At 50.4% G+C, this 70,068-nt stretch overlaps 2 protein-coding genes across 5 annotated transcripts; one reads left to right on the forward strand and one right to left on the reverse strand.

Annotated features, from left to right (window-relative positions):
* The first annotated feature begins 7,498 nt into the window (after window positions 1-7,498).
* On the forward strand, window positions 7,499-20,603 carry ETV4 (ETS variant transcription factor 4). 4 transcript variants are annotated; one of them, XM_058675368.1, is made up of 13 exons: window positions 7,499-8,098; window positions 8,600-8,710; window positions 8,929-9,025; window positions 9,270-9,317; window positions 14,983-15,036; window positions 16,180-16,306; window positions 16,676-16,837; window positions 17,037-17,314; window positions 19,016-19,090; window positions 19,285-19,353; window positions 19,513-19,688; window positions 19,953-20,054; window positions 20,359-20,603. In XM_058675368.1, exons 1-13 carry the CDS (start codon window positions 7,733-7,735, stop codon window positions 20,581-20,583), a joined length of 1,890 nt encoding a protein of 629 aa, XP_058531351.1. In that variant the 5' UTR covers window positions 7,499-7,732; the 3' UTR covers window positions 20,584-20,603. The 4 variants fall into 4 exon arrangements, 3 of the variants coding, with proteins under 3 accessions (XP_058531351.1, XP_058531352.1, XP_058531353.1); XM_058675369.1 differs by having other exon boundaries at window positions 16,694-16,837; XM_058675370.1 differs by lacking the exon at window positions 7,499-8,098 and adding an exon at window positions 8,146-8,215.
* A 4,268-nt stretch (window positions 20,604-24,871) lies between these two features.
* Window positions 24,872-48,765, reverse strand: DHX8 (DEAH-box helicase 8). The gene is made up of 23 exons (XM_058675362.1): window positions 48,590-48,765; window positions 45,098-45,183; window positions 44,482-44,554; window positions 44,024-44,109; window positions 43,057-43,166; window positions 42,316-42,681; window positions 41,793-41,937; window positions 41,500-41,703; window positions 40,380-40,467; window positions 39,401-39,498; window positions 38,745-38,892; window positions 37,010-37,191; window positions 36,060-36,254; window positions 35,662-35,847; window positions 35,342-35,552; window positions 34,539-34,720; window positions 32,285-32,425; window positions 29,711-29,866; window positions 28,779-28,916; window positions 28,059-28,187; window positions 27,341-27,537; window positions 26,377-26,556; window positions 24,872-25,528 (listed from the first exon to the last, which is right to left on the reverse strand). The coding sequence occupies exons 1-23, from the start codon at window positions 48,735-48,737 to the stop codon at window positions 25,309-25,311; spliced, it is 3,669 nt and encodes a 1,222-aa protein (XP_058531345.1). The 5' UTR covers window positions 48,738-48,765; the 3' UTR covers window positions 24,872-25,308.
* Between the last annotated feature and the right edge of the window lie 21,303 nt (window positions 48,766-70,068).

A 70,068-nucleotide genomic window follows, 5' to 3' on the forward strand; every position in this document is an offset into this window, starting at 1 on the left:
CGGTCATCTCTGCCTCTTAGCTGGATCTCCCGTTTACCCACCAGGGCCAGCAGAGCCCCATGGACGTCTCCACAGCCACCGCCTGTTGTGAACATCTGGGAAGTGAATATTTATGGAGGGGCATTATATGACTTTTAAATTTGGCCCCATGTAGAGGTCTTGGTGTTTCATATTTACAATGTGTTTTAAGTAAGAGACAGAAAAACGAGGATTCAGTAACTTTGGCTTTCAACCCTGCTTTCAACTCTGGACAAGAGCAACAGTTTGACATCACTGAATAGACGAGTAGAGAAAGAGAACCAAATGCAACTGAAAATTGCACCAAATGATTACCTACAAGCACGATGCAACCTGGGGTACTTACTAAGAAAACCAAGGGAAGGAACTGAGCAGAAAGGCAAAGGGACTCAGAGGCCCCAGCTCTCAGGATAGGCTGAGGGGGGAGGGAGGACGGTGAACAGAGCAGCCGCTCCTGTCTGTGACGCTGTGAGAAGCTGAAGCTGGTGGAAAAGGTGGCCTAGAGGTGCCTGTGCCCTTCTCAGCTACTGTCTTTCCCTGGTGCTGCAGGCCCCTTCCCTGGGCGGGGCCTCAGCTCCTTTTCTGAAATGACGGTTGTGGCCCAGACATCTCCCAGGTGCCTCGCAGACACACACATTCTGAGCTTTGATAGTTGCAGCCTTCTGCAAATGTGCATAAAATAGATTAGTTTTAGCAATAGCAAAAGCAAAACTGAAAATCAGATTTATCATTTTAATTAAATATACTTTACATTCTCAATTTCTAGAGAGCAAAATGCCTCCCCCCAGCCATCACTTTTCCCTTCGTGGGAGACGTTCCTGTCTGATGCGCAATTTAAGAGGATACCAAACCACCCCCTAAGAAGATACACCGTTAGCTAGACCCAAACAGGTGTTTCTTACCAGGAAAGTGGGAAAGCAATAAAATCATAAATGAGAGATATCAAGAAAGGGGCGGATCTGGTGGGGTGAGGTAGAGGTGGCTGAGGTCAGCTTGCTGTGGTCTGCTCAGCTCCAGGACAGATGCAGCTCCTGTTATGACCTGGAGCCACAGCTTAGAGTCTGAGTGTCTGGTCCCCCCTCTCACTCCTGGGTGACAATAAGGTCAAGTGCTCTCTGAACTTTAGGATGCTCAGGTTCAAAATGAAGCTAAAAATGTGTACTCTGAGGAACACTGAGAGGAGCTGAGAGGAGTGTAAACATTGGGTTGGAAACAGAGGCTGGGCTGTGGTGTGCCTGGTTCCTGTCGGCTTGGCCTGTGCTCACAAAGCCTTGCGTCCCCAGATGTCCTTCTCTTCTGCCACCCAGTTCACCACAGGCACCTGGTCCCCTATTGGGTGAGGACTGCACTGTCCTCACCCAGGGTCTGGATACTGTGACACCCCCTCCCACACATTGTAAGTTAACAACAATGGAGGCTGTGAATTATTGAACAAATCTGGGCTGGGTTTGCCAGCATGACAGAGAATGGAGAGGAGAAGAGATCTATAGCCACTACTCCTGGAATGGCAGGAGAGCCCTAGGAGGGTTACTGTTCCCAGGGAAAAACACAAAAATAGAGCCTGGAGTCTGTACCTCCTTCCATACACCTCGCCCCAACACCAGGCCCTGAAGTCCCCAGCTTCTACCAGCTCTGGGTCTCCGTGCCCTTCCCCCCACTTGGTTGCCCGTAATTTCTAAAGCAAATACAGACACTTGCAGAGAGCTGGGGAGAGCCGAGAACGAGTGAACGGCATTTTGATAACCAACAGGGCTCAATCTTTGCAGCAAAAAAAAAAAAAAAAAAAAAATGGCCTTCTCACAGCCCAGCCCCACCCAACAGGAGCTGTGGCCCCTCATAATTCAAGTCCACACTTAATTAAAAAGGGGAGCAACTTGGATTTTGCCCAACTGGCACAGATTCCATTCTCATCCTTCAGGCCGCTGACATTGGTCCGTTTGTCTTTCTCTGACAGAAAGCGGGAAAATTTAGAAGGAGAAAAAGCTCTGAGAGAGGGCAGGTCCTCAGGGGCTAGGGAGCTTGTTCTGGAAGGCAGGAGGGCCCCAACCCAAGCTAACAGGGGACACAGGGCAGCGCAGTCCTGAGCTGCCAAGATGAAAAGCTGAGGTCACCAGCACCTTCTAAAAATATCACTTGCTCTCCTTAGGGAACCCTGGGACTCTGCTCATGGCATTAGGACCCTCGCTCCCTCCTGGGACAATATTCCAGAAGAAAAGAAGATCCATTTATTCAGTCATTTGAAAATATTAAAAATAGGGACTGACATGGTCCCAAGATTTAAGCCACCACCTGTGACACCAGCTCCACTCCCAATCCTGCCAATGGCCTGGGAAAGCAGCGGAGGATGGCCCACATGTTTGGGACCCTGTACCCAAGGGGGAGACCAGAAGCTTCTGGCTTCCGGCTTTAGAGCAGCCAAGCTCTGACTATTGCAGCCATCTGGGGAGTAAACCAGAAAACAAAATATCTCTCTGTGTGTCTTTCCCTTTCTGTCACTCTCTTAAAATAAATCTTTTAAAAATAGAATGTCTTTGCTAGGTTTCTGATATTGTGGGACTCCCCAAAAGGTGATACAGATACCTAGAAGGAATCCCAGGATCAGTGAGTGCTTCCCTGGGGTGACCAGAAGTCATCTGTACCTCCAGCTGCTCCTGGGATTGTAACTCCTGTAACACACATATGGGGGACCCTCTGGGGAGCCACAGCCTCCCACCTCCAATGCCTGTCTGAGGGCTCTGCCTGCTCTGGCTGCCGGGGCAGCCCCTGAGAGGCAGGCTAAGATCTGCTCTTCCTGTCTCTCCCCAGGGGAGGTCCTCCTGCCCTACAACACCCAAGGGAGAAAGAGACACTGTCTGGTGTCTTCCCAGTAGGCAATCCTCCACCAGGGTGCCCCAGGGGGGATTGTTGTTGTTAATTTCAAAGGCACAGAGATGGGAGCTCCCAACTGCTAATTCACTCTAAACCCTTGCAGAAGCTGGCCAAAGCCAGGCTGAAGCCAGAGGCACATTAGCAGGAAGGTAGCGTTGGAGCTGGGCCTGGGGCTGGAACCCAAGCTCTCTGATACAAGCTGTGTAACTCAGGAGTAGCCAGCAACATTGTTAAGTCTGCGCAGAACACCTGCCTTCCCGAAGGAACACCTGCCTTCCCGCACCCCACCCCCAAGCCTCCCCACACACCTTTTCCCCCTTTCTTTTTGTTTGAGAAAAGCAGAGAAGCAGAAGGACAACCCCACCACCCTCCCTCCGCAGGGAGCTGTGCAAGACTCCCACTTTACCTGGACACTTCCTGTTTAGTTCCTAGGGCTGCTGGCTGGAGGGGCGGAGCCCTGTCTTCTGGGAGGTCTCAGACTAAGCTCAGGCTAAATGGAAGGCAGACAGAATAAAAAAAAAGGGTTGCTTTTGTAACTTCCCACGCACTTCCTCCAGGAGATGTGCTGGTCTTGTTGCGGAGTGTGTGAGAGAGAGAGAGATCACACTGGACCCAAGTGTAGGGTGTTAGGAGGAGTCTTTATTTCCCAAGCTTGGTGACAGCAGATCCCGCTACACTACAGGAACCAGTGGGCGAACTGCCAAAGTCAGGGATTTTTAAGCTCTCATCCTCCAATCAGATTGAGAGTCACACAGTAGAAAAAAGGTTTTAGGAATGGAGTTACCAGAGCCCAAAGTTTTCCTATAGTTAACTAACCTAACACAGCACAACAGGAGGCAGGAGGGGCCAGGTGCAAGGAACCTCAGGAGTAATTTCTGTGCTATCAGTTGTGAATGATGTGGTAGGCAGGAGGGGCGGAGTGCACTTTTCTTTCTTTCTTTTTAAAGATTTATTTTTATTGGAAAGTCAGATATACAGAGAGGAAAAACAAAGAGGAAGATCTTCCATCCGATGGTTCACTCCCCAAGCAGCCGCAATGGCTGGAGCTGAGCCAATCCGAAACCAGGAGCCAGGAGCCTCTTCCAGATCTCCCATGAGGGTGCAGGGTTCCAAGGCTTTGGGTTGTCCTCTACGGCTTTCCCAGGCCACAGGCAGGGAGATGGATGGGAATCAGGGCTGCCGGGATTAGAACCAGTGCCCATGTGGGATCCCAAGGCAAGGACTTTAACCACTAGGCTACCATGCCGGGCCCAATATTTATATATGTTTGTTGGAAAGGCAGATTTACAGAGAGGAAAAACAGAGAGAAAGATCTTCCAAATTCACTCCCCAAGTGGCTGCAACGGCCGAAGCTGAGCAGATTCGAAGCCAGGAGCCAGGAGCTTATTCCAGGTCTCCCACGCAGGTGGCTTTGGGCCATCCTCCACTGCTTTCCCAGGCCACAAGCAGGGAGCTGGAAGGCAAGTGGAGCAGCCGGGATTAGAATACCCATATGGGATCCCAGCACATGTAAGGCGAGGACTTTAGCAACTAGGCTACCATCCCAGGGTATAAGATTGGAGTTCGTGTTCAGAACTAGAAATCTACACAGAATAGAGATCAGCTTTTGGGGATGAGGTTCACTGGTCCGGTACAGACAGCGGGCCAGACAAGTCGCGCCCAGGGGACGTGGAGGTGGAGGTTGGGGGGACAAAGGAATGTGCCTTTTACCGTGCTAGAGTGTTATAGGCTCCCTTTGACCTTGGTGAATCTACGTCACTGCTGGACGAGGAGGGGGCTGCCTTCCCCCAGTGCGGCCTTATCAGCCACGGTTCTCAGCCTCTTCCTAGACTGCCCCTCACCCACCCCGCCTGGGCCTTACACAGGGCAATGACTTTTTAAGAAGTGGTACATCTTGGACTCCAGGCTCAAAAACCCCAGAGTTCATAGGACACAATGAAAAAGTGAGACAGGGAGGGCAGAAGGGGCACTGCTAGGGGCAGCGGAGTGGGTCATCCTGACCCAAGAGCCCTTGGGAAGAACTTCCCTCCCCTACCCTGCTTCTGCATTCCAACAACTGACTCTGTGGTTTGGTTCATGCCGGCAGGTGACAGCTGGGGTCCAAGAGACCCTGGGGATATAGGACTCCATCCAATTCTGTGTGGCTGAGCCCATGGACCTGACCGAGGTGCCTCTCTTCATGCCCCCGTGAGTTCCTCTCCGCTGTTGCAGACTCTGCAGACACGTCACAATCTGGACGGACAGCTCACCTAACCAACGGCCCCGCCCCAGTGACTCCAACCCAGAGAACCCAATCCAGTCTTCTGCTACTCCTTCCCAGAAACCTGAAACCTGCTTCTCCCAGGCTCCCAAGCCACTTGGCTGTCAGGTGCCACAATAGCTTCCTCACCTATTCTCTGCACTCTGATCTTTCATTCTCTGAGCAAGACCCATGCTGCCTGGGGATGAACACCTGCATGTCTAAAGACCACATTTACATTTTGTAACAGACTCTGGTCGCCGAGTCCAGGGTGTCCAGTCCACTGGATAGGAGAGAGCCTTGACCTGTGCCACTCCCCTCCAAGATGTGTGGGACGGGGTGGGTCTTAGGCAAGCTGTAGCATGTGTCTTCCATGATGCTTATGCCCAGGAGGGGACAGTGAGCATTCTTTTGTCCAGTTATACCTCTGTGATTGCTTAGCTTTGTCCTTCATTTGGCTTGCTGGGCATTCAAAGTGTCCATCGTCGGTGCCTTTGGTGTGTTTAGGGACCTTTGGGGATAGGACTGTGTTGGAGAGACCTCCTTATGTGCAAAATGAGGGGTGATAGTCGTAGCCCTTGCCTTACAGGACGGCTGTCAAGGTTGCATGGCACATGGGACTCCTGTGCTGGAGCCGGCTGTGGTATGGGATTCCTAGCAGAGACCTCCAGCCCCTCTATGTTCCCTTCCCATGGAGGATGTCACTGTTCCAGGTCTGGGCACTGAATCAGAGGACAACGACAGGAGGGTCAGATCTCTGCCTGTAGATTGAGCCAAAGGCTTGGGGGAAAAAGTTCTCTAGCTTCTTTCAGGGGCGGGGAGGATGAGAATGGACAAGCGACACGTACCAGGAGCCAAAAGCCCTCCAGAAAATGGCAAGAACTCAGAACCAGGGCAGCACAGCGCCCACGCAGGGCCCCAGCGGAATCCTGCACCTTCATCATCACAGATCCCACAGCACAGCTGCCTTCCTGGAAGAACCCCCAGTCCCCTGCCCACACCCCTCTTGGCCCCAAGACTCATCCTCCTTCCTAAACTAGTTCCATCTGGCCCACAGTGGGGATTTGCTTGGGCTTGCCTCTCCTTGCTTGGGCATGGTTTCTACTCAGTTTACTCCTTATTGTACCTGTTCCCATGTGCCGGCCATAAGCAGGCAGAAGACTCCCCGGAAGGATTCCAAGGTGCAGAGCAGACCTCCTTCAGAGCTCTCCCTACACAGTCCACACCGTGAAGCAGAGTGAAAGACACCCATGCCAGAGACACAGGCAAGAATGCTGTAAGGACTTCAGGAAACTGACTCAGACCATCTTGGAAGGCTTCCTGGAGGAGAGGGACAAAGAACATGAACAAGCCTTAAACAACATTCCAGCAAAGAAAAGCAGAAAGCACAGTCTCATTTGCCCAAGGTGATCTCCTAGAATAAGCCTAAACAGGTGCCAGAAGCTGGGTGTCCCAGTCCCAATCCCAATGCAGAAAATCTCGAAGAGCGTGTTTGTGTCACTTCCTACTCTGAACACACCTGCCTCTTCGTGGAGTGACAGCGTTAGATGAGATGAATTTTGAAAGCAGTCCCTGATGACCTTGAGTCTGGAGACTCTTTTTGTTTCTTTGTTTTTAATCACCACAGGCAGGAAGCAACACTAGGCCCCCCTCCTCCCCAAGTGCACAGACTGAATATTCAGAGAAATGTATTGCGGGGAGGCAGACAGTCCTGGAGGCTTCAGGTCCTGAAGGACTGACTGTAGCTGGAGCAGGCCAGCTTTCACTGGATGCCTGTTACAGCCACAGCTGCCTGCCTGGCAGCCAGCACTGTATCTGGCACAGTAAATGTTTATTGAATCAAGTGGCGAATGAATGAGGTGGCAGAGCGTGACCAGCTTCTGGCAAAAACTGAAGCCCGTGTTGGCGGCAGGTGCTCTGAAGGCTTGGGACTCCTGCTCCTTGGTGCCCTGTGCTGGCTCCTAGTAAGGTGACTGGGAAGGAAAAAGGCTCTGTCTTCAGAAGGTGGCCATCCTGGACCCACTGGGCTCTGCTGCAGTGACCAGAAAGTGGGTCACACAGCAGCTGTACAGCACACAAGCCCCTGAGTAAGTCTGGATTCCCAGCCAGCTGACATATATTGAATGCCCACTGTGTACCCCTTGGTGTCAGAAAACTCCTTCCAGGGGGGAAGAGGCTCTGCCACTGGACACTTCCCCCACCCTCAAACGCACACAGGTCTGACCCGCAGAATAACGAGCTCGGGCCAGTCGCTGCCGCCTTCACAGAACTTTCGTTTTCCGCATTTGTAAAATGAAAATAATAGATCCACGAGGTCGAGCTCAGGAAACGACCTGGGCACGCGGGAGAAGACAGCGCTTCCGAAGTGCTCCCCTGGGTACGCCGGCTCGGTCCCCGTGCCCCCAGGGCGCTCACACGGGCTTGGTCATGCCCCCCACGAGTACGCAGCTGCGCCGAGCAGCCAGAGGAGCCTGCGGCGCCGCACCGCCCGAGCCGGCGCCGGGCCCCGCGGGAGAACCACCCCGGCCTCGGCTTCCCTCCTCTCTGTATGAATGAACTCGGGCTGCTCGGAGTTTATTTTTTTATGAATGGGAGCTGCAGCCGTGAATGAAGCCGCGGGACAGCCCCTATACGCTGATTGGTCCTTGGGGCTGGGAAACACCGCCTCGCGGATCGGCCGGGCGAGTCTCCGGATTGGCGGGCGTGCCCGGCCCAGGGGTTTCATTCACAAAAGTCAATGAAACAAAGGGAACGGGTGGGGGGAGCGCGAACCCCGGACGAGGCGAAGGAAATGCGCCAATCAGCTGCTCCCCCGGGCTCACAACTGTGTGCGGCGCCCGGAAAACTAGCGGGTGCACGGGGGGCTCTGGGCCGGAGCCGCTTCGCTCCGGCCTAGCCAGGTGGCCTCTCGGCGCGGCCTGGGGACATGCTGCGGACCCCCCCGCGGCTCCAGCACCGACGGCCCGGCCTCAGGTGAGGCTGCAGGAGGGGGAGGGTGGGAAAGTGCGTGCCATCTCCCCTCCCCTTGCCTCTCCTCCGACACGTCCCACGCTCCTTCCTCGCGCCAGCCGCCTCCGCAGATTCCAGGGCGTGAGTGGGGAGGGAGGCTCTGGGATTCGGGGCCGGAGGGGGCGCAGGAGTTTTGCGCGTGCGAACGGTGCGCCTGGGCGCGCGAGGGCACAACGCACTCACACCCACACTCTCAACATCTTATGTAACCGAGCCCGGGCAGAGTAGGGCTACCGAAAGCTGAGGCGGCGAGCCCGGCTCGCGGGAGCAGGTGGGACCTGCCTTTGGCGGGAGGGGAGTGTCCGCGACGTCCGGCCGCGCAGGCGGAAACCTCCCCCAGTGATTCGGAGAAGTTTCGCCGTCTGACCGGAGCCTCGGGACTTCAACCCCCCCCCGCCCCACCTCCACCACCCCTCCCGGGACCGAGTGCGAGCGCAGTCCCATCTCTTCCCCACCCCCCGCAAGGTCTCTGCCCCCGCGCGGGGCCCCGGCCGCGCGGCCGGAGGGAGCGGCCGGATGGAGCGGAGGATGAAAGGCGGATACTTGGACCAGCAAGTGCCCTACACCTTCTGCAGCGTGAGCGCCCTGCCGGCCTCCACGCCCGCCCTCGCCCCGCAGCCCGCCCCTACTCACCCCTACTCGCCCCGTCTCCCCCTACCCACGCCCCCCCGCGCTCCCAGCCCGCCGCCCGAGTCGTCCCGGAACCCTGACCCCGCTCCCCAGGCTAGGCGCCTCAGGGTGACTCCGGGCCATTCTCTACCCCCCTCCACACCCTCCCCCGCCCCATCGCGCAGAAGTCGCCCGGAAATGGGAGCTTGCGAGAAGCAGCGCTGATGGTCCCGCAGGGAAAGCTCATGGACGCGGGCTCGCTGCCGCCCCCCGACTCTGAAGGTAAAGAGCCCCAGAGACCTACAGAGACTCCTCCCCGCCGCACGCACGCACGCCCCCAGGGCAGGTCCTGGACACCCTCATTCCCCAACTCGTTTCCCAAAAAGACTCGCCCTCTAGGGCACGAACCCAGGCCATTCCTCTCCAGCCCCTGCTGCCGAATGGGGAGGTCACTGCTGCTGGCAGGGGGTGCTCCCTTCTCGACATTACCCCCACCTCACCTCCGGTTCCATCATTCACCCCTCAGATCTCTTCCAGGACCTAAGTCACTTCCAGGAGACGTGGCTCGCCGAAGGTGAGTGATTCTGGGACCGTTTCCATGACCCGGCAGGGATGACTCCCAGCCCCTGGGTTTCCCACCAAGCGCCATTCCCCGGCCTCCTGCTCCACCGCAAGGCGTTCCTCAGGGTCCCTTCTCCAGGTCCCCAGCACTGCTGCAGTGTCCTGAGCGCCCAGGGTGGACACTTAAATTAGTATTTATTTTCTCTGCCTTGAACTAGGCTTGTGTAAGAGGCCTGGGGATGAATCAGACCATTGTGTGGGGTATTTGCTTATTTGAATGGAACTTGGCCCCAGGCCCGTTTTCCTGGTTGAAATTTTCATTTGCAAGGTTTGTTTGGCAGGAGCCACCAGGCCAAGCCTTGTTTGGGGGTGTTGGATGGGGGTTGGACAGTGAGGGATCCAGGGTTGAGAAGCAGCTACTTCACTTTGGGAGTAACCCCGGAGTAACCCGAACTCCTTCTTACCCCCTGGGCTGGTCTGCTTCCTAACCCCCCAGGACAACTTCCAGTGCTGGCCAAAAGAACAACAAAAAAAAGTTTCAAGCCATTCTTTGTCCCGTGTGCATGGCCCCTGGGACTCCCTCACCAAATAGCCCTGATTGTAATTCTGGTGGCAGCTGTGCCTCTCTGGCAGTCCCTCTGTCCCTGGCAATGTCCCCCTTCCTGCCCGCTGGCTGGGGTGGGGTCCGTGGCTAGCAGATTGGATTCTTGGATTCGTGGCAGTGGAGCCTGAAGGTATCACTGATGGGACTTCTAGAAGGGAAGGCAGGAGATGTAGACTGGTGTTTTAGGTGGTCTCTGTCAGGGAAGGGTTAACCCTCCCATCATAGGTCGCCTTTATTTTAACAATTTATAGATCCCAAAGCCCGATACCCAAACCCCCCTGTTGAGGGATTTTCTGTGCCTTACGATCTTCCCCCATCCTTCTCCCCCTTCTTTGGTAATTATTTTGAGCTCAACCGTAACTCCTCCAAAACCCTCCGTGGAAGTTTGGGGTGGAAGGAAAGGACCCGACTCCATGGATCCTTGGTATGGTCCTGCGTCTGCCTTGGCTGCTGTGGCTGCTCCACCACAGAGATGGTCACCGTGACGGAAGAGCCTAGTGTTGCGTTGCGCTGTGGCAGCCATGGCTGACGGCCCCATGGGTGCTGCAGGGCTCCGGAGTTCTTGGGGGTCTTGTACTCAATCCCCGAGTGCCCGCTGGACTTTGTGTGGCCTTCCTTTCTTCCTGGGGTTGCAGAGCTGGGCTGGGCAGGAGGTAGCAGAGATGTGGGGTTCCACGGACTCTCAAAGTCTTCTTTTCTCAACGCCAGGCGAGCCTTTCTGCCTGGCTCGCTGGGCTCCCTTCTTTTTCTCTGTCAGCCAAGGGTCTCCACAGTGGGCAGCTCACAAGGCTGCGAGCAAGAAGGGGAGGGGGTTCAGAGGGTGGCATTTTGGCAGCAAGCTGGTCCATTTGTGCTTGGTTTGGGTGTGGAAGGGGGAGGAGAATGTTCTCATCTCTCAACCTGGAAAGCCCCACCCCTTGACAGCCTAGAGATGGTACGTGCTTCTGACTGCGTATGTCAGTATGTGTGTGTGTGTGTGTGTGTGTGTGTGTGTGTGACATGCTGCTGCCCTGGGAGTCACTGTACATTTAAATCCAGTGGGTGGGGAGGTGGAGGTGGGGATTGGGGTGGGGGTGAGGGGCTGGGATCTCCTCGGTTCCTTTTCCTCCCTTCGGTGGGAGCAGCTCGGGTTCCCAGCTGGCAATGGATGGCCAGGCCTGAGCGGGGGATGCTGAGGTCATTGGCTGCTTCCCACCTTCTCTGCGGAGACAGATGCAGCTGCCGGGGTCCAGTCCCCCTGCACCAGCCCAGCACCACCCCAGCCTCCTGCCCTGTCTCTTTCCATCAGGTTAGTGACCCTTGCAGTTCCAGTGGGTGGGTGGGTGGGGGTGTCTTTGGGGAGGGCTGAGATGGGGATTAGCTCCTTTGGAAACTTGCCAGTGGTGGGACACTTCAGGAGGAAGGGGGGCCAGAGCCCAACCCCCCCTCAGCTTGGTTTCTTCCTGAAGCCCCGATTTGGGGAGAAGCGGCAGATCGCGTGGCATGGGTGGGGCTGCGAAGGGCTCAGAGATGATGCGCAGGTGGGACAGGGCAGGTGCAGGGAGATGAGGCCGGGGCTGCAGGATCACTCACATGTCAGGGCGGCAGGGGTGAGTGTGCACAGGGCTCTGGAGCGACAGCTCAGACAGATATGTTAGGATTGGGTTTCTTTTTTTAGGCAGAGGGTAGAAGAATGTGCCTGTTTTGGGGGAGCCCTGCATCTGCCGAGATGCTGGGGAAAGGATCAGGCTGAACTCATGTGTGTCTGGTTCGGGTGAACAACGTACCAGTTGCAGTCAAGGGTTCCTTTTGCGGCTTGTGAGTCACCTTTGGGAAGCGTTGGGGGCTGATGACTTTGTGGTCTGCTTGGTAGTGAGGGCCACTGACTTTGGGCCACTCGTGTCTGTGTAGCAGGTTGAGAGATTTGCAGAAGCCCTGTGGACACGTTGCAGTGGTCCTTGGTCACCATCAGTGGGGGTGCAGCAGACATGGAGGTGTAAGGAGTTTTCTGAAAGGAGAGTGTTCAGTAGTTGACATCTTGTTCTCCAAGGACAAGTCTGTGCTCACAAAGTCGCTGCTCCCCAGCTGTCTGCCAGTGGCTGCAGTGCCCTTGGCCTTGGGTCCATCTCCCCAGTCCCCATTATGCCAAAACCTGCAGGTCTGGAAAGAGAGCCCATGTGTGAAGGTTGTGTGTGGAGGATGCATCTCATACTGTGTTGCTGGGAGTACAGTGGAAGGAATGGGGGTATGTGTGCTCCCACTGCTGTCTTGGGGTGTCTGCACCAAAGGGAGGGATGGGGTCAATCCACTACCCAGTCTTTGCTAGCTTCCATCCATCTTTCTAGCTTCCCCACCCCTTCGAGAAGGTTCCTGAAAGAGTATGTCCCCTGCATAGACAGACAACTGGTTCCTTCCAGCGCAGTGGCTGTCAGGGTGGGGGTAGGGTTCAGTCTCATGGTGACACAATGGAGCAGAGGCAGCTCTGGCTAGGGCCTCCGCCCCCTCCCCTGGGAGAGCATGATGGGGCATGGGTGGTACCACTGCTCTTTGGAGCTCTCAAAGGTTCTGGAACCCTGCTTAGCAGAACTGTTATTTTTTTTTTTCCCTCTTACTGGCCCCCACTCCCTGTTAGAAGCAGGGTCTCTAACTTAATCTACCCTCTGGGTTTTCCGCTGACTTGGCACTTCCTCCCCCCCCTTTCATTCAGGGGCAGATCCCACTCCGCTTTAGTGTCACGATGGCTCTGGGACAGATACCTGGCACATGAGCTGGGCAATCCGGACTTAGCCAATCAACAAATTGAGTACTGCACAATTGAGACCAAACATGGACATCGAAGCCTCTCTTAAGGAACGCAGGGCTCTGTGTTCCTCTTCCTATTTCTGGCCTTGGCCTTGACCCCTGGGCCCCAGTGCCTGTCCTGGCTCAGGCCAAGGCCCGTGTTGTGGGGAGGAGCTGAGCAGGGACTGGGCTTTGTTTCAGGATATTGGGAAAAGGTGTACCACCTCTTTTGGGTGTGATGTGAATGGCAGTGGGGCAGGGGGTGCTCCCCTGCAACTCTCATGATGGTGCTGGTGGGAGGGGAGGGATGGGGTTCTGGTCGAACCTGGAAGGTTGAGGTAGGAAGAAAGGAAAGCCTAGACCCCTTGGGTCCGCTGCTGTTCAGGCCAATGACGCCAGCAGGAACTGCCCCCAAACCATCATCTCAGTGCAAACCAGCAGCTAACGAGGCCCCAGGAGGGGCTCAGGATGCGTCAGTCACCCCCCAAGTTCTGTACCACCCACTGCCCTTGGGACCCTCCTTGCCCAGGTGGCAGGAGGGATATGCTGCTTGCCTTGCTCTCCTCACCCCCTTCCAAGAGGTTGGAGGCTCCAGGCAGGCAGAGATGAGCTTGCGCTTGCATCCCTGGGCAGCTGCTTCCTCACTTTATCCAGCACTTCCCCAGAGTGCCTGTTCTTAAAATGCAGAAAGCTGAGAATCAGCATGGGGGAGTTTTACATGAAGACAGCGTGAGCATGGCTGCCCACAAGCCTTGTTCGGACTCCTGAAAAGCTGTGTACCACTTTGTGTGTGTTTTCGATTTTTTGTTTGGGCCAAGTCATGTCCCATGCCATGGGCCTAAAGGATCACTTCAGGAATGGATCGTGTTGCTTTGTCATCCATTCTAGCTGCAGGTGGCTCCTGATTCTTAACTTCCCTCACCCCCTGTGTTTCTGGGAAATCAGCTAGCTTAGAAGCACTTAGCATCTCTGCCTGGTCCAGCAGCCCCTCATGGTCTAGGGCATCCCTGCAGGGTGAGCTTTCCAGAGGGGACCACCCCTGACGTGGCCTGCTTGGCCAGCCAGAGGACAAGGAATCACTGTGTGCTCGCTCATGTAAACAAATGATGCAGTGAGCATCCACTTGGAGTCAGACACTGTGCTGAATGCTGGGGAATCAGGTGCATCGACAGGTCAGCTGCTTGCCTGCACGCAGCCTCATTCTGGTAGAGGAGATCTTACTCTACTCCCATAGAGTAACACCTCGACAAAAGCAGCTAAGTTCAGGTAGCCATAGGTGTTAGGAGAGAAACGAAACAGATGCCATCAACACTGTGGAGGCCTGGAGGGACCTCTGCTGGTGTGGTCAGAGAAGACCTCCTCTGCAAATGCGTAGGTTTCGTGCTTCAAATGAGAAGGGAGTGGATTTCAGGTGTAGAAAGGTCAGTAACAGCTGTGACTCCAATGGGGCCGTGGGAGGGGAGAGTGGGAGTCAAACTGTGCTAAAACCCCAATGAGAAGCCACACAGCCTTCACCATGAGGGACTTGGAAGACGTGGATGTGTCAGGCCAGAGGCTGTGAGCTGTTCCTGAGCTAGAGTGTCAGTTCTGAGAGCAGCCCCCAGGGGCCACTCCTTTATCTCAGAAATACCCTCTTTTTGAAATCTCTGGAAGTTCTTCGTGCTGTGAGCTAGCTTATTTTTTCCTTGGGAGGAGGGTAAGAGCAGACAGTGAGTCGGGTTCAGGGAGGTATTCGGCTGTACGCTCACCCAAGAAGCCTACCCAGGGGGACGTGTGGATAAGAAATAGAAATCCGAGTCCAGGGACGCAGCTTGGAGGCCACGACAAAGCTGCTACTTCCCTGGGGGCTGCTCCTCTCCTAGGTGCACCTCAAAGGGGCTCGACAGTATCGTCGGCCTCTTCTCATCCCTTCTTTCCTCCATCCCATTGCCTTTCCTTGGTGCTGGAAGTCATGGGACCCCCCAAAGTCACATGGGATGGTGTTACAAAAAGGCACATGCCTGCCTGCCTTCCCACCCCATAGGTCACAGTTTTCCCAGGTGATTGCAACTCTAGAGGACCCACTTGTTGCTCATCCCAGCTGTGACTGGGCCAGTGCTTTGTTAGCAGTGCAGGGTGGGGCTGTCTTCAGAAAAAAGGGAAATAAAGACAGAGGGCCTGGGGAAAGGCGCTGGCATCTGCTCAGGCAGGTTCTGAGGAGGTTTGGCCTTCCCTCGCTTGGGGTCCTCCGGAGCCCAGAGACAGAGGTTGTTGGTTCTGGGTGGGGCTGCATCCATGACGCCAGCCCCCACTCAACCTAGGTCTCTCTCTGCAGCTCAGGTACCAGACAGTGATGAGCAGTTTGTTCCTGATTTCCATTCAGAAAACTGTGAGTAAAGGGAAAGGGACCAGGAGTGGAGGGAGGGAGGAGTTTGCCAGGGGGCTGGGTACGTGCAGTAGCAGAGAATCAGTCCCAAAGATCAATGCTCTCGGGGCCAGAGAGCAAACCAGGACTCCCCATGCTTGGGTTTGCATGCAAAAGCCAAGGCAGTATCTGAGAGATGAAGACCTGTGTGACCTTGGAGCAGACACTGCCTCTCTCTGATCCTCCCTTTCAGTGGCTCTGAAGTGAGAGCCTTGGGCCAGTTCCAATGTTCTAAGTGACTGGAGGACCTGGCCACGGTGTCAGAGATGTTTGACCGTGTGTGTGGACCTTTTCGGTGGTCACAGCAGAGGGTGATGTGCTCTCAGCATCTGGTAGGTAGATGCAGCTGGCCTACTGCGAGGAGCATCCTGCTGTGCTTCAGGCGCGGCTCTGAGTGTCCTAGCGCCACTGGCAAGAAAACCCAGCTCTTGAATGTCAGATCCTTTGCTATCCACTGCGAAGTTTCCATGAAAGGACACTGGATACAAAGTAGTGCAGCTAGCAGGTAACAGAACAGTCTGGCTGGTTGCAGGACATCTGACTGGGCGAGACTGACACAGCCTTGCTCCCACCAGCTCCAGGCCTCATCTGCTGCTCAGCCTATTGGCTGGGCTCACAGAACACAGCAGGGGCCCTGGGGAAGGCCAGGGTTCTTTATGCATAATTAGGAGCATGTGTATAGTGTTATTCAGCTGACATTCAAGTGGGCCAGTCTCCAACCTTAACCAGGAAAAGGAGCATTCTTTATAGCCTCAAGTAAGAAAACATGTCCCTCCCTTGGAATTTTCCAGAACCCTTAGGCAAACCAGAGGCTCCAGACTGGGGGTGCTCATCTGGAAGAAGAGTTTCCTGGGGTGCTGGGGGATACCTTAAATGTTGAGCCTTGAGGGGTTTCCTTGGTTGACAGAGGACATTAGCCTGGTGGCGAGACCTCCTCATAACGTAGCTAGCTAAGGTTCCCTTCAGGTAGGTGCCTGACTGGGGATCTTAGAGAAGGAAGCTATGCTGGTTGGTCACCAGGCAGGTCTTGCAGAAGGTGCTAAAAACCCTGCTGCCTGATGTGTGTGACACCTGCTGGTTTGCTCTGCCCCATCCCTGCCTGCACAGTGGCTTTCCACAGCCCCACCACCAGGATCAAGAAGGAGCCCCAGAGTCCTCGCACAGACCCGGCCCTGTCCTGCAGCCGAAAGCTACCACTCCCCTACCACCATGGCGAGCAGTGCCTTTACTCCAGGTGAGCCCTGCAGCCCTAGGTGCCTGGGGAAGTGCAGGGGAGGGGAGCTGCGGTGGAGATGCAAGTTAGATTACCAAAAGGACTTCCTGGCTCTTGCAAGGGGGGCGGGGGCAGTACTGCAAAGGAGTCAGCATAGAAGAGGCAGCAGAGGCCCACTGTTCCACCCAAACCAGTTGTCCTGTGCAGGGAGAGATGCTGGCAAGGTCAGGCCCCCCAGTGTCAGCATGGAAGACAGGGGCACATAGAAGGCTCCAGGCCTGGCTCTACCACCACTGCCGCTCGCTTGCCAGCATCTCTGCCCTCCCTTCCCCTGGAGGTGAAGTGCTTAGCTTCCCTGCCCCCTCATTCCCATCTCCCCCTCAACTCCAGTGCCTATGACCCCCCTAGACAAATCGCCATCAAGTCCCCCGCCCCCGGTGCCCCTGGACAGCCGCCCCTGCAGTCCTTTCCCCGGGCGGAACAGCGGAGTTTCCTGAGATCCTCGAGCACCTCGCAGTCCCACCCTGGTCATGGGTACCTTGGGGAGCACAGGTAAGGAGGTGGGGATGGACCTTGCTGCTCCTGTGGCCCAGGGTCTCCTCTGTTTCTTCTTAGTCCCTGAGTTTCACAGACAGGTGACAGGGGAAGTGGGGAGGAAAGGGATGGAAATGCCCCCCTCCCCAGCCTACGGGATGGGTCTGGGAATTGACAGAGCAGAGGAGGGCTTCATTCAGGATTCTCTCCATTCCAGCACACCCAGCTCCGTCTTCCAGCAGCCCCTGGACATGTGCCACTCCTTCACATCTTCTCAGGGTGGGGGCCGGGAGGCCCTCCCAGCCCCCTACCAACACCAGCTGTCAGAGCCCTGCCCACCCTACCCCCAGCAGAACTTCAAACAGGAATACCACGACCCCCTGTATGAACAGGCGGGCCAACCAGCTGTGGGCCAGGGTGGGATTGGTGGGCACAGGTACCCAGGGGCTGGGGTAGTGATCAAACAAGAACAGACGGACTTCGCCTATGACTCAGGTAAGAGACTCCCTGGGGAGGGCAGGGAGTTTTTGCCGGCTTGCCAGGTGGGGATCTGTGATCATGTGCGCAGGGAGGCCCAGGAGGACTCTCCAGGAGTCCTTCACTTTCCCATCTGTTTCTCTCGTCCACATCCAAGCTTTCCCCATCTACTCACCTTCTTTTCTAGACTCTGAAGAACTGTCCTTTTTTCAGGCGGCAAATTTATGCTGAGAAGATAAGGGGTGTATAGGCTTTTGATAGGTGGCTTGTGAAGATAAAGGTTTTTGTTTTGTTTTGAACAGGCAGTTAGGGTTTTATTGTCCTGCTGAGAGCCAAGCACTGGGCCTTGAACACCAGTGTGTGGAGTTGGGTCACCTGCCCCCCAGCTCCTAAGGGGTTTGACTAAAGAGAAGCACCAACTGAGCAGAGACGCTTCAGACTAGTCCTGCCTGGCCCTTGAGAGCAGAGATGTGCTCTGCCTTGTTCATACATAGCTGTAGTTCAAAGCCCAGCGCTGCCAGGGAGGGCCGTTCTGAGTTTGGAAAGGCCCAGAAAACAAACCTTGCCTTCTGCTAGTGCCTCCTGGCTTCCATTGCATTATCTTGGAACCCCAACTCTGAGTTTATTTGCCAGTGTGCATTAGGAAAGTAACTAGAGATTAGGGCAGCCTCCGAGCTGGCTAGAGCTTTAGAATTGCTGTTTTGCTGGTGCCCACTGTCTTCTCCAGCCACAGTCCCCACCCTCCTGCCACACTGTCCCCCAAATGCAACCTGAAAGGGTGCTGTGCCCTCCAGCGAGGCGGGGATAAGCCAGAGCCAGGCCTGGCAGAAAAGGGCAGGGAGGAGGGAAATGCTCTTGCTACCGACCTTCAAAGGCTGTAGACCGGAGGAGATCCTGTTACATGCCCTTGAACTCCTGCCTCCTCCTCACTCCACCCCCCCAGTTTCCCTGAATGGGAGTCAGGAATTCCATTCACAAAATGGAGGCATGAATGAACCCATCCTCCCACCTCCTCCCGGAGGTGTCGGGTTTCACCATCTCATTCATAGGGGCGAGGGCAGGAAGGGGTTGGAACAGGCGGCTTCACACTCCGGAGGAGGAGTGGGGAGGCTTCAGTCCTAACGAATGGACTGAAATGAAGTGGAATGCACCCTGCCGTTAGGCTGGAAAGTTACGGCTTGGTGCCCACTGCCTCTTTCCCAGATACAGGCGAGAGCTAAGCGCACCACCCCCGTGTCTGTTTTGCTTTCTGTCTGACATGAGTGCACACACACGCGCAGACACAGGCACGGGGCCAGGAACCTGACCTGACCGGACGTTTGCCCCTTCCGATGGAGCCTTAGGCCTAGACACCAAACCCTCTCCCCGGAGGTTTAGTTCTCACGCCAACCCCTTTCTGAGGAGGCACAGGAAACAGCTGCTGCCTGGAATCCTGGACCTTGGGGAGAAACAGCTTGCCTGGCCCCAGCTGCTGCCTAACATGCCCTCCAGCCCAGCCCCAGAGCTAAGGGGCTCAAGTGTGTGTGTGTGTGTGTGTGTGTCTGCACCTCCCCCCCAAGGGTGACCTTCCCCTGGGATTTGCTGGTGGGCAGGCAACCGGACAAGAAAAGTCACCGGAAAGCTGACTGGCAGGAAGAATTCCTTGAATGTGTGGAGGACTTCCTCCTCCCTCCACCCGCCTGCTCTGGCACCTGTAACGGACACTTTTCCTCTCTGCAGATGTCTCTGGGTATGCCTCCATGTACCTGCACACAGAGGGCTTCTCTGGGCCTTCCCCAGGGGATGGAGCCATGGGTAAGAGAGTGTCCCTGTCCATCCTACTAAGCCCTCCAAGCTGGAGCAGGGAGACCTGCCTGGGGGCAGGTGGGGGGAGTGGCAGGAGGAATGTCTCCCTAGCCAGAAGTCCCTGTGGACTCGCTGAGGTGTCATCAGTGAACCTCATGGTTGGGACACCCCCTTACTTCTCCCTCCCATACTTCCTCTACAAGGCTATGGCTATGAGAAACCTCTGCGACTGTTCCCAGATGATGTCTGCGTTGTCCCTGAGAAGTTCGAAGGTCAGAGAAGTGGTTGAAGCTGGAAGGGGCAGAGATCCGTGTCCATTGTTGCTGGAAAGTGGGTGGGACACTTGGCACAGGGTCTGGGACAGCCTGTAGGGAGGCCCCTGTGCTTGGTGGCCACCCCCAGTCCTTCATGTCCCATTTTACATTCCCCAGGAGATATGAAGCAGGAAGGGGTGGTCGGAGCGTTCCGGGAGGGGCCGCCCTACCAGCGTCGGGGTGCTTTGCAGCTGTGGCAGTTTCTGGTGGCCCTGCTGGATGACCCAACCAATGCCCATTTCATTGCCTGGACAGGCCGGGGGATGGAGTTCAAGTTGATTGAGCCTGAGGAGGTGGGTCTCCAGATGTCCCCACCCCTTCTCACCAACAGCTTCGGGGCTTGGAGCTGAGAGACGCTGGGATGTGGTAGCACCTGGCTTCTTGCTTGGCCTGATCTCCATTCTCATCAAACCTGGGGTGTGGGCTGGTGCCCAGTGGCAGGCCTGGCCTGCCACTTTGCACTGAGGATGTCAGAACTTTTTGACCTGCCCCTCCTCCCATTTTTCCTTTGCTGAAGTAACATCTCAATCCCAAAACTCTTTGTGTTTTGTCTCCAGGTTGCCAGACTCTGGGGCATCCAGAAGAACCGGCCGGCCATGAACTACGACAAGCTGAGCCGCTCACTGCGATACTATTATGAGAAGGGCATCATGCAGAAGGTCTGGACTGAGGGTCCCCACCAAGTGAAGGGGGTGGTGACAGCAATTGTGGTGGTCGTGACAGCGTTTTCCAGCAACATGTAGACTAACAAAGGAACCAGAGCAGGCATGATGTGGACAATCTCAGGTTTTTCTTTTCCCCGAAAAACAGCAACTGAAAAGCCAAAAATCATGGCTTGATAACAAAAAGGGATTAAGAACTGGGAAGGGAGCCAGCAGAGAGGTGTGCCTCATGCTGCCTGCATCCCGGCCCCAGGTTGGGAGCAGGGACAGGCAGGCTGACCCAGCCCCTCTCTCCTCACAGGTGGCTGGTGAGCGATACGTATACAAGTTCGTGTGCGAGCCCGAGGCCCTCTTTTCTCTGGCCTTCCCAGACAATCAGCGTCCAGCTCTCAAGGCTGAGTTTGAACGGCCAGTCAGCGAGGAGGACACAGTCCCTTTGTCCCACTTGGACGAGAGCCCCGCCTACCTCCCAGAGCTGGCTGGCCCTGCCCAGCCCTTTGGCCCCAAGGGGGGCTTTTCTTACTAGCTGCCAGTGGCTTCTGCCCCGGCTGATGGGTGCTGCTCTGTGTACATATGGCTGAAGCCTGGTGTCAGGGAAAAACCCTTGCTCTGAAACCCCCCCGATGCCTCTGAGGCAGGTCCCCACTCCCCCATCAGTCACCCCAGCCCAGACCCAATAGCTGCCCACTGGAGTCTCTGGGAAGGAAGTGGGGAGAAACAGCGAGCCTGCAGGTGCACTCTCAGAAACTCCACTGGGGTGTCTACTTACGTTCCAAGGAGTTCCTCTTGGCCTCCTTCCAGGGCCTGCCTAGAGCCCCAATGTTTGGCTTCCTCTCCCCCACCAGGGAACGAAAAGCGGGGGGGAAAGAGTGTTTCCCAACTTTATCCTGGCAGGGGGACAAGTCAAGCTCTGCGGGTCTCCCGCCGGGGAGATGATGGACCCTGTACTGCACCCTGGCTGGGGCCCTGGGGGACCCTAGTTGTCAGTTCTTGGTGCTCTGTATGTTCCCAGAGGCAGGGGGATGGTGGAAGGATCCTTGGGTGGAGGGAAGGAGGAATAAGTTCCTGCTCCAGGGGGCCCTTTTCCTAGGCCCAAGCCTGGGATTTCAACCTCCACTCTCCTGACCATGCCTACCAGCCCTTAATAAAGGCCCCTGCTTCTCCTATGAGTTCACTGTTTCTCTTTGCAGCCCTGGACAGGGCTTTGGTGTTAGGAAGAGCTCTGGCGTTTGAAGCCTGACCTGGACAGTTTCCCACATGGATTTGTGCAAAGGAAAACCTGTCTGGTTTTCCTCTGGCAGACGGAGAAATCTCTACCTCCCACACTGGAGTACCCGGATTCAATTTCTTGCTAATGCAGACCCTGGCAGGCAGCAGGTGGAGGCTTGTGTAATCTGCCACCCATGTGGGAGACCTGGATTGAGTTCTGGCTCCCAGCTTTGGCCAGGCCTGGCCCCAGCCATTGTGGAATGAGCCAGTACATGGGTAATTTGTCTCTTGCCTCCCAAGCTTTTTTGAAAAAAAAAAAAAAAATCAATCTTCCCTTCCCCAGAATATTACTCTATGAAGGATCCAGAAACAATGGACCAGGGGTACTCTGCAGTCTGGACAGAGGCCCCTTGGCTACCCTCAGCATGGTGCCTACAGCCAGCCGCAGGCCCCTGGGGATGGGGCAAGGCAAGCCCTGAGTTGTAAGGCCTCCCTTGGCGCCATCTGAGGTCACAGCTGTTCCCAGGAGCAGGCTGCCCTACAGGGATCCCAATCGAGGGTCCTTCCCTGATTCCAATGGATACTTTTGGTGAGCTGAGTGTGTTTGGATAAAGGGCTAAAGGAGACACCCAGGGAGTGGGGAGATAAGGAGGGCGGCTAGAGCAGGCCTCGGACAGGGAAGAGAAGACTCGCTCTTCGTGGAAGGGGGACTAGGACAGCAGGTTGTCCTTGCCCAAATGAGTCCTATGAGTGGAAAGGCAAAGACAAACAGGTGCCACTCACACAGGCAATGTGACTGGCAAGGTGAAAGGAGGACATAGCAAGCTGAGGAGGTGAAAGCGGAAAATGGATGGTTCTAGAGCAAGTTAGCTTCCTGGGAGATAGGCTCTTAAATCAACCACACATGGTCTTGGCACAGTGGCTCAATTGGCTAATCCTCAGCCTAAAAGTGCCAGATTCCCATTTGAACATTGGTTTATGTCCTGGCTGCTCTACTGCCAATCCAGCTCTGTTTATGGTTTGGGAAGGCAGCAGGGGATGATGGCTCAAGGCCTCGGTCTCTGCCCATGAGGGAGACCCAGATAAAGCTGCTGGCTCCAGGTTCCAGATGGGCCTAGCTCTAGCCATTGCCACCATATGCAGAGTGAGCTAGCAGATGGAAGAGCTCTTCTTCTCTGTAAATCTTTAAAAACAACCAAAAAATCTGAACCACAGCTGTGCCAAGGCATCGAACATCTGAACAACTTGTGCCAGCAGCCTCTAACTAGCATCTCAAGACCACCACCACCTCACAGGGAGCCCTGTTGTCCACACCCACAAGTAAAAAGCAACATCCTTTTATTCTAGAAATACAAAATGTTAAACACATTGACTTGCAACTTGAAGGAAGAAAGTCAATATTAGCAAGTTTTTGAAAAGATATAAAATTTAATTCCACATTCAAGTCAAGGGATTGTGGCGGGAAGGAGATATAAACAGGTGAAGGGACAGGCTTTGGGGAGTTCCCCTTGTTCCGTCCTGGAGTGTGTGCTCCAAGCACTGGCTGCTCTGCATCCTCCCGTTTCCTGCTCGCATGTTCTCTGGCAGGCAGCAGCTGACAGCTCAAATACAAGTCCCTGCCAATCACATGGGAGATCTTCGATGGTTTGCTAGGCTTCTGGCCTGGCCTATCCCTGGCTTTGGTGCGTTTTTGGGGAGTGAAGCAGCAGATGCAAAACCTCTCTGTCTGCCTTTCAAATAAGATGAAAATAAATAACTAATTACAATATTAAAAATCAGGGGGAAACCCTGAGGACCAAAGCATGAACTTGAGAGAGGGGGGTTTAAAGAAGCAGCAGCACCCAGCGAAAGGCCGAGCCTGTGGCCCTGTGCCCTCTGCTCGTGCATGCACAAGCCGCTCCTCACAGCTCTGTTCAAGTCCTTGGCTGGTGGAGGGCAACACATCAGTGAGGCAGCTACAACAAGCAAGGCCTGGAAATTCCAGACTGAAGGACCAACAGCCAAAACCAGAGAGCCCGCCCGTGCCCCCAGGGCCAGTGTACACACACAAGCCAAGGCAGGCTCGTGTGGGGCCACGCTCCTGCTGTGTTAGGGCCAACCTACTTTGATGGCAGAGGAGATTCCAGGTTCTGCACGAGACCTGGCTATCACTCAAAGCTCAGAAATATTGGTTCAAGGAGGGCAAAGACTGGTGTGACAGCTGTGGGCCAGCTCTCCATTGGAACCCAGATACACAGCCAGCTTGTCTGTCATAGTAGGTTCTGCTCTGTTGCCAATATGGGTTTCCTGATGGCCAGTCTAAAGGGTAGATTATAACCATGCTGTCAGGGCCAAGAAGTGACCCACGCTCAAGAGTAGAGATGGTCCAGAAACACCCACAGAGCTGGGCTCTTTCTTATGGCTCACTAGGCCAGAAAGATGGCCAGCCCTGCACTCCCTCCCTGCTCCCTCGTTAAACATCTCCTGTCAACTTCAGTTTAAAGCCTAAATCTCTCTGCTCAGGTGCCAACAGTCAAGGCTCGGCACTCAGGCAGGACAGAACAGGATCAGGCTGGCAGTCCTGGGAGCCCAGGGCCTGGCCCCTGCTCCCTTCTGCTTTCCTCTGCTGGGCCTGCTACTACTACCAGACACCCAGCCCCTGCACTGCCCATCAGGGCTTTCTCGGGAGGCACTTGCTCAGCTCCATGAAGGGGCAGTCTTCCACAGTCAGCGGACTCCATGGCCTACGTTCCCCTCCCTTGAGTTCTCTTCCAGCTGGGTTGTTAGGGTATTTTATTTGCTGCCCAGGGACAACACGTTCATAACCTCTTTCACAGCCTGGAACATTCTAGCGTCTGGTACACAAGTCTATAGTAATTCTAGCATCTACCTAATTCCAGAACTAATATGGAAATGGGAGCAGTAGTGGACCTAACACCAGATGTGCCCAGGTTCCCAGGGGCTTCTCTACAAGCTCCCTGTCCAGACCAGCTTCCCAGAAGGCCCGTCCACCTGGCCTGACAAGACCTGCGAGAAGGGCACTAGGAGGCAGCCAGTCCCCATCCCAGTGCTAGGAAGAAGCCACTGAGAACAAGTCCTGGAGCAGGCAGCAGGCAACACAAACTGGCTCTGGGAAGTGCTGGGTGTGTTTTCTGGTAGGACGGAGGAGGGGAGACTTCGATCATAAAATCCCTTTGTTAACTCCATCAAGGGCTTCAGGGAGAAAAATAAAAACAAAATTAAATCCATGTCATTACTCAGCATGTCTGAAAAGGAAACGGGACACACTCATGTGGGAGTGTGACAGGAGGGGGAGGGCAGAGGGGAGGCCTTGTGTATTCAATAGGCAGCATCTGTAAGCACTCAGCCGTCCAGACTGGAATGCTCTGTGGCCTGGAGGTGGTTAATCATGGCGGGCCGCTGGCCGAGTTAGGCTAGCGCTGGTGCTGAAAGATAAGACTGGAGGTGTGGGCCATGCGTCACGTCCGAGCCCGAGCAGGCCTGGGCTCTGGTTTCAAGGGGTTCGTGGCCAGGTGCGCCAGAGCCACAGATACTAAATCTCCTTCACCCCGAACCTGGGTCAATATCCTGACCTGTCAGCTCCAAAAAACACTTACAAAAAACCATTTTTGTTTCCTTAAGAAAATAAATATTTCTAGGAGGTTACACAGAAGTAAAGGGGGCAGGAAGTGGGGCCACCAACACTTGAGGTGAGAGCCATGGCCCCCTCCAACATTGAGAGCACGCCAACTGAGGCGTGAGGCTCTCCCCGCGTACATCAGACAGTCCTCAACTCCCCTTTCGCACTCCAGGGCCATACGAGGGGCCCCTCTCTCAGAGATGCTGCAGTGTGTCCACAGTTGGTTGTGAGCCTCCAGGTGGTCCCAAGACTCCAGGTGATGAGGGCCAGAGGCTTGGGCCAAAGCCAAGCTTAAATCCCTGCTTTATTTTACCACCAGGGAAGAAGTAAGAACAAGCCCAGCTAAGATATCGAGTCACCGTATCCTCAGAACCAGCCCTCCATCCGTGCTGCTGCCGGGTGGCACATGGCCAAGCGCACCTCTCAGCGCCGTCGGAAGGCCCGGGATATTCTCCAGGCATTGGGCTCCTCATAGCGGTTGTACAAGGGTTCAAGGCGCTGCTGCTTCTTCTGCTTGCTGAGCTTGGTTGGGTCAGAGACCTTGAAGAAGGCTGGGGCAAACTCCACAAGCCACCGGGGGTCGATGGTAGTGACCTCACGCATGTACTCCTTTGTGGTCAGCACCAGTTCATGGTATACAACCCTGAGTCGGGACAGAGACAGCACTTAAGCTCTGACACAGGTCTCGCTCCAGTCACCCTGGTCCTGGGTGGCTTTGGCTGCGCTTGCATTCTGCCCTCCTACTTGCATCTGGGCTCCCAGGAGCAGTCTGAGTGACAGCCACACCCCAGCACTGAGGAAAGTAGGCCTCAAAAAGCTCTACTGGGGAATGTCTCGGGCATGGCCCCAGTGCTAACCAGCTAAGTCACACAGAGCCAGTCATGTCCTTCCCTGGATCTCAGATTCTTGTTCTATGACAGGAGAGTACGCCTTCAGCCTGCTTCTACAGAATTCCAGGGCCCAGAACATGGAACTTAGCATAGTAGCAGGGTGGTTTTAAACTAAAGCTCTAACACGAATCCTCTTTAGGGTCCAGAACAGTAGCCTAGTGGCTAAAGTCCTTGCCTTGCATGTGCTGGGATCCCTTATGGTAACCCATTCTAATCCTGGCAGCCCCACTTCCCATCCAGCTTCCTGCTTGTGGCCTGGGAAAACAGTCAAGGACAGTCCAAAGCTTTGGGACCCTGCAGCTGCATGGAGACCCGGAAGAAGCTCCAGGCTCCTAGCTTTGGATCAGCTCAGTTCTGGCCACTGTGGTCACTTGGGGAGTGAATCTTCCTCTCTGTCTCTCCTCCTCTCTGTATACCTGACTTTCCAACAAATATAAACATTAAAAAAAAAATACTACTTGAAGAGTTTTCAGATCACCTCGTTAGATGTTAATCAAGTTCCTTCCCAGCTGTCATTGCGGTGAGTGCTGGGAAGGACGGACACACAAGCACAAAGGGATAGGCCTGCTCTGTGCACAGACCCCAGGACCTTGCCACTTACCATTCCGGCTGTCTGTTGAAGAGAGCGCTGGAAGGATGGATGTAGACCACCTGCTGGTCGATCAGGGTCCGGTAACCCTCCTGGGGGTCCTTCTTGGCAGCATTGCGGAAGAAGCCGCTGCAGATGGCTTTCTGCACTCGGACTGTGGACTTGCCACAGGAAACCACGTCTAGCTTGTGTCTGTCCAGAGAATAAAGGACAAAGGGGTGAATCCACCCTGCTTCCAGGGGAGCTATCCATTTGAGGATGGTGTTCAAAGGCCCCACCATGGGCCCCCAAGGTGGTCTCCCACATCCTCCTTCCAGTCCTAAGAGTTCTACAGAAGCAGCAGCACTAGAGGGCAAGATGGAGGTATTAAACCCTGCAATCTTTGCTTATAAAAGATTTCAACTCAGACCAATAATGTGTCAGAAGCTTGTAGACAAAGCACTTTCAACAACTAAAAAAACCTTTTTCTCCTTAGGAACTTTCTTTTACTAAAGATTTTATTTGAAAGGCAGAGTTATACAGAAGGAGAGAAACAGAAAGATCTTCCATCCATTGGCTCACTCGCTGCTGGCCACAATGGCTGGAGCTGGCCCAAGCCAAAGGCACGATCCTAGAACTCCACTCACATCTCCCATGTGGGTGGCACAGGCCCAGGCACTCGGGCCATCTTCTGCTACTCTCCCAGGTGCATTAACACGGAGCTGAATTGGAAGTGGAGAAGCTAAGACTTAAACTAGCATCCCTATGAGAATCTGCAACACTGGCAGCAGCTTAATGTGCAGCGCCACAATACTGGCTCCCTTAGGAGCTCCTGAAGTGACTCAGCTGTACCCTTGAAACGTAACAGGTTGCAGGAAAAGCATTACAGGAGCAACAAGAGAACAGATGTCTGTAGCTCCAGGTGCATACTGCTACCAATGGAAACTGACACTCAATAAGACTCAGCCCAAGCGAAGTAGCCAGGTTCCTGGTGTACCTGTCCATTATGCCCAACATCTGTTTACGAATGTCCTGAGCCCGGCGCAGGGAACGCGCCTGGATGAAGTTCTCATAGCACCACGGGTTAGAGAATTTGTTGTTCTTCCAGGAGTTGTACACGGCCAGCAGGGTGAGGTGGTCCCCTTCAGTCTGGTGGAATTTGGCTTTCTTCTGATCTGCGAGGGCTTGTTTATCCTGAAAATCAGTGGGACAGCAAGATCACTTTCTTCTTTTTGTTTTTTTAAAGATTTATTCATTTTATTACAGCCAGATATACAGAGAGGAGGAGAGACAGACAGGAAGAGCTTCCGTCCGATGATTCACTCCCCAAGTGAGCCACAAAGGGCCGATACGCGCCGATCCGAAGCCGGGAACCCGGAACCTCTTCCGGGTCTCCCACGCGGGTGCAGTGTCCCAAGGCATTGGGCCGTCCTCAACTGCTTTCCCAGGCCACAAGCAGGGAGCTGGATGGGAAGTGGAGCTGCCGGGATTAGAACCGGCGCCCATATGGGATCCCGGGGCGTTCAAGGCGAGGACTTTAGCCGCTAGGCCACGCCGCCGGGCCCAGCAAGATCACTTTCATCCAGCAGTGTCAGGGAGCTGCTTCCCCTCCGCTCTGCAACCCTGTTGAAAGCATCACACCACGCACTGCAGTGTTAACAAGCTGACGTTCCCAAAAACACCGCACTACCGTCTGAAGGTTGGGTTACCCCTACCTTGGGTCGGTAGAAGACGTTCTGCACAGACAGCATGGACACAATGGTGAGCATTTCCTCACTACAGCCCAGATGCACCGACATGATGAGCATTTTGCACAACATTGGCTCCAGGGGGAACTCTGCCATCTAGAGGGACAAGAAGGAACTGCAGTTGCTTCTCCACAGAGACACTGGTACTTCCACGTGGAAATTCAGAGGGTTTGCATCTTTTGGTCCTTACAAACAATGGACTTGATCGTAAAAAACTACTCTCTCAAAATGACAACTTGACAAGAAAACAATAAGCAATCCAATTAGAAAATAGGGCAAGGATTTGAACAGACATTTCTGCAAAGAAATACAATGGACGTGAGGAAAACAGACCTCAGGCCACTCCTGCCAAGTGTGATGATGAAGGATGCCTGTCTCAATGAAAAAAATGCTGTCTTGTTTTCCAAATTAACCCCAGAGGAGTGGAAAGCATGTATCCAAGAACATCACTACGATTAGTGTGGATGGGAATTTTGCAGACATCTTTTAAAGTTAAGGCTAGACTCGATAATTTAAATGTATACTGGGACAAAATTAACTGAATCTTCTTAAGATAATTTAAAACAAGTATCTAGGATTCTAGCCCAAGCCTACCCAGGGCCTCAGAGTCTGATTTTGCTAAACCAGGAGATAAAAGGTGTGGGAGGAGTCATCCCAGAAGCCCAGGAAGCTGAGTCTGCCTCTCACCCTACGGCCCAGGCGAGTGAGCAGGCCCTCGTCGTCCAGGGCCCCCAGGGTGTACAGCTGCTCCATCGCTGTGATCAAGGTCTCCATTGGGGGGGCGTCCATGAAGTCGAACGAGAGCAGGTCATTAATGCCCATGGCCTGGAACAAAGCAGAGAGAAGCACAGGATGGGAGAGTGCAACTCCGCACAGGGCCGAGCACAGACCTGACAGGCTTGGCCCAGGCCTCCCAGCTTGGAGCAGGCGTCTGAGCCGCAGGTGCCCTCTGCTGGGGCTCCAAAGGCTCCAGCACATTTTTTATCGAAGCTCTGTTTTAGCTTCCTGATAAGAGAATGAATAATAAATGACAGAGGAGCATTCTGCACCAGGCAAGCTCCAGGCTCTAGGCAGCATCACTGTCTCAGGGGGAATGTTGTCAGCTGGAAAATTACCCATGCAGCCTTTCCTGCCAAGAGAATGAAGGTCCTCTTTGGGGACAGAGAGAGGAAGAGCAGTCATCCAGGATAAAACCAAAACGGAGCCCAAGAGGGCCACTCTGCTCCCTTACAAAGTTTTTGAACAAGGAGAATTTTCTGGCCCTTCTCTAAGAACCAAACTGCATCTGGAAGATAAAGTAGTGCAGGTTAAGTATATCTGTCCACTGTTTGGCATTTTTTTTCCCAATTTCCTTTAGAAGACGTTCCTATCTAAAACTTTTTACGATCAAATATCCTGTTGGCCATTAGGCTGAGAAAATATATTGTGGTCACAACACACATGCCAACTGAGTCCCAGGCTGCAGGCAGAGGCCATGATCAGTGCTATATGCATTGCACTTAAAAAAGGATTGGTTCCAGGAGGTTCCTAAAGTATTTAATGAGGTTCATAAAACAGATTCATTGAGAAAGGCCTAGTTTTGAACCATCCCAACACTCTAACAAGACAGTAATTTCTACCTTGAGTGACAGCACTGTGCTTGCTAAGTTGGTTCTCTGGATTTCCGGCACATTGGTGGTCAGCATTTCATCTCGGTAGGCACGTTCCGTATACAGCCTATAACACTTTCCTGGACCTGTCCTCCCAGCTCTGCCAGCTCGCTGCTTTGCTTGAGCCTGGAGGGGGTAGGCATACAAAAGTAACACATCTGTTAAACACTGCTTAATAGCTAGACAATGCTGCAAAGTCTAGCAAAAAGGAGCACCTGACAACCAGCAGAGTCAGAAATGAGATTATACTTCCCTGCCTTTTGGACCGCTTCTAGACTATCAATGCTCTGACCAGCTCCTCGCCAGTCTCAGAACTATGGGGAAGTGTGCCCCAGGAAGGTAAGTTCAAAAATGGACAAAGTATAAAACAAGATGACAAAACAGTTAAGACCAAAATGGAACTGAAATAAATAATGACTCTACAGCCATTTCAAAAATCGAGTTTACAATGTTCACTGACAAGAAAAAAAAGTTACAAAACGTAATACTAATCTTGTAAAATGTGTTGATATAGTTTATATATATATATAAACTACCAGAAGGAAAGAACTGGGAGAAAATACCTAAAACGCTTACAGGGTTAACTCTGACAGCAGGTTTGCAGATGGCTTCTGTTTTCTTTAGAATTTACCAAATATTCAATATTGAACACGTTTTAATGGTCTGGAAAATTAAATACATAAAAAATACACAAAACCACATACTGAACTACCAGAAATGTAACCATAACAGAAACAAACATAAAATAAGACTTGGAAAGAAAAACACTAAAATGATGACAATGGTGGTACAATTATGGGCAATTAAAAAGCGTTTTCTTCTGTTTTCTGAAAATAATACTACACCTGGACTTGGGGGAGATGGAAGTATGGTACTAATTTTTTTAAATGAAAAAAAGCAGTTTAATTGTAGGTTGCTAGGCTGTTAACAGTGAGGTGCAATCTAGAGAGGGCCCTTTCCTGAGAAAACCACCTGTTGCTACAAATAAGACCATGATTCACAGATTACTAAACCAGTTCCAACCCAAGGTCAGGGTGCAAAGACGGCTGATTTGTGTGTTATATTCTGTATAAGGAACTGGAAAGGAGGATCTGGCAGGCTCAGAACACAAAGACAAGACAAAGACAAAGGCTACCTAGTGCGACTGGTTTATGCCATGTTATGTGATTTGGGATATCACACTGCAACCAAAAACAGTGTCTAATCTTACACATCAATCACACATTAAAAGGATATCTACCCACTCTAGGCCAGGGAGCAACCATGCACTGTGGCAGACTGCCTCAGCAAACTACAAATGTTTCTCCAAGTCAGAAAAGGTGGTATAACTGGCTTCCCAATTACTGTGAGTGTCACACACCACCTGGAGAAGTGCTACAGCGCACACACGGCAGAGCGAGATGGCCCAGATTAAAATCTTGACACTGTCAGTTGTGTGATACGAGGCAAGGCACTCAACCCCTCTGTGCCCCAGTCTTACCTGTGAAAGGGGGGTAATGATACCTACTACATAGGAAATGTGCAAATGTACTGAGTCAATGTACATAAAAGGACCCAGAGATTTCCTGGTGCTCCCAAAGGGGAGCACTTTCTAAGTGTTATCTATCATTATTGCCTAAGCTTCAAAGCGAAAATAGTTTCACTAAGGGCTTTATAAATTACAAAAGTGATACACAATCATTGTAAAAGATGAGGACATCACACAAAAGTGAAAGGAAAAACAGGCACATTACCCAGCAACACAGCTGGCACCACAGCACCACCTACAGACAGTCTCCACTAACTACAAGTCTCATACAAAAATCCACACCATCTATTTTTAAACCAAAATTGAATTATACCATTCATACTGTTTTACAGCGCTTTCTTTCAAATATTACATCACAGCTACATTAAATATAGACACACACCACCATGTTAATACCATGTAATGTTCCATGGCACGGATACATCATATTTTATTAAACTGCTTCCCTTTTACTCATTTAGAATTTTACCAGGTTTTCCCTAATTTGAACAATGCTTCAGGGAAAATTTTTTTCCACTTCTTTGGTTCTGTGTCCAATCTTTCCTAACTTTCTGATGCATTCCTAGAACACAGGTCAAAAAGATGAACTTCCCAGTTCTGGATACACTGTGTCAAACTACCCTCTTAAAGATGGCCAAATAATTCATTTAAAAAGATAATTTGAGTAGGGAATTATCATAATTGCTAAATGTACCCACACTAGGCCAGGCACACACCTTATCATGATCTCAAATACCTATGGTCAAGTACAGTACTTTTACAGATACAGTCTTTTCACCTGGACTGGGTAATGTGCTGCCTCGATTCAAATATTCTTTGAAGTTCAGGTTTTCTATTTTAATGTGGAAACACTACTTTTAAAATTAGAAACAAACAATATAAAACCTTCCAGGATCACACTAGATGAATTTTCTAAAGTTTATCTTTTGAAAACAAAGTTCAAAACATTGAACCATGAGAGCTTGAAAAATCCGTACTCAGACTTTTCAGGAGAGTGAAGGGGAGAAGCGCCATACCTGGGAAATGGGTGTTACCACCAGCTGGTCGATCCCTGTCTTGGAATTATAAACCTTCTGCTTCACGAATCCAGGGTCCACCACGTAGTAGATGCCATCGATGGTCAGGGAGGTCTCCGCAATGTTGGTGGCAATCACAACCTGCAGACAAGAGGGGCACCACCAGAGATGCCCTAGGTCAACCCTGATGTGTGAATAGGGCTTCCCAAGGCAGTGAACAGCCATCTCAGCCTGCACAAGGCTAAGATGACGATCCCACTCAGCTTCCAATGGGAAGAACTGCCCTCCTCTCAAAGGTTAGGTTGGACAAAGGCTGGTACCTGAGAGAAGTGACAAAAAGCTAAGAAAAAGCTAAGAGAAATCAAAGCCAATTTCACTTGGTGCTTATGGCTACATATCTCAGTGTCTAGATCCAGGGCTTGATAACTACAATTTTAATTTTCTAGCACCCTGGGAAAATGGAGATTTCCTCCCATTATATGTGCCACTGCAAAATGAGATTTTTCTTTTTTTTTTTTTTTTAAAGATTTATTTATTTTTATTACAAAGTCAGATATACAGAGAGGAGGAGAGACAGACAGGAAGATCTTCCGTCCGGTGATTCACTCCCCAAGTGAGCCGCAGCGGCCAGTTCTGTGCCGATCCAAAGCCAGGAGCCAGGAACCTCCTCCAGGTCTCCCACATGGGTGCAGGGTCCCAAAGCATTGGGCCGTCCTTGACTGCTTTCCCAGGCCACAAGCAGGGAGCTGGATGGAAAGTGGAACTGCCAGGATTAGAACCGGTGCCCATATGGGATCCCGGGGCGTTCAAGGCGAGGACTTTAGCCGCTAGGCCACGCCACCGGGCCCAAAATGAGATTTTTCTTTCCCCCACTGAGACATCTGGACTACAAAATGAACTGTTTGTATATGTGGGGCAAGAGGGAGAGGGAAGATTTTTTTTTCTGATCATAAAATGAACCATGAGTCACAGAATTAATGTGTGTACAATAGCATATGTGACCTAGAAGACTATTAGTCTCAGCCTCGAATGGCCACTGCTCCTCTACTGAGAGGCTCTGCTAATAAAACACAATTGCTTGCAACAATCATTGTTGGGAGGCACCAGTCTCCTGCAGACTAGCCTTTAAAGACCTATATCTGCCAGACAGGCAGAAGCTCTGCTTCAAAACAAGAAATCTAGGGGCCGGAGTAGTGGCATAGTGCATTCGGCTGCCACTTGAGATGCCAGCATGCTTTATGGGTACCAGTTTGCATCCTGGGTACTCCACTTTTGATCCAGTCCCCTGCTAACATACTAAGAAAGCAGCAGAGAATGGCCCAAGTGTTTTAACCGCTGCTCCCACATAGGAGATCTGAAAGAAACTTCTGGTTTCAGGAGTTACAGTCATTTGGAAAGTGAACCAGCAGATGGAGGGAAGATCTCTAACTGTCTTTCAAATAAATAAAATAAAATAAAAGTAAAGTAAAATAAATACACCAAAAACCACAATTGTACAACTGTTACTATGGTTTGTGCCACCTAAAGTTCATAAGTTGGAAGCTTAATCCCAACACAACAGTGTTAAGACAGGACCTTTAAGAAGTGATTAGGTCATGAAGCCAGAATGGCTTGACACCTTCAGGAGTGAATGACTGACACTGATGAGTTCAGCCCTCTTCCCTCTCCTGCCCCTTTGCTTTCTGCCATGGGATGACACAGCAAGAAGGCCTGCAGCCCCCAGAGCTTGGATCTGCAAATCCCTAGAACTGGAAGAAATAAATGTCTTCTTTATAAGTCACCCAGGCTCAGGTATTGTTTAAAAAGGACAAAACAGACTGCATACAGGGTATGTAAGTAACATCTGAATAACACTGTTTCTTTGTTAAAGTCAATTTGCCCCCTTTCTGTCATCCCAGTTAACAGTTCCATGTAGCTCTCTAAACTGGCCTCACTCACCTGCCACTAGGACATCACAGGTGGCTCTGTCTCTTCAGAATACACATCTCCCTGCCTCAAGTTCTTTAGGACCATCTCAAACAAGGCTGGGCTGGGTGCCCCCCGCTGGGTATCTAAAATATCAGCTGTATTTTCCAATGTGTTAAGACCTGTTTACTTGGGGATACCTACCTCACCCTGCAGCTCGGCATCTAGCCCCAAAGCTTGGTACATGTTTACTGTTTCAGGCTGAATGAAGGAGGAGCTGTTCCTTCACTGACTCACACCACAGGATTTCAGGGCTCCTGGAGCTTCATTTTTGCCCACTGTTGCCTACCTTTCTGCTGCCGGGTGGAGCTGGGTCAAAGATCCGGGTCTGCATCTCACTGGGAAGAGCAGAGTACACGGGCAGGATAATTAACTCCGGAACATCAGGTCCCAGCGACTTCATCCTTTCATACAGGATCTCACATGCAGTGTCGATCTCTTCCTGACCCGTCAGGAAGACCAAGATATCACCTATGGGAGAATATAGTATTCATTTACTTTTAAGATTGATTTTATTTATTTTTAAAGATGCAGTTACAGAGAGGAGGAAGTCGGAGGAGAGAGAAGTCTTCTATCTACTGGTTCACAAATGGCCACAACAGCCAGAACCAGGATAGGCTGAAGCCAAGAGCCAGGAGCTTCTTTTGGGTTACCCACATAGGTAGCAGGGGCCAAAGCACTTGCGTCATCCTGTACTGCTTTCCCAGGTGGGTTAGCAGGGAGCTGGATTGGAAATGAAACAGCCAGCACTCGAACAAATACCCATGTGGGATGCCTGTGTTGCAGGTAACGGTTTAAGCTGCTGTGCCACAATATCAACCCTTATTAATTTACTTTTTAACTTTATATTTTCTACAAAAGATACAGTAACATTACCAGATCTCATGTAACACAAAACACTTACATTCTGATTTCTAAACAAACCAGGAAAGTATTATCTAACTCTGTATACCATTATTTATATTTCCACTACCACCATTTCAAGCACACAATCCTGAAAACTTTTGAAAAGTTTAAAAAGTTCAAAAAATTTAAAAAGATGCCCATATTAGGATCTGAAATCTAAGAGAAAAATCTGCTCTTGCCCCTGACCTGGCGGCTCTGTCAGGTGGATCTGCATGACGGTGATCAGGCTGGCATCCAGATAATCTGTCTCCGGCTCTTTCGTGTACAAGATCTCCACTGGGTATGTTCGGCCTGGGATGGTGAAGATGGGAGCTTCATAGAAGTACTGAGAAAATTTCACCGCATCCAAGGTGGCTGAGGTGACAATCAGCTTCATGTCCTGCCGCTTCTGAACTGTCTAAAGAGAAATGCAATGTGGTTTAACCTCAAAAGGAAACAGCTACTCACACCCAATCCCAGAATTCAGTTTCCGGTAGGTAGAAGGATCACAAAAGACCACCAGCTACCTTTTTCAACAACCCAAAGAGCACGTCGGTGTGAATTGTCCTCTCGTGCGCCTCGTCCAACATGATGATCGCATACTGGGTAAGGTCGGGGTCAATCAGGCACTCCCTAAGCAACATCCCGTCCGTCATATACTTGATAACTGTTTCAGGGCTGGTGCAGTCTTCAAATCGAATGGTGTAGCCCACCTAGCGCAGCGAGCAGGCAAGATCTCTATTATTCACAATCTTAACAGATAAAAATCTGACCCACATGCACAGTGATTTCCTTTAGTAACATCCTCCTTAGACACTATTAAACAGATCACCGGCAGCAGGGAGAACGCTCTCTCCCTCAGGAGACATTTGGGCCACCGCACTCTCCTTCTCACACTTCTAGAGTAGCATCACTACCCACTTACCTCTTGACCTAAGCAACAACCAAATTCCTCTGACACTCTTTTGGCCACCGACATGGCTGCCACTCTGCGGGGCTGGGTACACCCAATCTTGCCCCTGGAAGTGTATCCTGCCTCCGCCAGGTACTGGGTGATCTGTGTTGTCTTCCCAGATCCTGTCTCGCCAATGACAATCAGAATCTGATTGTCATGCACAGCCTGAAAGCAAAAGAATTTAAATGTGACTCACATTACTCTAAAGTAGGTAATGCTTACACTAAATGAGGAAAAGGAACCAAATACAAATAGTTAAGGCATTTAACAGTACATCTTGGACATAAACACTTCTTCCCACCACCACTTCCACATTTTTAAAGCTTTTCCCCAGAAGCTATCTTACTTTTAAACTATCTGTACCAGTAAATTGTTGCAGTCTTACATGTCTATTACTACAGTAATAGCTTAATCAGCCAGAAAAAACTCACCTAACAAAGGGCCATCTCTGAGATAGATCCTTTAATGCAAAAAGTCAAACGCAGAACAGTGTATTTAATGTGCTGCCAAAAATATAAACACACACAGTGCACACTGAAAACGTGTGTGCACAGGCATCTGTCTGCCTCTTCTTGGTGCCCTTCAGAGGATCACTGGGAACCAGTCAATTCGGAAGGTCTGATGGCCTTATTATAATAAGTACCTAAAGAAGAGTCCTTGCCTATGTAAGTTCATTGGCCTACCTGGAACTATTATTGGGTTCCCAATTCAAATAGATTTGTTTCCGCATAAGGAAAAGAAAATATGTAGGCTAACACACATATACATTAAAAGCACCTGGACACTTCTTCTTACCCATTTTGTAAGAGCCACTTCAGATATGCACAAACTTGTTCAGCTGGTTTCAATCTTAAAAGGTCATCATCCCTCTTCTAGAAAATATCCCAGTTCCCCCAGTGAATCAGGAAAGGGCTTCTCACCTGGACCAGCTGCTCCTTCAGCTTGTAGATAGGCAGGCTTTCCCTTTGCTCAAGGATTGACATCTGGGTCTTTTTTCCGTAAGAAGCTTTGTTGCCCCCAAAGGCATGTTTCTTCCACTCAGGAATGTCATTGGGCATCATCCCAATGCCCCTCATGTTGGCAGCAATTTGTCTGCCTTCCGCTGCAAAGGCAAATAGGCAACTCAGTACTGTCTTCAAGCTCCATAAGGTTTCCCAGGGGGAGGAAAACAAAATAGCAAGTGGGTATCTCAGTGCAGTCTGAGCCTGATCAAGGGTACTCACCCACACAGGAATGTGAAGAGTACAGACTGGGCACCAGTGGGTAGAAGAGGGCAAGAGACCAGAACAAGGGATACCGCATATGTGAACTCTTCTCTGAGCTCTTAAAGCCAGCTACACACCTGATACCTCAACTAAGGTGTCTTCTAAAGTAAAACTCCCCTGCAGATATTTGAGAAACCACATTTCCGAAGCACAACCCTCCATGTCTAAGGGATCATCCTCTCTGGAGGTTCATAGAACCCTCCGAATTCACCTTGGTGTCTTCTCGAATCATCCAGTTCATTCTGCATCCTTTGAAAATGCAACTCATCATACCTTTCCCTTGCTGACAACACTCTGATGCTAAACAGCTCCCATTGTCCAAGCCCACAAAGTCACTCCACCCTCTGCCCCGCACCCCGCCCTCAGCGCCCTCCAGCCACACAGGCCTCTTCCCCATCCTGCAGTGTGGATTATCCTTCCCAACCCTCTGTAACAGACTAAGTCCCACTTACCCTTCAGGTCTCCATTTCCCAAGGGAAGGACCACCAGAGTCAATTTATATCTATATGTCTTAGCACTAACAGCACCTAATTAATTATTTGGCAATTATGACTATTCATCTCTCCCATTAAGTAATGAACCTCGGGCCCGGCGGCGTGGCCTAGCGGCTAAAGTCTTTGGCTTGAACACCCCGGGATCCCATATGGGCGCCGGTTCTAATCCCAGCAGCTCCACTTCCCATCCAGCTTCTGGCTTGTGGCCTAGGAAAGCAGTTGAGGATGGCCCAATGCTTTGGGACCCTGCACCCATGTGGGAGACCCAGAAGAGGTTCCTGGCTCCTGGCTTAGATCAGCACAGAACCGGCCGTTGCGCTCACTTGGAGAGTGAATCATCAGATGGAAGATCTTCCTGTCTGTCTCTCCTCCTCTCTGTACATCTGACTTTGTAATAAAATAAATAAATCTTTTAAAACAAAGAAAAACAAAACAGGGGACCCGGCGCAGCAGCCTAGAGGCTAAAGTCCTTGCCTTGAATGCGCCAGGATCCCATATGAATGTCGGTTCTAATCCTGGCAGCCCTGCTTCCCATCCAGCTCCTTGCTTGTGGCCTAGGAAAGCAGTCGAGAATCACTCAAGGCATTGGGACCCTGTAACTGCATGGGACACTCGGAAGAGGCTCCTGGGTCCTGGCTTCAGATCAGCTCAGCTCTAGCTGTTGCGGCTGCTTGGGGAGTGAACCATCGTATGGAAGATTTTCCTTTCTGTCTCAGCTTCTTTCTGTATATCTACCTTTCCAATACAAAAAAATAAAACAAATCTTAAAAAAGAAAAGTGCTCTAACTGAAAAAAAGCACCAGGGCTAAACTTGTCAGTGTGTGCTCCTGGTGTCCCCTGTGTGTACCTAAAGACTCAGATTTTTTAAGAGCCACACCCTACTCAGAGGATCCTACCATCAGGCAGAGGATCAACCCAGTGTTTGTTGAGTCCCATTGGGATAGAATCCATCTCAGCTTCGCGCTGGGCCTGCTTGAGTTCCCGTCTTTCTTTGGCCAAGGCACTCTGCATCATCGCTGCTTGGGAGAGAGAGCCATCTGGGTTCTGGTGCAACAGAGGGAAAAGCATGCATTAAACATCTAGGGTATAAGACAAAGATGTTGGACACCTTTAAGATATTTTCTGTACCTAAAACTTAAGAACTTCCACAAATTCTGATTCGGATTTCTCACAGCTCTGTGCTCAACAGAAAGTGGTCGAGTTTTCCATAGGAGTCAGCCCCCACTGGCCAAGGGGACCCTTCTGAAGTGCCTTCAAATGTGCAAGCTAATGATTTAAGCCCCAAGGAACCAGGATAAAGGCAATGAAGACAGCTAGGATCTCTACTTACTCTCAAAACACAGTAAAGGGCTAGAACAAAATTAAGTAAAAAAAAGCAACAAAGCCAAGTTAACCTCCATTTGAAGCAAATATTCCAAACCTGGTTAAGAGTCAGCACCACCTTCTGGGATCTGAGTTCTGTTTACTCAGCTCTGGTAAAATGGCCTGTTACTTTAGGGGAAAAAAAAAAAAGTTTACAACATTTTCCTGTCCAAATCCCAGCACTTCTCACCTTGACGATTTTAATGGGGCTCATGTCCATACTCTGCTTCGTGTGCCCTCTCAGGAATGGCGGTTCTTCTTCAACCAGTTCGATCTCAAGGTCCTCATCTAAAAGACCCCAGAGAGTAGAATTAACCAAACACTAGAGAGAACCAATCAATCATTTTCACCAAAACGCTTTACACGGGCATCAACATATTATAAAAAATAGCATCAGGATCAGAAACACAGCAACGCAAATGAACTGCTAAAGCAGCTGACCACACCACTACAACCCAGGTCTCCCAAACACACCCGGGACCTCTGTGCTTCAGCCCAAGAATTCATCACAGACTCTAAATTTTATATGTAGAAACACTGGATAGCAATGAAAACAAATAAAAAACTACCAGTAACAACACATAAACATCAAGAACAGGATAATAGGTCAAAAAGAAGAAAAAAGAACTAAATTTTAAGAGGTTTAGGAGGGATAGGTGTGTAGACAGTAAAACTCTAAAGCAAAAGAATGATCAACCTAAAACTGAGCATGATCACCCCAGGAGGAAGAGAGTCCAGTCCGAAGGGGCCATGTGGGGGGCTTCAGGGGGGCTGCTGCTTAAGTTACATGACAGGTACACAAATACTTCCTTATAATGGGAATCCAATTACGCATGCTCTATTGTAGGATATATTTCACAACAAAGGTGCTTACAAGGTGACTCAGAGGACATCTAGGTAGATCCAGGATTTTCAAAATAATGTCTAAGAAAATGAGATTAAATTTACACCCTAAAATACCGTAACTCTCTATATCCTGAACTTATTCTGAGTGACAGGTACACGTCAGAAACACGGACTTGTTGCCTCCATTACAGTGATTCTTGTTCTTTGAGAGATCAGTGGTAAGAGTCAAGAACGAATGATCAGACACCGCGTTACAGCACGATGTCAGGGCCCAGCCGGTGTCTCCCCGCCCACTATCCCGCTGCGTCCAGGGGCCTGCGTACCTTCCTCATCATCCACCTTAGGGAGAATGCCAGTCTCTTCATCAAAGTCAGGAAACTCTTCTTTGGAAAGTACATTGGCAGCAATCATCTAATCAAAGGAAAAGGAGCAATGATGACGTGTTAGTGTTTTTCCCCCCAAGATTTAATTCTTTTCATTGGAAAAGCAGATTTATACAGAGAAGGAGAGACAGAAAGATCTTCTATCCACTGGTTCACTCCCCAAATGGCTGTAAAAGCCAGAGCTGAGTGGATCCAAAGCCAAGAACCAGGAGCTTCTTCCTAGTCTCCCAGAGGAGAACAGGGGTCCAAGGACTTGGGTCATCCTCCACTGCTTTCCCACGGCCACAAGCAGGAAGCTTCCACAAGGATTGGAAGTGGAATAGCCAGCGCACAAACCAGTGCCCATCTGGGATTAGGCACTTAGAGGTGGAGGATTAGCCAGTTGAACCACTGCACTGCCCCGTAGGATGAAAATTCTTTTCTAGGAGTTCATTCATTAGAGCTCTCAGGAAGAAAACCAAAGTTTTTTCCTCCTCTAACCTAGGACATCCCCCAGCCTCAAATGTCACACAGCCTATCCCCAGGAGGGGCTCTTACAAAGTGGTGGTAACAGGGTTGGCTCAAAGGTGAAACCATCAGGAAGGGTCATCCATGTCTTCCCTTGTTGCTGCAACACTGTGTCCATTTTGTATGATACCATATGGGACACTTCACAATCTGTTCAGCTATGTCACCTCTAGTGGACCGAGAGTACCTCAAGGACAGGAACCACAACATACTTGTCTTTGTGGCCTTGCCATCTACCTGGTGCTTGACACACCATGCTTCTAAGGTTTACTGAAGAGTGATGGAAACAATCGTGAACACTTACATGGCAATTACCAAATGTCACGCTCTGACTTAAGAGCTTCGACTCTATAACATAATCCCCACACCACCACAACTGGTCTTGTTTTACAGATGTGCACACTGAGGCACAAACACGTCCAGCAAATTGGGTCAGGATCAAGTAGCTAGTGATGGCCAGAAACCACCCCAGACCTCGTTGCTCCAGGACCGTACTCCTAACCCATGCAACATGCTGAATGACTACATGGCCATGAAAGCTGGTGGCCCCAACCTGTTTGATCTCCCACTTCTCTGGGTCAGAGATGCGGGTGAGGCGCTTGCGCTCCAGGGAGTCATCCTCAACTTCAGGGGCGCTGACAAGGGAGAGGTGAGTGGGCCTGTCTGGGTTCCGCATTGAACTCTCCTCATTGGTTTCCCCAACAAGATTGCGCCGTCGATTTGGATTTAGATCTTCTCCAGTTTCCTGATTTACATCCTGAGGCACAAACACAAAGAAGCCAGCTTGCTAGCTGTCCTCGTTTGCTTCTTGGGTAAGGGACATGGAAACACGCGGGACATACCTACCTTCATGCTCAGGCTGGTCTTGGTCCCAGTGAAGGACAGCACCTTGACCTTGACCCTCTGGCCTTTGCTCACCACATCAGCTACATTGGCCACACGGCCTTCCCGCCGAAGCTCAGAGATGTGCACCAGGCCTTCCCACCGCTTCCTGAGACAGAGGGACAGACACGTCTGAGGAATGCCTAAAAACACCTTTTCCCTACCCAGTTCATACTCTTATTGGAAATAACAAAAGAAAATGGTCTTGAATTCAAAAGAAAAGTACCAAGGTCCAAGAACATGGTCAAACAGTAAGACAGTATCCCCTCCCTCCCAGGGAGAGTAGGGAAGATACAAATTCCCAATTGCGTCAAATAGCCACAAGCAGAAGAAAGACTGGTTTTGTGGCATTTTTTTAAAAGGCCAATTCTTAGAACGTGGCTGATCTAAATATCAATAATAATGATTTTTTTAGAATATGAAAACCTCTAAGTGATAAAAAAAATTCCGTCCATCAATGGTGAGAAAGAAGGGTACCAGCCATTACCTTAGTCCCTCCAGCTGCACAAAGCAGCCAAACTGCATGATGCTGGTGACTTTGCCATTGTAAATGTCCCCGATGGCGGGCTCCTCAGGCGGGGGGCGGTCCACATGCTTATCCCGCCATCTGTCCAGATTCCGATCCCCATATTTGTCCCGATCCTTCCGGTCTTTGGAAGGACTCTGACTTCTGCTTCTGGATCGATATCTAGACTTCCCTTTATTCCTTTCCCGAGTCCTGGAATGTGATCGAGAACGAGACCGGTGTCTCCGCTTATGGTCTCTGTCCCGCTCTCTGTCTCTGTCTCGGTCTCTGTCCCGGTCCCGGTCTCGATCCCGGCTCCGACTCCTCTTCTTTTTTTTCGTCCTGTCCCTAATAAATCAACAAGCACCTGTTTGAAAAAGAAACCAGCCTGATTTCATCTTTGCATCCCCAAACACCTGGCACAGTGCCACATACTCGGCAGGTGCCCACTGTATTTTGAGAGATTCAATAAATGTGACCTCTCTGCAGGCCAAGAAAGGATGGGACCACAGACATATTCAGCCTCTTTCACCCCTGATTTCTGTTTCTGAACATATTAGCACTGCTACATAAACGCTTTCGACAGGGAACAATGAAAATAAATCTAAGAATATGTTAGATGGTGAGTCCAGACTCCAAAATGTGTTCAAAATTTTGCTTGGCTGGTCCACTAAATTCAAATCCCACAGCATCGTAAACTTCCGAAGCACAATAAGAACAAACCGATGCTCAGTGTCTCTCTGCTTCTCCTGTCCCGCTGCACTGGGCATCAAAGCTTCAAGTTCTTTCAGGACATCCACAGCGACTTTCACATCGTCTTCATCCAGCATGGTCTTCAGGGACAGAGGTCAGCAAAGTTGTGAGAAGGGGAAAAAGAAAACAAACAAACAAACAAAAAAAAAAAACAACACTCCAGAATCAGTATGTACTCTGGGTATATCTACAAATTCGACAGCCTTTATATCACTAACAACATATGCAAAGACAACGAAGGAAGACACAGGCTTCCCACATGATTTTAGATAGGAGACAGAGCAAGATTCTTACAGAATCTCTTTAAGATTCTCTTTAAGAATCATTTCCACATTTGACCCATGTGACAAATCCCTATGTGTCTGCAATATGATCCTAGGAAAGGCAATTAGATATTAATTACCCCTCCCATGAAAGTAAGAACTGTAACTAAAAACAGTGTTAAAACTTTTAAAAACTCTCCCTCTGCATTTCCTCCCATGCCCTAGGCTACCTCTAAGCTTCACGTCTCTTCCCAGGCTGGCCTGTTCACGCCCACCAACACCAGAATGCAGCATCCAAGACTGCACAAACACTTTTCTACTTCGTTCACCTTTGTATCTCAGGGATGTAGAACAGTGCTTGGCACAAAGTTAGTACTCAACAAACACTTGCAAAACTGAAATTCAAAGCAGTTCGAAAATTGGACCACATAACACATACAGAGAAAACAGTAACTAAAACAAAATCTGATATCACACATCAGGCTTCTGGTACAAAACCTTAAATTATCTCATACATATCCTATATTCTTACTCAGTGCTTTCTCTAATTCTAATCTCATTTCCAATGACTTTGAAAAATATTTTACAATGAAGCTGAACTTAAAATTAATAGATTTATTAATGAGATAATTATTGAAGAGAGTCATGGTAAGACATCAGGACGGAGTCCATACCCGAACAGAAGGGTTGTCTGGCTGGCAAAGGCCTGGGAAGAGTTCCTTCAGCTTTTCTTTTTCCGTTTTGGGTTTAACAACTGGATCTTATTTTATTAAAGAACATGGAAGAATAGGGGGAAAAAATACAATATTATTACTAGATAACAAAATAATCTCAATGTTAGATCTGCTTCAAATTGAAACAGAACATAGCATCCTGCTACATATTACTATACATGTAATTCAGTTTTCTAAAAACACGGACTACAAAAGCCTCAACAGACTGTGGGTATATACCAGGGATGGCAGTGCGTGGGCTCAGTTGGTTAGGCCTTGTCATTTTAATCTTGTTCTAAATCATTCAACAAACAATTGGAATATTTACTTGCCCAGCGGCTGTTGGGAGGCCAAGTGCAAGTGCCAAGATGCTCACAATGGAAACACTGGGGTCCCGCCCGGCGGGGAACTCGGCTCACCTTTGCTGGTAGAAGGCTTTGCCGGAGGCCGCATGGTCTGTATGAGCCGCAGCAAGTTACTAATAAGAGAATCCTTTGAAAAAGAAAACAGAACCACAACCATCAGCCCCTTGGTCAGTGTGGAGATACCCTCAGGCAAGGGAGTGTGAACAAGGACATCCTTAAAGGGCAGTTATACATTTGAAATCAGGAAACCAGAAAAAATCAGGCAGAGAACGTCACCCTGGTCTATTATGAATCTGCTATAAAGAACTTCAGAGCAAGCTGATGGTTAGAACTCCCTGGGAGAAAAGCTCTTCTGATTCCTTGATTCCTTTCAACCAATTTATCTCCCATGGTTTAGGGCTACCTCCCAAACCTTGACTCTAGCTGACTTCCTGATTCACACAACAAGAATGTCAACACACACAAAGACTTAATGATGGAAATCCCACTGCATTTCCCAGAAAGCCATCACAGGAAATCCAAACTTCAATTCTGTTTCATGGCATGAGAACACTGCACATTTAGTGGCTTATTTAAGTGTATGTACAAATTGTCTACTCAAAATACCAAAATCCTGTATTAAATCCTATCAAAATTAAATGTAGCGGTAGAAGTCTCCAGCCATACATACCGTGAATTCTGCACCATTTTTGACTAAAGAAGCTTTGAAGGTATCAAAGGTAGTATTTTTCTCAGCAAGACTGATCACAAATTCAGCTGCAAATGAGAAAATGAATTAAAATAAGTATGGAGGCTTGAGAAACCAGTGTCAAGTATGCTGAAAACAAAACAAACCTGCTATCCAATTGTCATAAAAACCAAAGACCACCATCTCAAACAAGGGAAAAAAAAAAAAAAAGAAAAGAAGATGTAGGGGCTGGCGCTGTGACTTGACAGGCTAAGCCTCTGCCTGCAGCACCAGCATCCTATAATGTATACTGGTTTAAGTCCCAGCCATTCCAGTTCAGATCCAGCTACCTGCTTATGGCCTGGGAAAGAAGCCGATGACAGCCCAGTGCTTGGGCCCCTGCACCCGTGTGGGAGACCCAGATGAAGCTCCTGGCTTCAGATCAGCTCAGCTCTGGCTATTGTGGCCATTTGGGGAGTAAACCAGAAAATGGAAGACCTCTCTGTCTTTCCTCCTCTCTGTAAATCTGCCTTTCCAATAAAAAAAGAAAGAAAGAAAAAGAAAAAAGAAAAGCAAATGTAGACTGCTGGTATTATCTCTGCATGCTCCAGTCAACTTATAAGTAAAAAGAAGGAATTACTACAGAGCGACCCAACCAGCCTCTGAGCGTATTTAAACAGAATCACACTGTCGTAGCGTCTTCTCGCCACACTGCCGCCTAGGACACTGCCACCCAGGCTGCACAGCTGACAGTGTACAAAAACATGAGGCCACGCACTCACACACTCACAGGGCCGTACGCAACAGAACACAGCTTACAGCTTCTGGAAGGATGGACCCAATCTACATATGAAGGCCAGGCAGCTGCTAAGTGTTATAACTACCTATTGCACGATAAATTACTTGTCCGTTGAAATTTTCCTTGCAAATCCTCCTAGTTCTTGAAGCTTCTAAAATTACAGCTATTTTAGTTAAGACAATTTTAGGAAAGAAATACACATTCTCATGGACTGAGATAGTAAGTGTTCCACTGTGCACGACACGAGAAATTTTCACTGAATTCACTTGGAGGCTGATCTTAAAGAGACAAACAGTAACAGAGGGAGATCTAGACGCCTGAGCACCCAGGACCACTGTACCATCCCCTGCTGGGCTCTATCTCCACCCTTTAGATGGCATGAAGCCAAATAACATCAGGCTCCTGGACACAGCTCACACAGAACACGTCAGTAACTACATCAGTGTTGCAGACTTTCTGAACATCCCCCAGGGTTAGGAGCTCCATTACCTGCTTTACACATCTGTCCACCTGCTCCTTCCAATAATCCTCCCAAGGAGGCACCGCGGCAGTCTGGATTTACGGATGAAGCGGCTGAGAGTGTGAGATGCCCACCTACCTAATAATGGTGGACCCAACACTGGAACCTGGCAATCTGACTTGAGGGCCCGTATTCTTTGGAGAAATGTGGAAAGAGAACTAAGCCATGTGGTGCAGGCATGCTCCGCTCCAAAAGGCCTAACCCAAAATGATCAGCAGCATACCCACAATGCCAGCCAACACCAGTTTTCTCATTTTTAAACTTATTTTTAGGACTGGAGCAATGGTTTACAGGCTAAATTCTTGCCTTCCGCACATTGAGATCCCAAATGGACACCAGTTTTAGTCCTGGCTGCTCCACTTCCCATCTAGCTCCCTGCTTGTGGCCTGGGAAAGCAGTCGAGGACAGCCCAGAGCCCTGGCATGCTGCACACGGGAGACCTGGAGGAAATATCCTGGCTCCTGGCTGCGGATTGGCTACTTTTAGTGAACAAGCCAATGGAAAATCTCTTTCTGTATCTCCTTCTCTCTGTAAATCTGTTTCCAATAAAAATAAATAAATTTCTTTTTAAAGATTTATTCATTTTATTACAGCCAGATATACACAGAGGAGGAGAGACAGAGAGGAAGATCTTCCGTCCGATGATTCACTCCCCAAGTGAGCCGCAACGGGCCGGTGCGCGCCGATCCGAAGCCGGGAACCTGGAACCTCCTCCGGGTCTCCCACGCGGGTGCAGGGTCCCAATGCATTGGGCCGTCCTCGACTGCTTTCCCAGGCCACAAGCAGGGAGCCGGATGAGAAGTGGAGCTGCCGGGATTAGAACCGGCACCATATGGGATCCCAGGACGTTCAAGGCGAGGACTTCAGCCGCTAGGCCATGCCGCCGGGCCCAAAAATAAGTAAATTTTTTAAAAAACGTACTTTTATTTACTTGAAAGGCAGGGAGACAGTGAGAGAAAGAGACAGAAGTCTTCCATCCGCTGGTTCACTGCCCAAATGCCCACCATACCAAGGGCTGGCCTAGGCTGAAGCTAGGGCCAAGGAACTCAAATTCAGTCTTCCAGATGAGTAACAGAGACTGAAATATTTTAGCCATCACCTGCTGTCCCCCTCACCCGCCCTGGGCAGACATCTGGAGGAAGAGGCATGGGACTGAAACCCAAGATCCTGAACCTGTATCTTAACTGCCGCACCAAATGCTCACATTGGGTTTTCCTTTTAATGCTCAGAATTCAATGGCGGCATTGTCACACTGACTCACTGACTGATGTTAAAGAGTTGGTATGTGGCATAGTGTGTGACGCCGCCGCCTGTGACACAGGCATTCTGTAACAGCACTGCTGCGGGTCCCAGATGCTCCACTTCTAATCCAGTTCCCTGTTAAAGTTTAGAGGGGCAGATAATGGCAATGAACGCTCCGGCCCCTGCCCCCCACATGCGAGACCCAAATGAAGCTCCTAGTTCCTGGCTTTAGGCTGGCCCGGCCTGGGCAGCTGCGGACATTTGGGGGAGTGCACAGTAGCTCTGTCAGGCAGGGGACAAGGGAACTGAAATACAGTGGCTGCGAGACACCTTCCCAGGTGCTCGATGGCAACCCCGTGAAGATGGTACCCCACGTCACAGATGACAAGAATAGCTCGGGGGAACTAAGTTCCTTACCCACGGCCACACATCCGTCCTCCTGGACGCCCTCCGGCCACAAAGCCGTGCAGCTCTCCCCTCTCGTGGTTCACCTCCCCTGCATGTAGAAAACCGACTCCTTCCCATCACCCGTCTCAACTCCTCTACACAACCACACTCTCTGTCCCCGCTGCGCCAGGGCAAGGCACCTGCTCCCTGCACTCACGCCCTGGACCCTGCCCTTCTTGCCTTCAGCGGGAACCCAAGACTTCCCGGATGGAGTCTGCCCCCAAAACATCCAACAACATCAACAACACAATGTAGGCGGCTCTCCGGCAAAGCGGGAGACGGGATTCGAGGGCTGAGCGCCCGACCAGGGCCGGCGGCTGCGGCCATGGTGGTTCAGGTTGTGCAATGGTGAGGAGGCGAGGCCCACAGCTGGGCCCCGAGCCCGGCGGACAGCAGCCCCCTCACCCCAACACACACACTCGGCCCCTTCCTCCTCCCGCTTCCCTGAGCCCCAAGTCCTGAGGCGGCAAGGCCCGGCCCAGCTCACCCAGATCCTTGTCGTTGATCCCCAAGTGATTGTCCAGCTCGGTGCACACCTTCGACACCAACGACAGATACTCGAGTTTGGCGAGTTCTTCCGCGGGGCCCGGCTCCGACCCGGCGAACATTCCCGCCGGGGCCACGGCCACCGCCATCCCGACGGCTCGGCCTTCAAGAGCCTCCCGGCGTTCCCTTTTTCACTTCCGGGTCGGCGTCCTTCGCTCCTGTTTACAATAAACGGAGGATGACGTCTAGGCGTTTCTCGCTCGTCGCGACAGGATGAACCATAGAGATGACGCCGGAAGTGCGTGAGGAAGGGCAGGCAGGAGTGGAGGTCTCCGCCGCGCGCTCTCTAGGGCCATCTACTGGTGAGAAAGGTCTTCGCCCGCCCTCAGGTCCGGAAACGCTCCGCCTACTCAGAGCTCTCTTGCCCCGCGTCAGCAGAGGGCGATCGCGGTCTACGCAAAAACGGGCGCCGGGCGAAGGCTGGCAAGTGGAACACTCGTCCGGCTCGCCGCTTTATCCTAGGTGGAGACGTTTCTATGGCTGCTGCAGTCTGATCGCAAAAGACTCATTTCACAGGTGAGGAAACTGGCACTCCTACTATCACTTTCTAGTTAGGTGGCTTTAGGAAAAATGAGACTGTGGGGCCTTAGTTTTCTCATCGCCTGGGTTGAGGGGAGGACTGGGTGGGATAACCGTGCAGAAACTCGGGAGCCCTGCAAGTGACAGTTGATGTTTTGATCCCACTACCCAGACAGCGGTAACAAGGAGAACTAACCCGAATAACATGTAGAGCCCCCTGCCTGCTCAGGAAGAACCTGCTTCTCACCGCCCACTTTTCCCGTTTCACCCAGGCTTCTCAGAACGTGTTGCTCCAAGCAGCTGTGTTGGCTTAGAAGCTCGGATCTCCCAGTCTTGGACTTCTGGTCCCCTTTGCCCTTGTGGCATCCGCAAAGTGGGAGGGTGCTCTGGATAGCTAAGAAGTTATCACCCCGAAGCGGGAGGCTCGCAGTCAAGAGACAAGAAATCAGATCTTTCCGCAATCGCTCTCTTTGGCTACATTTCTGGACTCCTTCCTCCAGCATCTCACGGTGGACTGGAGAATGCGAGCGAACACCCCGGGCAGTGCCTCTCCCTGCCTCAGGAGCGCCGTGTGTGTCCAGGTTCCTCAGAAATCAGGACTGTACACCCTGAGCTCTGCTTGTTCGTCCCCTTTCTCTTCCTTCTCCCTTCATTCCACCATGATGGAAACTACTGGGCCACAAGCGGGGAGCTGGATGGGAAGTGGAGCAGCAGGAACACAAACCAGCACTCATATGGGATCCTGGCGTGTGTAAGGCAGGGATTTAGCCACTGAGCCATCACGCCAGACTCTGCTGTGAATGGAAGGAAACATCCCACGCGTAGTTCCACCTGCTGTATATGCCAGTGTGGAATTAGGGCTTAGGGGTTTGTGCCATTTGATTTCCTTTCTCTGTGCTTCCTTACCTTTAAATGTTTCCATTCTTATCCTGCTTTCCCCAAATATTTAACAATGTTTCCCTTGCAAGCAGTGGGATCACATATGCCGCCAGGTCATGTCCCGTCTGCTCCAGTTCCCATCTAGCTCCCTGCTCGTGGTCTGGAAAAGCAGTCAAGGACGGCCTAAAGCCTTGGAGACCCTGCAGCCGTATGGGAGACCTGGAGGAAACTCCTGACTCCTGGCTTCAGATCAGCTCAGCTGTGGCTGTTGCAGCCATTTGGGGAGTAACAAGGGTGTTGCTTTTAAGCCCATTGCCAGCTTTGTGTGTGTTCAACCCAACTCTCCAGGCCCATAGCATCTCTGCTCTGTCCCTGGTCTGCTCCCAGGTGCTGGCATCTAAGTGGGAACTCAGGGGGTGGGAGGAGGTAGGAAGCAGAGAAGACAGTATGGAACCTCTTAGCAACCTTAGATTGCATGCAGCTGAGAGGTGACATCCTTAGAGAGTTGGTGAGAAAAACCCAGGGGTTTCCTGTCACCAAGGCAAAATAATGTTGTTGCAACCAGGACAGCACTGGCCTTTTCTGCTGGGATAAAACCCAGACCTAAGGACAGACTTGCTTCTAAGTGCATGGCTGCAATCCAACTGTCATTGTCACCCATGCTGTGTGACTTCACAAATTGTCAGCTCTTCACAGTTGCACTGGGCCCTGACCCAACAAGAGAACTGAGACCTGGTGAGAGTGGCCCAGACCTGCCTTCCGAGGCCCCTCTGCCAAGGAGAGGACTGCAGGGCCAGGAACAAATCCCTCTTTTCCCACTTGGACTTCCCTCCAAGTTCCTCTGCAAGGTTGAACCAATGTATCTATGCTGTACCTTGGCACTGCAAATGTTCTGGAGAAGCTTGGGGAGAGGGGTGGGTAGTGTGGAGGACACCAAGGAGGAACCAGAATATTCTAAATGCCACACTCGTCCGAGGGAGTTCATGGCGTGGCTGTGTTTACAAGTGAAGTCGGTCTGCTGCCTAAACACAAGGGCAGGTGATTGGAAAGCAGAAAACAAAGCAGGTCTGTCTGCTGTCACCAAGGGCAGCTGTAGGAAGAGCGGACGGGGGCCAGGGCTGTCTTCCAGTTTATCCTGTTGCAATCCATTATTTGTCTGCTTTATCTTCTAATGCCCAAATGCAGCCTTAATTTTGCACAAAATGTTCCTGACCTAAAATTCCTTCTCTTCTTAGGCCATCAAGCTGCCATCGGTAATAATGGATGCTTTGGGCTTTGAATTCTCCAAAGCGTGAGACAGCAGCACCCTCTCCCCACAGGCTTGTTCTGATTAGAATTTTCCTCTTTCACTTCCAGGTTGTCTTTAAAAATAGCAGACCAGGGCCTAGCGGCTAAAGTCCTCACCTTGAACGCCCCGGGATCCCATATGGGCGCCACAAGCTCTCTGCTTGTGGCCTGGGGAAGCAGTGGAGGACGGCCCAGTGCATTGGGACACTGCGCCCGCGTGGGAGACCCGGAAGAGGTTCCAGGTTCCCGGCTTCGGATCGGCGCGCACCGGCCCGTTGTGGCTCACTTGGGGAGTGAATCATCGGACGGAAGATCTTCCTGTTTGTCTCTCCTCCTCTCTGTATATCTGACTTTGTAATAAATAAATAAATCTTTAAAAAAAAAGTAGCAGACCAAAACCCAATGCACGCACCCCAAGACCATTTTGAGGTGAACTTGTCAAGACCATGTTATTCTCCCTTGTCTGCTTCCTTATCTTCTATGGGAAAGGCAAGGAATTTTCATTTTATATATGTATTTTTTTTTAATCTTTCAAAAATCTAATTTGAAGGACAGTGCTACAGACAAAGAGATCACCCAGTGGTTCACTCTCCAAGTGGCCACAACAGTCAGGGCTGAACTGGGAGCCGGAAGTCCATCCGGATCTCCCACATGGGCGGCAGGGGCCCGGGGAACTTCTGGTTCATCTTCTGCTGCTTTCTCAGGCACATCAGCAGGGAGCTGGGTCCAAAGTAGAGCAGGCGAGACTTGAACTGGCACTCCGGGGGTACCTGGGCCCCAAGCCGTGCCTTAGCCGTTGCTCCACAATGCCCATCTCTAGGTTGGCCTTCGAAAGGAAAACATGTTTCATCACTGTTTCAAGTATAGATGACTAAGCAACAAGTGACACTGAGTGAATGATATTTACCCTCCACTTCTGCTTGTAGCCTGAGATAACTCTTCAGGAACTTTCAAGGCTTTTCTTGGGAGAGATGCAGAAACCAAGCCAAATTGTGAAGTGTGGATGGCAAGAGGGGGGAGAAAAGAGGCCCCTAGTTCTGGTGACACGCTGCAAGCTGAGCGAATCAGCCATTCAGTGAGCCCAGGGACGAGCGTCCGTCTGACCCTGCAAGGCTCCCTCCACTAACCCGGAAGCTGTTTCCGCAGGAATTCCCGGATGAAAGAGAATGGATTCCCAACCTGCATTACATTTCAAATTTCAGAGGTCCCGGCCAAGGCCAAGCACAGCGCCTTCCCTGACTTCGCAGGCTCGGAGCTTCGGGGAGAGCAGTTTGGGTGGCAGCCACGGCTGCTGCCCTTGTCCAAAAGAGCTGCCGCTCCATCTTGGGATGACAGTCATGACGGTGATTTATGCCTCCTGAATGAAATCTGCCATCGGATGAGATAACCCAAAATGAAGGCATCTCAGAGTTCACTCCGTCCAGCGGAGCCTCCAACTAAAGCTAGCCCAAGAGGCAGTTAGGAGCCCAAGCTCTGGTTTCAGAACACAGCAGGGGGCCTGGCACGATGGCCCAGTGACTAAAGTCTATACGGGATCCTGCCTAGAATGTTCCGGGATCCCATATGGGCGAAGGTTCTAATCCTAGCAGCCCCACTTCCCATCCAGCTCCCTGCTTGTGGCCTGGGAGAGCAGTCAAGGACAGCCCAAGGCCTTGGGACCCTGCACCCACATGGGAAACCCAGAGGAGGCTCCTGGCTTCGGATCAGCTCAGCTCCAGCTGTTGTGGCTGCTTGGGGCGTGAACCATCACACGGAAGATCTTCCTCTCTGTCTCTCCTTTCTGTATATCCGCCATGCAAATAAAAAATAAATAAATCTTTAAAACACACACAGAGAGCAGGAAGGGCCAGGGGCCCCAGACCCCCTTGCCCGGCTCCATAAGGAACACAAGTGCCCAAAAAGTGTCCACTTTGCCTGCCAGTAAAGCACAGAATCTGCGACTTCCCATAAACACCAGCCTGTGGTTTAGCCTTTGCAAGTAATTGATTCCAGGACATCACCATTTTACTGGATTTTATTACAGTTTGGCTGGTGGAGGGGAAAGGGGGACGTAAGGATAAACCTCCCTCACATGGGCATATGTGTGGCAGAGATGTTTTTTCCTTCTTAGTCATATATTTACTTTCACATGACCCGGAAAGACTCAGCATTCCCTCGCTCCCACAGCCCACTTTCCAATGTCAACGTGAGCAGAATTTATATAAGCATTTGAGAGACACAGACGTCCAATATTATTGGCCATCCTCACCCAGGAGCACATGCAGAAATTCTCAAGACAGCCTATACTAAGGCCATCCCAGGGACTGGGACCTAATGAGGTTTCTTGTGGATTAAAGATTAATTCAGGCCACTCTGTCACTTAGTAGGAAATCTAGATGTACATGAAATATTTATTCACACCTATTTCTCACACAATTTCAGAGCTGAAATAAGAGATAATGGGATTAAATTCATGCATTAGACCCCATTATTAGAAATAGTCCCAGATCTCAGTGCATGAAAAACATAGGGAGAGCAGAAAATCAAGAGGGAAGAATCCCTTGGCATTTGTTAGCAAATTTCCAACTGGCTTAGCATGAGGTATAGACCAGTAAGGAATACAAATGAAATTCAAAGAACGCTGATGGATTGGAGAACAGAGAAAGCCATAGGCACACAAAGGACCCACTGGTAGAGAAAAAGAAGAAAAAGTTCAGTCAGCATCTTGTCCTGGCTACTCCACTTCCCATCCAGCAACCTACTTATGGCCTGGGAGAGCAGTCAAGGACGACCTAAGACCTTGGGGCCCTGCACCCGCCTGGGAGACCCGGAGCAAGCTCCTGCCTCCTGGCTCCTGGCTTTGGATCAATTCATCTCCGACCTTTGGGGCCACCTGGGGAGTGAACCAGCAGATGAAAGATTTTTCTGTCACTCCTCTCTATAAATCTGCCATTCCAAAAAATATAAACAAATCTTAAAAAGATAACTTTTAAAAATATATGTAGCAAAGTTCGAGAACCCAAACTTTCTCAACCTTAGCATTGCTGACATTTGAGTCAGGATTGTTCTCAGCAGCTGGGATTTTCCTGTGCTTTGGAGTGCTAAACATCTTCCCTGGCTTCTGCTGGATGCCAGCAGCAGGCAAATTTCCCAGGAAGGAGGGAGACACAGCATCACCCCTGGCTGAGCACTGCTGCCTGAGACCTGCAATTCACACTCTTCCTTGACCTGACTGTAGAGTTTTGAAAACTCCCCTTTCATTTGAATTTCACAACACTAGCTGTGGTGACTCAGTGTGTGAAGCCGTATGGTTGTCCAAAACATGTTTATGGGCTGCACCTAGGGGTTGATCACCTGTCAAACAACTTTTTCACTCCTTGTTGGTCGCTTCTCTGCAAGAGACAGGAGAAGCAGACACCTTCTGGGGTGTCGTCATGCGGTGAGTAAAGACCAGTGTTACTGCACTCCCAGCTTGTCCTTTTCCCGCTCTGTTCTCCCGTCTGGCCGAGAAGACAGAGAGGGTCCTGTTGAGCCATGGTTGAGCATGACAGCAAAGATGTGACACTGAGCTGAGTAGGACAAAAAGAGCCACCATCCCAGCTTACAACTGAACTACATGAGAATATGGAATCTGATTCAGGCCACTGTCATCTGGGACACAATATTTTAACAGCTAAACCTGCATGATAATAGACCCAAATCGGTCATCTGGCACAGCCAACAACTCTCCAATCCTTACCTCTAGCCCCTGTAACTCTTTCATGCCACACCTCTGCTGCTTGTTGGATGCCCCAGCTCCATGACCAATCAGGATCTTTTTTTTTTTTTTAAAGATTTTATTTATTTTATTACAAAGTCAGATATACAGAGAGGAGGAGAGCAGGGTCCCAAAGCTTTGAGCCGTCCTCTACTGCTTTCCCAGGCCACAAGCAGGGAGCTGGATGGGAAGTGGAGCCGCCGGGATTAGAACCGGTGCCCATATGGGATCCCGGTGTGGTGCGTTCAAGGTGAGGACTTTAGCCGCTAGGCCACGCCACCGGGCCCACCAATCAGGATCTTAACTTTAGTGTCTTTAAAGCCAAAGTCAGGCTGAGGATTTGTCACGGCAATGGTGATGCCGCAGGTCAAGATGCCTGCATCTCAGCATGAAGTGCTGGGGTTAGAGTCCCAGCTCCACTTGCAGTCCCAGCTTCCTGCTAATCTGTATCCAGGGAGGCAGAAAGTAATGGCTCGATTACTGGGATCCATGTGGAAGACCTGGATTGAGCTTCTGGCTCTTGGTTTTAGCTAAATCTTGACTGTTGCAGGATTTGAGGAGTGAGCCCGCAGGTGTGGATCTCTCTCCCCCGCCGCCGTCCGTGTCTTTGCTTTTCAAAGAAGATGAAAAAATGAAAAACAATCTCTAAACCTGTCATTTCCACGCTAACTCCTTCTGCTGGTTGTTCTGATGTACTTAGACGGCATCCCACTCTCCATTTCCCTCAGGCTGCAGATCTGTGACCTCTTCCCTTAGGACTTCTCCAGCTCCCCAACTCCCCTCTTGCCCTCTGCCCTCTCCGAATGTCACTCATACTTCAACCAAACCAGACCCCTTCCTACTCCTCCAAAGAACGCTTAAGAGCTCCCTACACTCGCAGAACAGCTACAGAATCTTCTTACTCCTACTGGACGCTCCTACCCAGCAGGCCCATCTCTTTAAAGCCATGTCTGAGTCCTCCGCCAGAAGTCCAGGTCCAAGCTTTAACACGTGGTAGCACACGAACGTTCCTTAAACTGGGGAGGTTAAGTGGTTTCCCCAAAGCCACGTGGCTAGTTACAGATCTCCTGCTGTGGGATGGAGACTGTATAGTTAGATGATACAAACTATATTTCTTCCTCTCTTTTTTTTCTTTTTAATTGGACTGGTATGACTTAAGGACATGAGCCTCTTAGGAAAGGGTAGTAATTTAAGAAATTCTAAGCCACCATTTAGATAACTGTTCTGCTGTTTTGAGCCTCTGGCGTGCCATACGCTGTAATTGTGTCCCTGTGTGTGTATACTACATGGGAACTAATATAAGGATTCTATATATTTTTGTGAGCTAAATGTAGATCTTCATCCAAATTAGCATGCCCAGTTCCTCTTGGGTCAAGAAAGTATTTAGAACACTGAGATACATTTCACACTAAGCTTGCTCGGGCCAAATTCAGAATCACGGTGTGATCCCCCAGGCCAGTTTTAAATAAATCAGAGGGTACCACAGCCAATATTTGGGCCACATGGCCTGCCCTTTGAATGGAATGTGTATAGTCAACAATGTGTGCTCATGCTGTTTTTCAAAAACACTTCTGAGTCATAGGATAAAGCAAAGCAATCAGTCGGTGTGGGACCACAGCTAGATGCTTTAGCCTTGTTGCCACACAATCTGGGAAGTAGGTAAGAACTGCACGAAGATCAAAGAGAGAGGGGACAAACACAAAAGCCATTTGGTCAGACTTCAAGGGGTGGGGCTTCAACGTGTCTGCTTCCCAGAGGTACATTTGAGGAAAGCTGGTTTAAGCCTTGAGCCATTTCTTCCAGTTCTAAGAGCCATCGTGCCCCAGTTACAGCGGGGCTAGTCCTTCACAGCAACCTGTCCATACCAGCCAACAGAATTCAAGATGTCATCTGCCTGCTCACAAGGAGGCCTTTCTTCCCCGGGATCTTTGAACATGACCGTGGCATTTTTTTAAACATAAAGGAGTGGTTCACTGTACATCCTCTTGCCTATTTTAAACTGCATATATAATGTTTTAAGATGTATTATTTATTAGGGCTTTTAAATTCATGATGTTCAAATGTTTATTTATTTTGAAGGCCAGGAGAGAGATCTTCCATCCACTCATTCACTTTTCAAATGCCTGCAAGAGCCAGAGCTGAGCCAGGCCAAAGCTGAAGCCAGGAAATCCGTTGGTTCTCCCATGTGGATAGCAGTAAATCCCAAGTGGCAGCTTAACATGCTGTGTCACCATATCTACCCTTTCTAGTTTTCTTAATTCTTTGTAATTTTCTACATTTACTTTCAGCTTAATTTACATAAGATACATTTTTTTTAAGATTTATTTATTTTTATTACAAAGTCAGATATACAGAGAGGAGGAGAGACAGAGGGGAAGATCTTCCGTCCGATGGTTCACTCCCCAAGTGAACCGCAACGGGCCGGTGCGCCGATCCGAAGCCAGGAACCTCTTCCAGGTCTCCCACACAGGTGCAATGTCCCAGGGCTTTGGGCCATCCCTGGCTGCTTTCCCAGGCCACAAGCAGGGAGCTGGATGGGAAGTGGAGCTGCCGGGATTAGAACCGGCGCCCATATGGGATCCCGGCGCGTTCAAGGTGAGGACTTTAGCCGCTAGGCCATGCCGCTGGACCCCATAAGATACACTTTTTAGAATTTTATTTTTGGTGATTTTTACATAGTTGATTAGAGTGCAAAGGGTCAAGAGCTGGAGGAATGTGGGTGAAACCATTGTTTTCACATTGTCTTTTTTCTTCCTATATCTGGGGAAAGAGGAAAGATGGGGTGGGGGGGAGAAGCCACACCTACCATCCCAACCATCCCAGGGTCCCCAATGTGGGGCATGCTCTGAGGGTCCTACTCAAGTGATTTTGATAGCTCAATAGTTCTGTATTGCTGTTGATCTCACCACTCCAATCACGATGAGATCTTTCCATAATCCACTGGCTGACATAGTCCACCTTAGAGTCTCCATTTGCCCAGAGATTCACTGCCAACGCTTGGCTGGGGTAATTGATTGATTTATTCTGTCCTCCATCCTCTGTTGTAGTACCAGGTGTCCTCTGCAGACTCCTGTGTACTGCCATATCCTCCATGTGCATCTGGCGTGCTGTCCACTGCTCTGTCTAGGCCACCGAGGAAGGCATCTCTGACACATGCCCTCCACAGTCAGACCATGGGTCCTGCAATTCTCTCTATGATTGGGGTTTTGAGTCCAGTAGTTCAACTGAGGAGATCCCCAAAGAAACTTCATCTGAGGTGATCCCAGACCTGATTCCTGTGTGCACATGCCAATACAGGGTCCAGCACAGTCCATCGCCCCAATCAGCCTGTGCACACACTGTTATTTGCAATTGCTGGGTCAGTTCTGTCTCCAGCCCTGTCTTTTATGCAAACTAACAGGTATTGAAGTCCAGCCCAATCCTTCCCACCACACACTTGGCTCTCATGCAAACCAGTGAGAGCTGCAGCCTAGTTGGGGCAACCCACAATCACCCCTGCCAGACCTTCCCCTGCTCTGGTTTCTGGACTTGCCAGTATTTACAGCAGACTGGTCCAGTCTATCCCACATCCCATTCTGCTCTTGTACATGTCAATGAGCATTGAAGTCTAGTTCACCCCAACCAGCCACACTATCCAGTTCACACTGGTGCCAGTGGGTGCCACTCTCTGTCTAGCCATGCCTGCCCGTAGTCCTGGTTTCCATGCTCACCAGTGGGAGTTGTAACCCATCAGAGAGTTGTTTCCCTAATGGACTTACTCCCACTCCTGGATCTTGCACTGTCAGATGGTTTTGCAGTTTAGCTTGACAGAGTTTGCCCCCATGCTAGCATCTGTCAGCTGATGCTGCAGCAAAGCCCAACCAACCCACACCCACTCTGGCTTATGCATATACCAGTAGGTACAGTTCACCCAGACTGTCTTTCCCCCAATCCAGCTTACAAGCCGGCCAACAGGTGATGTAGCCATGCCCGGCCTGGTCTGCTCCCATCTCAACTCTCATGTTTACCAATGGGAATAGTGGTCCAGCAGGGGAGTTTCCCACAGCCCCCCTACCAGGCTCGCCCCCTCTCCCCTGGGTCTCACGTGTGCTGGTTGGGCACTGTGGACCAGTCTGGCACAGCTTGCCTCACCTCGGCATTTGCCAGTGGGTTCTGTAGCCTGGCCTGGCCTGCCCTGTCCACCCCCAGTTCCAGCTCACGCTGGTGGGGGCTGCAGCCTAACTAACCCAGTCAGCCCCCAGTCCCGGTCCTAACATGAACTGGCTGATATTGCGGCCTGACCCGGCATGACCCACACACTGTTCTGATTCTTGGATTTGCCAGCGGGTGATATGAACTGGACCAGTCTGGCTCGCCCCACACCTGAGCCAAAAGTATCACTCCCTTTCTTGGTTCTTGCGCTCACCTGCAGGGACTGTATCCCGAGAAAGGAGTTCCCCAAGCTCCTCCATCAGTACCTTTTGCAGTGCCAGATCTCACGCCCACTAGTGGGTTCATGGGCCAGCCCTAGTTAGTCTACCTCCTGTCCTAGCAGGAACAGTGGCCTTTGCTGACCGGCTCTCACCCATTCTTGTTCAGCCCAGCCAAGGGTCATCCACACCCAGATATAGCTCATGCATGTTCAGCAGGGGCAGAGACCTAGCCCAGCCCATCCTACACCCACCCTGGTTCTTACGAGCACTAGTGGGTGCTGGATCTAGCACACCCCAGACCCAGTTCACATTTGTGCCAAGGGACACTGCTGCCATGTCCAGTCCCCACTCCAGCCCCTGCAGTCACCAGTGGGAATCACACCCCAGCCAGGGCATCCACTTAACTCCCCAACCAGGCCTATTCCCATTCACAGATCTCACGCATGCCAGTGGTTGCTCTGACACAGCTTGACATAACTCCTCACTTGTCTTGGCCTTTGCCCTCAGATGCAGTAGCCTGTCCTGGTCAGGCTGGCCCCTATCCTAATCCTTGCTGGTGGATGCTGCAATCTGATCCTGCTCAGTCTCCCATCCCTGGTTCTTGCAAACTGGTGGGTGTGACAGCCTAGTCTGACTTAACCTGCACTCCATTCTGGTTTTTACACTTGCCAGTGGGCTAATGTTTGCTTGGCCCCACCCAGTCCACCCCCTTCCAAAATCAACTCACACACTTGCCAACTGTTGGAGCTACCTTACCCAGCCTGCCCAACACCCCTGCCTGGACCACATGCTCACCAGCAGGAGCTATGACCCACTAGGGGAGTTTCCCAAGTTCCCCTGCTCAGTCCACTCCCAGACCCAGATCTCACACATGCCACTGAATGCTAGGCCCTTATCCGGCATGGCCCCAACCATCCTGGCCTTTGTATGAGCTGGTGGATGTTGCGACCTGGCCTGCCCCTTAGCCTGTTTTAGGGTGCTCATGCAGATGTTGCAGCCTGGATCTGCCCCGTCTGTTCCCCACCCAAGTACCCGTGAGTGCCGGTGAGTTCAATGGTCACACCTAGCTCAGTCCATCACCATTTCAGCTCTTAAGCCAACCAGCAGGACCTGTAATTCCATAGGGTTGGACCCACATATCCCCCACAGAATCCACCCCCAGACCTGGTTCTTTCTCTCTCTCTCTTTTTTTAAAGATTTATTTAATTTTATTGTAAAATCAGATATATAGAGAAGAGGAGAGACAGATGGAAGATTTTTCATCCATTAGTTCACTTCCCAAGTGGCCACAACAGTCAGAGCTGCACTGATCTTAAGCCAGGGCTCCGGAGCCTTTTCTGGGTCTCCTACATGGGTGCAGGATCCCAAAGCTTTGGGCCATCCTCTACTGTTTTCCCAGGCCACAAACAGGGAGCTGGATGGGAAGCGGAGCTGCTGGGATTAGAACTGTTGCCCACATAAGATCCCAGCATGTACAAGCTGAGGACTTTAGTCACTAGGCTACTGTGCCAGATCCTGGACCTGGTTCTCTTGCATGCTGATTGGTGTCGGCCTTGATCCGTCCCCTGTTCTGACACTCAATTTCAGGTGCTGGGATCTAGCCCTGCTGGACAGACCCCAAGCCTTAGCTTACATTTGGGCTGACGTGTGATGGTCAGCAATGTTCCATGCTACCAAGCCCAGCTCAGGTCTCCCATGTAGGCTGGGACATCGGTCTGACCCATAAAGGTCGTCAGGTCTCTCCCCTCCAATCCACCAGATCGCAGTTCCCTCACTTACCTGCAAGTACAGTGGCCTTGTCATTGGGAGTCCCTCAGGAGTCATTTCTCACCTGAAAGATACTCCCATGGTTGTCCTCCCTACCCCATATCCCCTTGCTCCTTTCCCTAATCAATCCACAATCCTCGTGCCTAGGAGCGCATGGGTTCTCCAGCCCAGCCTCCGGAAGCACAGTGGGTGGTGTGCTGGTTCAGTGCTCTGCTGCCCACCAGGGTCCCTAGCTCCTGGCACATGTGCTGGCCTGGTGCCTTACCCTCCACACACCCAACATCCAGACCCGTTGATGCTGTGCAGACCTGGCGCACCAGCACACCAGGGCAGCATGCTGACCCAGGGCCTTTCCCTCCCTTCCCCTTCCCCGCCCAGGACCAAGCACATGGGGAAACACCCAGATTCGCTCCACCTGCCTAGGAGTGAGCTCCCAGGTCCCCTCATGCCCACTGGTGCTATACCCCTAGCCTTTCCCTCACCCAGGCCTGCAACTTCAGCACACCTGGGCGCCCACGGCCTTTCCTCACCTGCCAGGGCTAGCCGGCACAGGAGCATGGCTGTGACTCAAAATATAAAATTTTTACAATCAATTATGTTTTTGTATCCCCAGTGTGTCCTATCTTTTTGTCAGTTCTAAAATAATATTTTTCAGAATATTATTAAATTTGCATTTTTTCAAATTTATCTATTTTTTTTAAGATTTATTTATTTTTATCACAAAGTCAGATATACAGAGAGGAGAAGAGACAGAGAGGAAGAGCTTCCGTCCGATGATTCACTCCCCAAGTGACCACAACGACTGGTGCTGTGCTGATCCAAAGCCAGAAGCCAGGAACTTCTTCCAGGTCTCCCACATGGGTGCAGGATCCCAAAGCATTGGGTCATCCTCGACTGCCTTCCCAGGCCACAAGCAGGGAGCTGCATGGGAAGTGGAGCTGCTAGGATTAGAACTGGCACCCATATGGGATCCCGGAGCGTTCAAGGCGAGGACTTTAGCCTCTAAGCCACGCCACCGGGCCCAAAATTTATCTATTTTTTATTGGAAGGAAAGATATACAGAGAGGAGGAGAAACAGAGAGGAAGATCTTCTGTCTTCTGATTCACTCCCCAAGTGCCCACAACACCTGGAGCTGAGCTGATCTGAAGCCAGGAGCCAGGAGTTTCTTCTGGGTCTCCCATATGGGTGCAAGGTCCCTAAGCTTTGGGTCGTCTTGGACTGCTTTCCCAGGCCACAAGCAGGGAGCTGGATGGGAAGCGGGGCCGCTGGGAATAGAACTGGTGCCCATATGGGATCCCGGCGCATGCAAGATGAGGACTTTAGCCACTAGGCTACCGTGCTGGAGTCCTAAATTTGCATTTTTAATATTCAGTTTCATTTACAGTGTTTATAGGTACTGTTTATTTAGGCACTGATTTCCAGAATTTAGGGTTTTAAAATTTTTTATTTTATTGTTTATTGGAAAGGCAGAGCTACAGAGAGAAGGAGAGACAAAGATGGACATGCCTCCCACTCTCTTGTTCATTCCCCAAATGGCCTGGGCCAGATTGGAGTCTGGAGCCTGGAACTCCCTTTGGGTCTCCCACATGTGTAGCATGGGCCCAAGTAGGTCTGTTGCTTTCCCAAGTGCCTTAGCAGAGAACTGGATAGGAATCAGAGCAGCCAGGACTTGAACAGGAATTCCTATGGAATGTTGGTATCAGGCAGCAGCTGAACCCACTATGCCCCCATGCCAGCCCCAGAGTTTAGGTTTCATTTAGGAAATTACTTAGATACGCTGTTGATGTATTAAAGTAGACACTGCTTATGATTAATTTCTTTCCATTAATAAATTAAATGTTTTCTGATTCATCTGTTTTTCAGCTCTTTTATTAGCTAAATCTAGCAGCAAAATGAAGGTGTCAAAGTATGAGAACTGGGATAGGCATTGACAAACTAGGCTGCCACTTGAGAAGCTGATCTGTCATCTCAGAGTGCCAGTTCAAGTCCTAGCTACTCCACTTCCAATCCAGCCTTTTGCTAATGTACTTGAAAGGGCAGCACAGGATGGCCCAAGCACATGGGTCCTTGTTAGCTAGGTGGGCAACCCAGAGGGAGTTCCTAACCCCTGGCTTCAGCCTGGTCCAGACCTAGTTATGGCAGGCATTTGTGGAATGGACCAGCAGGTAGAAGAACTCCCTGCCACTCTGCCTGTCAAATATACAAACCAATAACTCTTTTAAACAATATGACAGCTATAGTTCTCATTGTGGCATTGGCCTACATTAATAGTTTCAGTTTATGTGTGGAAAAAATGGAAGCTCAGTAGGGGGAAGCAACTGCCCAAGTGGGGTAGCTGCCAGTTCCCAGAGATCTTCCCAGCCTCAGAACAGGGAGAGTGTCCCAGGAGCACTGAAGTTCCGCATTCCTGTTATCCCACATTCTAGATGCTCTAGGATCCTTCCACCAGATTCCTCTTTTTGCCTAGGCTGAATCGAGGTGTGTTTGCATAACCAGTTACTGGCAGAGCAGAGAGGTCCGGGTGGCCTGGACTGTGACTGTTGCAAACCATGTTCACCTGCTCACCCAGATCTCATCTCTGATAACATGGAAACAAACAGACCAAAGCTCCACCTCATGGCACACACACACACACACACACACACACACTTCAGGCTCAGACTCCTGCAGCGTGTGGGAAGCTGCTGTTCCCACTGACGCTGAACACATGATAGTACAAGCGTACCTGGGGGCATGAGTTTAGAAGGAAGGACTACATCCCCAGCCGTGTAGAGCACTGGGTTTAGATGGGCGTGGTGAATAACCAGCCCCACAAAGCCACACCCAGACAGATCCGTGCAGACATGGAAGAATGAGAGGGAAAAAATAGAGGATGTGGAAATCTGAAGGCAAGGGTCACGGTCATGTGCTCTGCTACCCCAAACATGACCTTGTTTTGATCTCCTGTCAAGATGGAGGGATAGGCAGCAGGCACAGTATTAACATCATTTTAAAGAAAAAAAAAAAAGTACTCATTGCCAGTGGCTGGGGTCATAGCAGTTGCTCAATAAGCTCATCTATTCCACGTGCTAGCAAGGCTCAAGAACTGTATGATGAATGCAGTTTAGTGGCGTGACTTGACTTGGGCAGTGTGGTGCAGGTAAGGGGCAGAGAAGGCTCTTAAACTTGGGTTGTCTCCTACACTACACAATGCCACGTCTCAAACTGTGCGCATTTTCAATCCCTGCGACAATGCATGTGCTGCAAGTTCAGAGCCCTGGATTCCATGCTGCATGAAGCAAACATTTCTCAAACCTGCCAGCCCTGAGCCAAGTTCCTCCAATCAATGCTTGCTGACCCTAAACATTATTCGATCTTGAAGCACTGGAAGATCTTGCTTTTTCTTTTTCAAGATTTATTTCTTTTTCCTGGAAAGTCAGATTTACAGAAAGAAGGAGAGACAAAGGTCTTCCATCCGCTAGTTCACTCCCCAAGTGGCTGCAACGGCCAAAACTGAGCTGATCTGAAGCCAGGAGCTTCTTCCAGGTCCCAAGGCCTTGTGCCGCCCTCGACTGCTTTCCCAGGCCATAAGCAGGGATATTGGAAGGGAAGTGGAGCAGCCGGGGTAGGAAGCGGCACCCATGTGATGAATGATTACAATAGGAGCTAGCAAGTGATTTAGGGATGGGAACCAGAGCCTGAATCCAGTTTTGCTACCCTCAATGGCATGTGATGCTAATTTATGGAGGCAGCTGGACATTCTGGTCCCTAAGACCCATGGAAGTAAAAACCTCACCCTTCTGTGAGCAAAGTCATCCCAGCTGCATATACGTCGGTTCTCCCTCAGAGCACATGAAGACGATTCAGATGAGTCATGGCCTGATTCCCTTGTCACCAGAAAAATATCAATTCAAAACTCACATGCAGAAATCGGAGCAGACTCAGTGAGGCAGAGCGTGGTCTTCCCTTAGGGACTCTTCTCCCCAATCCAAAGTTACGGAAGCTCCACCTGCAGTCCCCAGCAGGTGTCAGTCACTGCCTCCCTGGCACCTAGCACGGGTTTCCACTCCCTCGTGTCTTGTCTTTAATTCTCAAAATGCAGAGTGACAGAGAAGGGGAGGGGAAGACAGAGATCTTCCACCCTGTGGTTTACTCCCCAAACGTCCACAACAGTCAGGGCTAGAACGGACCAGAGACGGGAGTCCACAGCTCCATCCTCATCTTCCCATATTGGGCCATCGTCTGATACCTTCTCAGTTGCTTTAGCAGCAAGCTAAATGGGAAGATTGCAACCTGCACAGATGTCACAGGCTACAGTTTAACCAGCAGCATCCCAATGCCCACTGACCCCATGATGTTTTGAAAATTCCCAGTTAACCTGGGGGGTCAGCACCAAGGCAGCAAGCAACGCCGCCCTCATGGGTGCATGTGGTGTCTATGGTGTGCCTCTTGTGAAGTCTTTCACCTGTCTGACAGCCTCGTCCAACCAGGGATTCCCTAACACAGGAAACTTGGACATAGGCAGATGCTCTTGTGGCTCTCGTCTGACCAGTGTCCAGTTTATGTCTGCCCAGGAATCAGATCTGGTGTTTGTACTGTGCCGTGGGGGCAACCCAGCTTAGGGTAGCCTCTGGTTCTTCAGATGGAAACACAAATTCAACATTCCGTCACAATAGGAAACAAGTGCAAAGATATTTCCTTACAGATCGTGGGCAGGAAGGACACTCGCTGTGAGTCAAGAGGACAGTCCTTCATCCTTAGGCCATGCAAAGTAAGCATGGAGAGTCAGGCAAGGAGAGAGTGAGCGTGTGCGAACCAGCAGGTATGTAAGGGAGTAGGGTGTGGTTCCTTGACGTTCAAGAGCAAAGGCCTGAAGCATCCATTTAAAGGAAGCAGCGGGAAAAACAGGAACCTGGTATGCTAGGCAGAAGAAATGTTTAAGTTCCTCTCTGGTCGCAAGCTTGCCCTTGTTGGGTGTGGTGCTCTACTTTTCATAGCCAGGCAGCAGCTGCTACAGTGTCCTGATATGCCCGACCAGGCAGAGCCAGCTAGAGACAAATTTCCTACCCAATTAGACATTCAGAATTCCTGCTACTTCTGTACCTTCCTGCTAAAGCATCCCATGAGAGGCAACAGGTGACAGCTCAAGCAGCTGTCACCTACACAGGAGACTTGGATTGGGTCTGGGTCTCCTGGGTTTGGCCTACCTCAGCCCCAGTTGTTGCAGGCATTTGAGGAGTAAACCAGCAGATAAAAGATCTGTCTTTCAAATAAAATTTAAAAGAAACAAATAAAATTACAACAAGGGCAAAGCTTCCTGTAAAGAGAAACTCTAGACAAATGCACAAGATGCCAAGACGTTCTGGTGCTTTGTCCAGCTCCCAGTCCAGTGGAGATCTCAGCTCATGCAGTCACACGGCCCTAGGCCGATTTCTCAGATCAGCCACAGCCTTTAGATGTCATCCTTCAGTATTTGGCACTATCCAATCAGTTCAAAGATTTTATTTCTAGGGATTTGTTCCACAGGCAGATATACAGAAACATGCAAATGTATGTGCAGATGCGCAAAAAAGCTCACTGGTGCACACCTTACAACAACAACAAAACCCGGCACGCAGTCTGAGCCCCAATCACCAAGCGTCTTAGCCCATTTTGTGTTGCTCTAACAAATTTCATGAGATTGATCTGTTTTAAAAAAAAAAAAAAGTCAAAGTTTATCTCACTCACAGCCCTTGTGGCTCTAGGGCCCAGGAAGCCTGGGGGCGGTGTCTGTGTCAGGACGTGTTGGGGAAGCAGAAAGGGAAGTGGTCAAGCATGTGGGTGGCCAGGTGAACAGGTGAATTCTTTCTCAGGTTAGAGCCCTTGGGAACTAATTACCTTCCCCTAGACCTTGCCTCTTATAAGGTCTTCTGCCTCAGTGCTGCCTACTCCGGGGAGCAAGCTTTGGGGCCGAACAATCAGCAGGGAGAAGGTTGACTGAGTCACAGCACATGTGTGCAGTGGGCATCAGGTCGCCAGGAAGTAGCCAAGTGTTGTGAACAGTGAGATTCCATTGTTGTTGTTTCTTCTCAAAAGAGTAGATAAATGCAGATGGATACAAGCATATGTGGAGACATGTTTTTATACATATTTAATCTGGAATGAAACACAAGAAACTGGAAAGAACGACAACAACAAAAAAAAGAGAGCTAGTTTTTCTTGATATCTATTTATGCGGTTTAACATTTTTATAATGCAGCATCTGTTCTCCTTAAATATTTGAGAATTGTTTTAGTTCTATCGACCTCAACCCAGGCATTTGGTCTAGCAGTTAAGATGCCTGTTGGGACACCCTCATCCCTTATCGGAGGGCCTGGGTTCAAGTCCTGGTGCTGTTTCTAATTTCAGCTTCCTGCCAGTGAGCGTTTGCGGAGGCAACCGGTGATGGCTTAAGTGCTGGCTTTGTCCTGGCCCAACCTCAGGTGTTGTGAGCACTTTGGGAGTGAGCTAGCTGACAGGAGCATTCTGTGTGTGGGTGTTTCTCTAATTGAAATTAATTAATTCATTAAAAACAATGATATCCCCCAATCATTCTTCAGAATGAGGTCATTGTAACATCTGCCTCCCGTAACTATTGTCTCCATTGCTAATTACTGGGTGACTTTGCTCCTGAAATTGACAGGCCTTGGGCAGCTGGGACTCCAAGACCCACACACACTGCAAAGGGGGAAAAGTTCAGCTATGGGGGATGATCTGTGAGTCTGTTCACTCATTTCTTCCTGGAAACTGTAGCAACAGAGACCTGGGCCAGTTAAGGGAAATAGATGCTCACATTTTTACTTTTTATTTATTTATTTCTTGATTTCAAAAGATTGATTTATTTATTTGAAAAGTGGAGTTACAGAGAGAAAAGGGAAGACTGAAAGAGAAAGGAGTCTTCCATCTGCTGGTTCACTCCTCCAAATGGCTGCAATAACTAGGGCTTAGCCAGGCCAAAGCCAGGAACCGTGAGCTTCCTCCATAGCTCCCACATAGGTGCAGGAATTCAAGCTTTTGGGCAGTTCTCTACTGCTTTTCCAGCACATTAGCAGGCAGCTGATTCAGAAATGGAACTATCAGGACTTGAACCAGCACCCATATAGGATGCCAGCACAGCAGGTGGTATCTTAATGCACTGTGCCATAGCAGTAGCCTTACCTTTTATTTGTGAGTCACACATTAAAATTTTGCATACATGGGCCTGGCGTGATGGCCTAGTGGCTAAATACTTGTCTTGCATGCACCAGGATCCCATATGGGCACCAGTTCATGTCCCAGCTGCTCCACTTCCCATCCGGGTTACTATATGATGGTTTTATATATGTATACACTGCTTAATGTCCAGTTATGGTAAACACATCTGCCTCTTCAAACATTTAACATTCTGCATGGCAGATGCACAGTTTTAATGCTCCTTATGACGATCTTAAAACATTTTGCAAAAAAAAAAAAAAGAGAGAGAGAGAGTCATTGTTTAACAGCCATTGAGTTTCAGGGTTTTTTTTGATATTTATTTTTTATTGGAAAGTCAGATCTACAGAGAGAAAGAGAAAGAAAGATCTTCTGTCCACTGGTTCACTTTCCAAGTGGCCACAATGGCCAGAGCTGATCCAAAGCCAAGAGTCGGAAGTATCCTCTGAGTGTCTTACACGAGTGCAGGGTCCCAGGACTTTGGGTCATCCTCCACTGCTTTCCCAGGTCACATGCAGGGAGCTGGAAAGAAAGTGGAGCAGCCAGGATATGAACCAGCACCCATATGGGATCCCAGCACTAGGCTATCACACTGGGCCCTAGTTTCAGTTTTGCAAGATGAAAAGAGTTCTGTGGATGGGAAGTAGGGATAGTAACACAATCATGTGGTTGTACTTAATGCCACTGAACTGTGCCCTGAACATCGGTAAGATGCTATAGGAGGACAATTGATTAGATATACAAAACAGAGTAACTTCCAGGCAAGGGTGTGGAAGTAATTGATGGGATCTATAGATAGGCTTATAGAAACTCTCACAATCTCAAGTCAACTCCCTGTTGTTGATATATAAACTCCTCAAAGCCTCCTCTCTTATCCTATGTGACCCTGAGTCCATAAAAGCTCAATATTACCAACAGATTGGCTATTGATCATCAGTCAGTAGTCCAGGTGTGTGATTATTGATTCTGTACACCAAGTCCACCACTGCTGGACAGCAAACAACATGGTAAATTTTATGCTATGAGTATTATCTTATATATCTTTTTTTACTAAGTCACATTTTGCATGTCACTATTTATTTTAAAAAACAAAAGCAAATGATAACAACAAAATAGACAAAAGGCGTAACTCCCCTCCCCTTTTAAAAACATTTTATCATCCAACAGAATCAAAGTTAGCTACCTTGTTTTTGTCCACAGAATAAAGCAGAAGTCCTTCATAGCTGGGGGGCGAGGGGGCTACAAAAAGTTCATGAAGAATGTTCACTGTCTCATCAATTCACTTTTTCACCAATGTTTTTGCATTTACTCGGCTCTAAAGAGCTCATTCCTACTTATTACAGGATACTATTTTAGCAATATGTTTGTAGGCCACTAAAAATGGAGCCACTCATATCCTCTTGTAAAAGACCAGGACAGGGGCCCGGCGGCTTGGCCTAGCGGTTAAAGTCCTCGACTTGAATGCTCTGGGATCCCATATGGGCGCTGGTTCTAATTGCGGCAGCTCCACTTCCCATCCAGCTCCCTGCTTGTGGCCTGGGAAACAGTCCAGGTCGGCCCAAAGCTTTGGGACCCTGCACCCATGTGGAAGACTCTGGATCCGCTCAGTCCCAGCCTTTGCGCTCACTTGG

The sequence above is a fragment of the Ochotona princeps genome, chromosome 17, assembly GCF_030435755.1.
Source record: "Ochotona princeps isolate mOchPri1 chromosome 17, mOchPri1.hap1, whole genome shotgun sequence".
NCBI lineage: Eukaryota > Metazoa > Chordata > Mammalia > Lagomorpha > Ochotonidae > Ochotona > Ochotona princeps.

What these genes read in the sequence shown, in the direction of transcription:
- DHX8 (XM_058675362.1), bottom strand. Translation starts at nt 48,737, where the DNA reads ATGGCGGTGGCCGTGGCCCCGGCGGGAATGTTCGCCGGGTCGGAGCCG. An exon ending in AAAATGGTGCAGAATTCACG is followed by an intron (nt 44,555 to 45,097) that starts GTATGTATGGCT and finishes TCTTTTTCAAAG; the next exon opens with GATTCTCTTATTAGTAACTT. An exon ending in GTTGTTGCTTAGGTCAAGAG is followed by an intron (nt 35,848 to 36,059) that starts GTAAGTGGGTAG and finishes TCGCTGCGCTAG; the next exon opens with GTGGGCTACACCATTCGATT.
- ETV4 (XM_058675368.1), top strand. Translation starts at nt 7,733, where the DNA reads ATGAAGCCGCGGGACAGCCCCTATACGCTGATTGGTCCTTGGGGCTGG. An exon ending in GCCGCCCCCCGACTCTGAAG is followed by an intron (nt 9,026 to 9,269) that starts GTAAAGAGCCCC and finishes TTCACCCCTCAG; the next exon opens with ATCTCTTCCAGGACCTAAGT. An exon ending in GAGCAGTGCCTTTACTCCAG is followed by an intron (nt 16,307 to 16,675) that starts GTGAGCCCTGCA and finishes CCTCAACTCCAG; the next exon opens with TGCCTATGACCCCCCTAGAC.